Genomic DNA, 70,871 nt, shown 5'->3' on the forward strand with positions numbered 1-70,871 from the left:
TATTGTCTATTAAGAGTAACTAGGCCTGGGCATGTCTTGACAGAGCAAAAAACTTATTTGAAATTATTCTTAGATGGAAAACATCAGTCTACTAAAAAACAGGACTCCAAGAAACTATATTCTTCTAGATACCTCTACTCGCTTCCACTTGTGAAAGGGCAGGGGAGGATTGTAAAAGATGGCCTAATATCAATTTCTTTATAGCATAAGCCATTAAGTTTCACTCACTCCTTTGTGAACCAAAGGACTTGGGCAGAAATGCCAGGAAGTGCCATCCAATCTGGAGGTGAAGGCATTGAGAGGAGAAGATCCATCCCGTCCATTGCTTTGCTTGTGGTTGATCACCACCATTTATCACTTAGGAGGACAAGTCTTTTTTTTTTTTGTTCAAATTTATCTTGTTTAAACTCCAGCTATCCATGGCTCTCTTCAGACTGAAGTGAATTCCTATACTGGGTAAGTACTATATGATTCATGTCTACTTTTTTTTTTGTTCTTTTTGGTATTAAACAGCTAAAGACTTTTTAAGCATTCAAATTCTTCTATAATTCTTTGTGGCCTCTCCAGTTTTTGGTCTATTTAAAAAACATGACCCAGCAGATACAAACTCACCTTATTTCTACTACCTACTCCACTGTGAGCATCCCCAAACAGCACCAGCCCTTTTTGTCCCACATCTATATGAGGCTGTTTTTGAGGTGTCTTGTGACTGCATCTTTTAAACTTTTCTAAAGTTTCTGCTTTCCAGGATTCAAAAATATCCTCTAGGTACATGATTTGCATTTATTAATCCTGGACACTTAATTTTGCACTTGGACAGATTAAGACATAACTTATTTAAGTGGTTCAACTTACAAAGTAATCCAGTCTGTGTGATGTTTCTGCATTATTGTCTTTTCCTCATCATCTCTATGTACTTTTTCCAGCAACTTTGTCACAGTCACAAATAAAAATAGGAATGACTCTGTGATGGCTTCTAGACCACAATGGAAGTGTTGGGCCATACCTAAGGTTCCACCTCTTTGAACAATCCAATTGTTAGGTTATTTCTGCCATGTCATGTATTTCTTCAGAACTCTCAGTCCATCAGCTTTTAAGCCATGTAATGTATGATACTGAAAGTAAGGGAGGATTTAGGTGTGTGTAGTTTGAAGCACCTTACCCAAGTCTGCTCCATCTGCACAATTATATTGTGCTGAAGCTTCTCACCTACTCAAGTAATGAAGTTTGGTGTGTCTGCCAAGATCATTTTTCCCTAAGCCACAGTTACTGGCACTAGTTACATTTCTACCCTTTTATTCCTTATTAAAGAAATCCCATGTTTCTTTTCAATTATTTTAAAAGAACTGACTTGAACATGACAGCCAGCTTACTACTCAACTCAGACAAATGGGCACTGGCTGATATCACCCTTCCTTTTGAGATTTATTGATATAAATGAACCAGCTACCTCCTCTGCTGACAAAGGCAGACAGGAGTGCATTTCAAAGCACATAACTCCACATTTCCCTATACTTTTACTTCTCACTAGGCATTTCCTACTGATTAGTGACCAGAAACACTTTATGAAGTCTTACAGACTTTTAGACTGACAGCTTCTCCTTTGTTGCACTCAATTTTAAGTCTCCAGGATTATCTGGACCTGCAGATTAAACTATCAATAGAAAGACAGCTTATCCCTCATACTTCCTTCATTTTGGGACATACTTTTACAAGGATTCCTTTTCAATGTAACCGTCCTGAATACACTATGGTGAAAGTCAGCAGCTACTACAATCATCAAGCAGACCTTTATACCACTGCTGGGAGTAATCTTGTCAATCCTCTTTACTCCTTCCTTTTTAGTCCAATGACTGCAGGTAAATATTGGTGCACTTGCAATATTACTAACTATCAAAAGAGAATATTATGGAACATTAGATCCTTGGGTAAAATTGCAGTATTTCCTTTTTATAAACAAGTTTCAAATAGAAGGTAGAATACAGAAAAATTATTCCAGAATTTCCATGAGAATATATTAACACAGGACTATTCTGGGAGAAATTAGAACAATCCCCCTTCACTTTCTTTCCTACCCAACCTTCATCACTGTGGTTGCATAGGAAAAACATGAAAAGATAATTTCAGCAGGCTCATGTTTACTGTACAGTGACGTAGCCAGCTCACAATGAACCCTCATCACCAGCTGAGGGGTTTGTCAAGGTCAAAAAATGGTTACTGAAACATGATCAGGTAACTGGATGGTAAAATAACTCTCTTTTATCTATTTCATATGATGAAGAAACAAACACATGTATACTTAAAGACCTTCAAATCAGTCACCAGAAAGCTGACAAAACTCAAGTTACTCTCTTATAACCTGGAGCTTGGCAATAGAGGAGCTACAGCTTGAGAAATCTGTGAGTGTTATTCAGCACAACGGTGTTTGCTATGCATGTTGCCAGTACCTGGAAAAGGATCTAATTAACACACAAGATAAAAAGGAAGGAACTGTGACTGAAAATGGCTCATTATGAATTTTTATCATTTATTGACAAGAAAATTATCAGGAAGATGGATAAAAACATCAGTCATACTTTCTTGGAGCTTTCATGACTCAACAGACAAAGTAACTTCTTTTAAGATTACCAAGCTGGAACCTGATCACAACATTCTAATAGCCATTGTGATAAATAAATGTCCAAGTATGAAATTAGCAGCAGGCATCTCCAGATCTAACTCCATGACTGCTACATTCAAGTATGACTTTAAGAGGACACTGAGCAAAAGCCACTGACTTCATTTGCTTTTGTGAGGAAAAAGATATAGCACAGTACCTACTTCTGAGTGACACCAAAATAAACTCTAGGGAAAAATACAAAGGAACAGTAGATCACAAGTAAAATTAGAGTTGGACTGCAAGGGCTCTATTTACTGAGAAGTGAGAACAACTGAGCTATAAACTTTTATATACAAGCTGTATTCTCTCTCTGCTGTACCAAATCTGACACAATCTAACCACCAGTGAAGGTCAGAAATCTATTGCTTACAATGTAGTTTTACTCTTTGCCTACTGAATTCCAGACAGTGCAAGTTACAAAAACATTTCTGCAGGTAAGTTAACCTATGTTGTTCCAGAGTGGTGCCAGCACACCCATGGTACCTGCAGTTCCCAAGTGTGTTCTGCCCTTGGATACCTCTGCTGGCTGTGGGAGCAGAAAGGGCTGTGAATATCAGCTGCAAACACAGCTTCCTTCCTGGCAGCTGCACCCATGGGAGTTACCCTGTTTCTGATCACACCAGGGTGTCTGTGGCCTATTGGAAACCGGAGTGGTTGAGAAAACACTGAGGTAATGGCTCCATCAAGGCAAAAATTACACAAAACATTCAAAATATGCTGGTATCCTGCTCCTGAGTGGTGAAGAACAAGGGGGTAAATGTGAAACAGTTACATAGAGACAGGATGAATGGCCAGCCAGTCAAGAAGTTAGCAACTAAGTTTGCAAAGAAGACATCCAGCCATTTGCCTTTTAATGGCATTCTAGTTTTCTGAAGCTCTTCCCCTGCAATAACATGAAAACTGGCTATGCTGAATCTTTGAGTGCAACATGCCCTGCATTCTGGATTTCCATTGCCTAGGTGAACAAGAAATTGAATAAAACATCCTTGGAACCAAAGACCTTAGAGCATATTGTACTGTTCACTGGAATTGTCTATGCACTTTATGTTTGTTGGAAAACTGGCTTAGAAATAATAGAATTGTTCAAGTTAGAAGGTGTTTCTGCAGGGCCTGTAGGTGCCACCTACAGGAGGCTGCTTAAGGCTGTGTCCAGTTGGGTTTTGAGTATCTTCAAATCCAGAGGCTTCACTATCTCTATGGGAAACATGTTCCACTGATTCAAAGAAATTCACAGTCTTAAATTCAAACATAAGGACAAAGAAATAAATTTTCCAATTTTTTACTTATTTATACTAGAGTTACCTTACTATTGATTATGAACTAACCATCATCTTTCTCTGTTCTTTCCCTTAGCCTCTTCCATCCTGGCAAAAATATTTACTTAAGACTATTTTACATTAATATCACATGTATGGTCAAGCTCAGAAAACCTTGTGACGGTCAGTATTTTAGGATGCCTTCCTGAAACCCAGTTCTGGGCTGAGTCTACAAAAGTTTTACTATTACCTTAATAGAATTAAATAAAATAAATTTTTGAAGTATTACTGTTCTCCTTCTGTTCTCAGTATCATGGTGTGTTGGGTTTATCCAAGTAGGTCATGGTAGCAGGGGTGCTACACGACTGGCTTCTGTGAGAAGCTGCTGGAAGCTTCCTTCATGTCCAGCAGAGCCAATGCCAGCTCCAGGATGGACCCACAGCTGGCCAAGGCTGAGCCCATCAGGAATGGTGGGAACACCTCTGGGATAACTTATTTGAGAAGGCAAAAAAAACCCAAAAACCAACGGTTTTTGTGCAGGTGTAACTGCAGGCAGAGAAAAGCAGAGTGGGAACAACTCTGACAGCAAGGTCAGTGGAGAAGGGGCAGGAGGTGCTCCAGGCACCAAAGCCAAGGTTCCCCTGCAGCCCGTGGATGACTCAGAGGAGGCAGTGAGTCCATGGGAGGCCCGTGCAGGAACAGGCTCCTGGCAGGGACCTGCAGACCCATGGCATGAGGCTTCCTGGTGGGACTTGTGACCCTTTGGGGGACCCACACTGAAGCAGGCTGTGCCTGAAGGACTGCACCCCATCTCTGGTAAGGTACAAGGTAACCCACCTTGTAGCATGTTGTGCAGAACTGCTGCCTGTGGGATGAACTCATGCAGGAGGTGTTAATCGAGAACTGTCTCCTGCGGGAAGGACTCCTCATCCTGAGCAGAGGGAGGAAAAATCTGTGATTAATTGATCATAACCCCCATTCCCATCTCTCTTCCCTGCTGGGGGAAAAGGAGGTAGAGCTTCAGAAGAAGAAAGAGGTGGGGGGAATGTGGTTTTTAAGATTTATTTTAATTCTCATTATCCTGGCCCTGATTTTGTTGGTAATAAATTAATATCCCCAAATCGAGCCTGTTTGCCCTTAGGTATTTCTTGAGCGACCTCCCCCTGTCCTTATCTCAACTCATTAACTTTGTTACATTTTCTCTTCCCTGTCCAGCTGAGAAGGCGGATGACAGATCAGCTTTGGTGGGTGCCTGACATCCAGCCAGGGTCAGCCCACAACACACCGTTAAAGTTTGCAGGATGCATGTTTATCAAACGCTGTACTGAAATAAACTCCAAGGACCGCCCAATTTATATTTTATGCCTGTGTGTTAAGATAGAAAAGACTAGTGCATAAAATTAAAGTGGAGTAAAAGCTGAACCAGAGGCTAATTGGCAAAATAAACACAACACATTCGCTGTTCTCAGCCAGATAAGTCACATTTGCATCATTTGATAAGTGCAACAGCCAATTTCCTTCCAGTTTCCTTAAACGTTAAAAACGCCTCTTGAAGAAACCTCCTTGAGGCCTGGCCCCACAATTTTGCAACCGATTTGAAGGTAGCTCCTCATATCCATGAGGGTACCCACCTAACTTCTAATGCCTCAAAAACTTTAGGCTGCATCTTTCATTGATCAACAGCAACTCTTTCCTTAAAAAAAAAAAAAAATTCTTATTAACTTTTATGACAAGGATGAGAAAACAACTCTAGACAGGCCTTAGGTTTCAACGCCAAATTACGTCCAATTTTCCATAGTCCCCAAAATGCGAACCACCACCTCCACCGCCCCGATTCTGCTGTTACGTGAGTGCCAGTGGCCCCCGCGGAGCGCCGTCCGTGTTCTCCGTGGGGACCGGGGGTCCGGCACCGCACCCCGCTGCTTTCCGCGGTCCTTGTTGGTCCCGGCGATTCCCGCCGCCAGCGGCACCCCGCGCCGGGGTGACCCGAGGCCGCTCTACCCGCGGCCCTCGGCCCGCGTCCATCCCAGCGCGGAGTCCCCGCACCCTAAAATCTGCTCCCCGCCGTCCACACCCGAGTCCAAGCCCGCGGCGGGGCCGCGGAGCCTCCGGTCCGCGCTCCGGGGCCGGGCCGGGCCGCGGGCCTGGCGGCGCGCGGGGGGGCTCGCCCGGCATGGAGGGGTCGGGCGGGGAGGGGGTCCCGGGGCACCGCTGCGCTCCGCGGACGCACGCCGAGCCCCGGGCGGCGCAGCGCGGCCGAGCCGCGGCGGAGGCGGCGGCAGGAGGAGCCGCGGGACCGAGCGCCGCCGCGCCGCCCCCGCCCCGCCGCCCCGACCGCCGCCTCGCCCGCCCCGCACAGGCCCCTGGCCCGCTCGGCCGCACCGGCCCCCGCGGGCGGGCGGGCGGACGGCCCGAGGCGGCGGTGGCGGCGCGCTCCCTTCCGCCTGCTCCTGGGCTCTCTCGGGCAGTGACGTGACGTGCTGACGGCGGGCCCGGCCCGGGGAGCTTGGCCGCTTCCACTCAGCTCCGAGCTCGGCCCCTCCCTCCCCTCCCGCCCGCCCGCCCGCCCCGCCGCAGCCGCCGCCGCCGCCGCCGCGCTCGGCCCAGTCGCGCTGAGAGAGGCCGCGCCAAGCGAGCGCCGCCGCCCGCCACCCGCACGGTAAGAGCCGCGGGCCGGGCCCTGCCGGCCGCCCGGCCCGGGCCTCCCCCTGCCCGCACAGGCCGCGGCGCAGGCCGCGAGGAGGCCGCAGCTAGGCCGCGCCAGGGCTCCGCCACAGGAGCGGGCCGCGGGCTCTGCGCCGACGGGTCCCGCACGCCTAGCGCGGCCTGGGGCGGCGGGGGAGGTGGCGTGAGGAACGCGGAGTGGAGGTGGGTGGCTGCGGGCCCGGGGGGAGGCGAGTGGGGCCGGTGAGGGGCCGCGGGCCCGGCCGGGGGGGGCTCGGAGGTGTCTGGAGGAGGAGACAAAATGGCGGCGCGCGGGGGGGGGCGGAGGGTGCCGGCGCCATCTTGAATTAATCGCTCGCACAGCCGGGGCCCCGCGCGGGCCGGGCCGGGCTGGGCCGGGCGGGGCGGGGGAGCCTCGGGGCTCCGGCAGGGACCGCCCGCAGCCTCCACACCCTCCCCGCCTCCCGCTGCCACACTGCCAGGCGCAGCGGAGCGAGGCGCGTTCCGGCTCGCCGCGGCTCCCGGCGCGGCCGCGCCGGGGCTGCCGGCCGGGTCCTCTCCTGCCCCGCCATATCCTTCCTCTCCTCCTGCCGGGGATTCGGGCGGCGCGGGCTCGGCAGCGCCGGGAGCTCTCCCGTCAGCCGCCTTCGCCCACTCGCCCTGTAAGCAGCCCCCTAATCCCTTGGGGCCCCCTTGGTGCTGGTTCAAAGGTGCGCCTGGGATCGGTCATTTCCCTAATTTAGGTTTCGTTAAGAATTAGCTTATTTCCTTTGGAATTACTGTCGTCTGGCACACAACATTCCAGTGAAATCTGGAGAAAACCCTTTTTTTTAACCGGTTTGTGCAGATACCCTACCACTGATCTACAACAAAGAGGGGAATGACTTGAGGTGTTTCGTTTTTTTTACGGAACTGCAGTGAGAACATCAGCACTGATTCCCCTGCCAAAACTGAGGGAGATGCGTCAAGAAATTAGCAGCTGAATGATCACATTGTTACAACGTCGTTTTTACACGTCGTTTTTAGTCTTCTGTTTCTTCACTTAGCGATAACGGGGGTTATTTTCAAGGCAGGAATGAAGTTCTCTAGGGAGTGTAGGGGGTTTTTTTGCCATTCCTATGTGTGCGACTGAGGACAGCGTGTGTGTGTGTGCCCTGCGTTCGCCACAAGTGGGTCACGTCAGGCGAGTTGTGACACTGCAGCGGCGGCGGGGACTGAGCCCGGAGCCGCCTCAGGAGCTCGGCGGAGCCTCGCTGGCTCGGGGCTCTGACCCAAATGGGACATGCCAGGCGTGCCGCAGTTTCTAATGGGATGGAGCAAGGCACGACGGGAGCGTGGCTGTGGCTGTACACTCAGTCATCCCAGCGTGGGTAGGGGCCAGCACTCGCACGTGGGGAATTTTGCTGCTTTATGGCTTGATTTGTAAGAGTTTTGCTGCTTGGATATTTGGTGTATGGCCTTACTGAAAATTAGGAGTAGGCTATGTGTTTCTTTTTCACAAGGATGGCTTTTCTGAAGTTTCCCCTTTTTTCTCCTTTTCCCCCTTTTCCCCATTTTCCTTTTTTTTTTTTTTTTTTTTTGTGAGAGCAGAGAAATATTCTGCAGAATATTTGAACCTATTTTAAGGAGCTCTGTTTTTAAAGTTGCTCCTTCTTTAAAACATGACAGCTTGTCTATTTCATTTTATTTCATCTTGATTACCTTGGTAGGTCTATTGAGTCAAGGATCTCTAATGTAGCAGTGCACTGTCTGCATTGCTTTTCTTGACTGCTTGTTCTCACTATAATTTTTATTTTGGAAGATTATGGCGTATATAGTAATACCATTTCTTCTATTAATATGTAATTTTCCATCTGTCATTCCACTTGATAATGTTACCTTGACTTCCATAAAGCCAAAACCAGCCAAGTCTCTGAGTAAATAGGTAAAAATCCGTTTGTAAAAACTAACTGTATGGACAGAATTAAGTGTATTACAGAGTTGTATTAGTTCTTGATCCATGTGAAGCTGGCATGGACCCAAGCCTAGTAGATGTTTAGCTCTTTTCAGAGGTTATAAAACCTGATTTTGGATGCTTCTGATTTTTTTTTTGTTCCAGTGGTAGAAGAATGTTATGAGAATTTCTGAGATTTGAACAAAGAGACACACAGTTGAGAAGGACCAAGTGTAGGGACATGGCTGGGCACCAGCTTTTCTTTAAGAATTTGGGTTCCCAAGATGGAACTGAAAAATTGATTCTGTTGGCTTTGATGCCAGAACTGGGTCTTGAGGTAAATGTCATCTAGAATGTTTTGGAGGACTGAGAGGAGTTTCTGTCCTTCTTGAAATCTTGCAGAAAAGTGAACAGCTGGAATTGCTTCCTAGCCTTTATGGTACCACAGAGCTTGGGGTGCTTGCCAGGGCATTGAAGGTGTTCTCTGTGGTGCTTGCAAGAAGCAGCTCTGGTATTTCTGGTGTCACAGAGCTGCTGTTACAGGTACAGAGCCCTGTGGTGTTCCTTCCTTTGTGTGGCTGCATCTTGTGCTCACCCTCACTCTCTGCTCAGAAGAGCAAGCAGGAAGAAACTGTGTTTTCTCATCTCCTGGTTAGAATGCTCAAACCCTGAAGTGTTTTCAGGAATCTTTTTATATTTTTTTTGCCTCAGCCATAGACAAGTTACTTTATGCCTTTTTGGATTGCACATTCTGATTTGGACACTTATTATTTCAGATAGTTCAGTTAATTCCTGTTTTAAGTGCCTGCATCCTCTTTTGGTCATCTTGCAGCAAATTTATGTGGATGTGGGGTCTGTGCCCTTGTGGAGCACTTCCAAACTCTTTATGGTCCTGTACAGGGGTGAGAGTTGGCTGGGTCTGTATGCTAAAGTGCATTTTGAGAAACATTATTTAGTAAGAGGAAAAAAAACAGAAAGAGAAAAAAGGAGAAAGCATTGACATTTCTTTCTACTCTGGAACAAGCACCAAAGCAAATTTTGGTTGCCTTTTTAAGACTCAGACTTGAAAGCCATTTGCCAGGAAGTGTCTTTGGTTTGTTGGAGCCTGAGCCTTTGTTCTGAGCACATTTTGCCATTGTAGGTGAGACGACCTGACCGGTGCAGGAGAGGCTGGAATTATGTGGTGTGCTGGGCTATCACTGCTGTGAAACTGCAGCTCCTGAACACCACAGGGATATTTTGGGTTTAGAATCTGTTGCCCGGAATCCAGAAAACAAGAAAAACAGGGAAGAGATGGTGTCAGTGGGCACTTACAGGAAGCTGGGAAGTAGTGATGGAGACCTCTGCATCTCATGGGTGAAGAGGATAGACAGATGAACAGTGAAAGACTGTCTCACTTAGTGATGTGAGGAATTTAGGGAGCAGATAGGATAGAGAAAGTACAGGCATGAATCATAAGGAGTAGGAATTTGTGGTGCAGTGGTCAGGTAGGTGGTGAAAGCAGGAAGCAGAGGAAATGAATGCCAGTTCTTCAGGTGGTGAACTGACACTACAGGCTGCTCAGGTCGCAGCAGATGGCAGGCTGATGTGCATGATAATACAGCCCTCAAAAGCACAGGCACAAAGGGCATCTGAACTTTTCCCAGAGATGGGGACAGACAGCTCCATCTTCCTATGTGTCTGTAGTCTGAGGAGAGAGGCAGTTTTATTTCTGCCAACCCTTAGTACCCCTTTGCCTCCTACCAAAAAACCCCTCCTAATTGCTAATACAATCTTTGCTACAAATTGATGAGTAGCAGAGGTTTGTGTGAGTGTTGGGAGGGTACTGGAGTTAGAAGATGGAGGGATGAAATGATCAGCTGATGTAATGAACATGATATTGGTGCAGGCACACCAGAAGTTGGAAAAGAGGCAACAGAAGAGAAGAAACTAAACAGTGAAGGCAGCGCAGAAAACATGACAAGATGAATTGGAAGGACATTGGTAGTAGACTGGATGGGTGTATACCAAAGAGATGGGAGGAAAGCAGTTTGGGTATGAATAATTCTTGCTGGAATTACTGTATGGGATTTTGTTACTCTTCTTGTTTCTGTGGCATGGCAGAAGTTGATTGCCATCAGTCAAGCTATTTCTTGCATCTGAGGCTGAAACACTTTTCTTCTGCTCTTGGTTCTGAAAAAAAGCATTGGGTGAAGAGCTGTTCCTCTCCACGGTGGGCACTTCTGTTGGCAGTGCTTGACAGAATTACTGGAAGGCAATTTATGTCCAGTTGGATACCACAATAGCTTGTTAGCACAGCTGTCTTTTGAATACAGAGGCCTTCCAGCTGAGTATCACACAAATACAGAACACCTTGGAAAATTATTAGTGTTCCACTATTTTTCTTCCAGTTCAATGTCTGCCTATATTTCTCCCTCAGCTTCTGTAAAAGAGAAGGCCCAAGTGACTGCACTGGAGGCTGGACAATACCCCAAAAGAGAGTTCCAGAGGTGAAGAGTTGAGAAAATTTGAGCTAAAAAGTGGAGCAAGTTTAGAAAATACTTGTTCTAGATTATGGGTTTAGATTTGTGTTTTGGACTAGTTAATTTTTTCTTTTGTGTAGCAGTTTCCCTGATAAAGCCCTAATGAATGTAAATGTTAGTTGATGTAATTTGGAAAGGTTATGATTCTTACGGAAACCTTGGGTAGACTCTTGGTGTTTTGTCTGTCTTTTGTGAAAGTATCACAGAAATGGGGAGCTTTCTGCTTGTGACTGTGAGAAATGTTTGGAGGAAGAAAAAGAACATTTCCACTTCTACAGAAATACAAGCAGAAACATGAAGCAACATTCTGTTGCCTTTTGCTCGTTCTCCATGTAGGAAAGTAGTTGGATTTCAGTGCAAGGGAGTAGTACAAGTTTCTGTTAGACTGCATTTTACCTAACTAGGTTTGCCTGATCCTACCTGTAATGCACATATCTAAGCAGCAGAATTTAGATTGCAGTTTGACATTTTTGCAAGTATTTTAATTTTGTGGTCTTGTTTCATTCTTTCATTAAGAAGACTGAAATCCTGAGTCAATATGCATTGAAATGTTGACATGCTGTTCAAAAGTTTTGGTGTAGAACATGACATTTGGTAACTTTTGAGAACTAACTTGTGATACTTAGGGTACTTTGTCTTAGGGCAAGAGTTTTGAAAATATTTGCAGATCTAGGTTTTAAAACGTTTGATGTTATGCTCTGGAAGCAGTTTACAGTGATGATTTCAGTTCCTGAAGTGACATAAGAGTGAACTCTTCCTGACTGTCCAGGAATGAACATGAGGACATCAGAACTGGTGTGCATTTCAGATAATGAGCTCTCTGTGTTTAACTTATCATATTGAGCCTTAATGATTTTACAGTTCTATATTCCTCCTCATCCAATAGGGATTTGAGTTCCTTGAGTGGGAATATGTTGGATTAAGGTTCTCACAGGAATATCTCTAGGCTTTGTCTTAATTTTTTTTTTAAAGATGATAAGAAAATAATATTTTCACATTCCTTTATGAGCTGCTTCTGTGTTTGTGAAGCCATAGGGTTTTGAGAAAAATAGACCCAAAGTGTTGGACCTCACACTCTAGTTCAAACAGTGGGTGTTTGGTCATCCAGGGTATTATTGCTGGAATCCCACACTGAGGGACCCCGAGTAAAATCCAATTGATCTTAAAGTAATGAGGTGCTGTGTGTTAACTTCCATGCACCCAAAATGTCAACTTTTCCATGCACAGACAGAGGCAACCTTCTTCACCTAATACAGTGAAATAACCTTTCTTCTTTATCTTCTACAGACACTGTGACTGATGAGAGTTAAAGGCCATGGATGAAGATGGGCTTGAATTGCAGCCACATGAGCCAAATGCATTTTTTGATCCAACAGGTCTGTAAGGAGATAATACATAGATAAGAGTGTTCACATTCGATGCAATTGACTATTGTTTATTCTGCCTTTGCTTAGAAGTGCTGTGCTGCATCAATGCTTTTGTATAGAGATGTGGCTTTTGAGTTTGGGTTTTTTTATTACTCACAGCAATATGAATGAGCTACTGTTCTTTCAGTCAAGTAATAGTTGTTTGGGTGTTGGGGGAGAGTCTAAAAATTGCAAATCTTTTTCAGGAGAGAAAATCTTGTTCATCTTAATTATGTTAGCATCTACTGAGGACTTGCTTTTATCTATCTGTCTTAATAGTTCATATGCTGTTATGCTTGTTTTACTAAAGTGCAGCATAGAGTGAAAGTTGAAGGGAAACAGAAGTAATTTCAATTATTAGCTACCTATATGAGACAGTTTTACAATTTAAGTGCTATTTTAATTGTGTTTTTCAGGAGCTGATGCAGCACATATGGATGGAGATCAGATTGTTGTGGAAGTCCAGGAAACAGTGTTTGTTTCAGATGTGGTTGACTCAGATATAACTGTGCATAATTTTGTTCCTGATGACCCAGACTCTGTAGTGATCCAGGATGTCATTGAGGATGTTGTTATCGAGGATGTTCAGTGCCCAGATATCATGGACGAGCCAGATGTGTCTGAAACAGTCATTATTCCTGAGCAGGTGCTGGACACAGACGTGGCTGAAGAGGTTTCTTTGGCTCATTGCACTGTCCCGGATGATGTTTTAGCTTCTGACATAACAGCAGAGACAATGTCTATACCAGAGCATGTGCTGACAACTGAGTCAATGCATGTGCCTGAAGTGGGACACGTAGAACATGTAGTTCATGATAACGTTGAAGAAGCAGATATTGTCACTGATACTCTGGGGACAGATGTTGTTTCTGAGGAAGTCTTGGTGGCAGACTGTGCATCAGAGGCAGTGATTGATGCCAATGGAATCCCTGTGGAACATCAAGATGAGAAGGGCAACTGTGATGATTACCTTATGATTTCCTGTAAGTGTTTGGGTAAAGCCATCAAAGTTCTTATGGTATGGGCTTGAAATATCTGAGGGAGGGCTTAAGACAATGCAGAGTTTCAGTGTTTTTATTAAAATGTAGATCTCACAAGTGTACTCACACAGAGGGATTTTTAGGAGCGTGTACCAGCTAAAAGTTCTGGTGAAGCTAATGGAGAGAACTACTGACAAATGCATGTCTGATTATAAGTTATTTCTGTAGCAATTTATAGCATATGAACAAAAGAGAAAGACTTCTAGTAAACTAAATGCCATATACATAATAAGAACTGAAAGAAAATTAATGTGACCATGTTTAAAAATGCTTATATGTGCAGGTTACTATGATAACTATCAAGACATTAGGAAACAAAAATATTTCATGGAAAAGAAAGAGTAAAAAACCGTGGTTTCTGAAAATCCAATACTTGTCTTGTTTTTTTGCTAAGCCCTCACCTCTTGCACTCCATTTATTGTGGATACAGACAGCAATATGGTTTTCTTTGCTGTTAGGATGTGATTTCTTCTCTTGATTAAACAAAGGACAGAGGTATGCAGGTAACAAAAAAGAGTAGCTATTGCTGCTCATAGGGGAAGTGAATATCTTAATCTCTCTTAGGAGCAGTGGCACAATCCCTTTGAATTGTGTTTCAAAAGGCTTAAGTAGAGGGTGGAGAAAAATAGAGCATATCAGCAATCCTTTTTCTACTGAGGATATCCATTTGTGTGAACTAGAGTTTACTCTAAGTATGTTACTTATTATAGTGATTACTCAGTGCAGCACCTGGGAACATCACAGTGTCATACTGAACATTTATTTATTGTAGAAATAGAAAAGCCTTGTTAGGTTGGTTTGTTTAATTGGCCATTTCAGGCACTTCAGTTTTGTGTGGTGTTAAATGATTTCATTTATGAGGTGTACTTTGTGCTTTGCTTCAGTTACCTTTTTTCTTTTTTTTTTTTCCCTTTTTTCCCCCTTCTTTACTTTTGGACATATTTTTGAAATGTATAATAACTTGTTTTAATTTTATATTCTGTACTTACAAATTTTAATGTTGCTTCTCCTTACCTAGGATCACTGCATTTCTTAATTTATCATCTCTTGAGTTCCTTGAGTAACCTTGTTGCAGCCATGTTTTGAGTTTATATGAGGTACAGTTAATTCTCTATTATCTGGGAAAACAATGAAATGGGATAATGCAAAATATGGATCACACAAAATATTGTAAATTAAACTGCAGGATTGTACTGAGGTGAAATAGGTCAGGGGATCTATTCTGAAATTGTAAAATTGTATTGATCCAGACTGATAAATGCACTCTTGTCTGGTGTGGCACAGATAAAACTTTCTGATTCTGGACCCAAGTTAAATCTGATGAAAGCAGCTCAACTGCTTCTGAACCTGGTGCATAGTTAGACAACAGACTGGATAATCTGCCAATGGATAATTGAGACCTGATTCTGGTGGTGATCCTTCCCTCCTCCATGTCCTTGGCTGTAGCTCTTCAGGGGGTCTCTGCTCCCCCCTCCTGTGCAGGTTCTCCTCCTGCAGCAGAGCAGGGCCTCTGGGGCTGCTGCCGTGGGGCGCTTTGCAAGCCGTGCCTGTGCAGAGGCACAGAGAGGGGTGGGTGCATGTGTGTCCTGTTCATCGCTGGCAGTGGCTGAACAAGGACAGAATGTCTTGGTAGAGGCCACTTTGGATGATCCCTGCCTTGCTGGGAAGGCTTCTTAGATGTACCAGTTGTCAACAGGTGGTGACTGGCAGGAAGCACAGAAATTCAGTTGTTCACTTGTGCTGGGGTATTCTCCATCTTCAGTCACGTATTTCTGCAGTTTCATACTTTATTTATGATTAAATGTCTCTTGCAATTTACTTTGTTTAGATTCAGAACCTTAAATAAGCCAGCATTTAAAATAATCATTATGCTACAAAATATGCATTCTACTTGTGTTTAATGTTCTACAGTTCGTTTTAAAGGGAAGTCCCTACTACCACCTACTGTGTTTAAAGCCTGCTTAACAAGTTCTTCTGGTTGTGAAGGCAGAGTCTAGTGCTTTTCCATCAAGTAAAGGCTGTCTTAACAAACAGTCTCTTTGTTGAATGAAAAATATTATTTGAATTAATTTTTTATTAATTTTTTGTTTGCATCAGCAATGTATGTGTTCATTGATCTGATGCCTGTCTCAGTTCTTCAGTTAAACTTAGTTTCCAAAAAGTAGTAACATCAGCCAATCCAGTTTTGGGTTTTCCATTTTAACTTGTAAATTTGTGTTTGATTCTGGCAAAACTCCCTGAACTGCAGGGGCAGATGTTGGAATGTAATCTTGTCTGCCATTACAGTAGTTAAATGTTTCTGCTTCCCAGATCTGTGAGCTAGACTGTTCCTCAGAATGCCTTTCCCTGTCTTCTTTTAGATAGGCACTTGAAAAGCAGGCGATGACACTTCATGTTCTTCCTGTTGTAGGTTTCTCCATCTGTTTTCTTCAGTGGAAGCTATTGGCAAAATCTTTTTGCTTTTTCCTGTTTTGTGGCTCTCTCTAAGCATTTCCATTTTTGTTCCTAATGAGCTGAGTATACATAGATTAAGGTCATTTTCTTAGCTGTATCCTGAATACATGTGATTTGGAATGACTAATCTGTGTGTACGTTTTTTTTTTAATGTTGTGTTTATACCTTCTTTGTTCGTTTCAGACTGATTTGTCTTTTCAAAGAGTACAGTTCCTGTGGGTTTCATTCTGTGACTTTGCTTCAATAAGCTCAGTATTTTAATACTTCTTTTCCCAGTTAGATTTAATTTAGCTTTGGCATTAATATGCCTTTGCTATCTTCATTTTCCAGGCAATGCTTCTTGGCACAGCTTTACATCACCAGTTACTTTTTGATGTACTTATTTTTTTTCTTGGATACTTTGTCTTTGCCCTCAAGATTCATTTTTATTCCATGGTGGATTCGGGGCACTAAGAGCAGAGCAGAATCAGATATGCATTCAACTAAGAATGCAAACCTACCAGTTAGTGGCTTGAAAAAGATGAAAGGAGGTTTGATAATTTTTTTTTCTTTTGCATGTTCCATAACAAGCCAGTTCATGAGTTGGGTCAGGAAAGTATAAATTGTGCTGTGACTCACACTGGTACTAATTATTTGTTATCTTGGAAAACCATTTCTCCCTAAGTGAAGCAGTAGTGGTGAGATGAACTGGTGTTTGTCAAAACAAAACAATCATCCTACATTTACTAACCCAGAAAAGCAGTGCCCTGTGCCTGGCAATAGGATGGAAATGGAATTTTTTTTTTCTGTCTGATTTCATTCTGTTTGGCAATGGTAGACACATCCTCTGGCATTAACTGATTCTGTAAGATGAAAAATTGTATCCTGATATACTCTTACTGCAGTAAAAATAGTGAGGGACAAAAGTTAGACAAGAAGAGTCTGAAAAGAGTGAAGGGCAGCCTCACAAGGCTTAAACTGCAGCTTTAAGAATTGAAATATTTGCAAAAATGAGAGCTGTGTTCCATCCATCCATCCATCCATCCATCCATCCATCCATCCATCCATCCATCCATCCATCCATCCATCCCCTTGCTTTTCTCTGACTTAGACATGTCTCTTGTTTGTTTTGTCTGAATTAACACTTTCCATTACAGGAGTCTGAACCCAGGGTAACTCACTGAGAGAGAAAAGTTTCACCTAGGCCTCTGAAAATAAATCTTTTTTCATCCTTGTTGGATGTTTAGGTTGAAAGCAATGGATCTGTTGTACCAAACCAATGTACCAGGGTTCATGCTTTTCCTTAGGGCCATCCAGTAGACTTCGAGTCAAGAAAGCAAAAATGCTTTAAATTGCTTTTTTAGCATAAATATCTCCCTCTTTGTCCCTGGAGGTTGCTAAGGATGCAGGAAATCACATTTTTTTTTCAGAGATTGAACTTGCCATGCCTCTGTCTGACCACTGGAGTGGCATCAGCATCTGTTGCAGCTCAGGCTGCTGAGGAGGTTGCCCTGAGAGGTGATGGAAATAAGAATTACCTTGGGCTGAGGGATGTCTCAGACCTCAGTCTGGTTTGTGTGCTAGGGGCAGAGCACAAGGAGGACAAGTGTTAGATCCCAGCTGGGAGCTCAGGAATTACACCTCTGCTGGATTACTACCCTGGAGGGACCTTTAGATGCATAGGATGTCCTCACGTGTAAAAGCAATGAATTAAAATGAAAATAGAGCCGATTTCTCTTTTCTCAAAGGTTAGGAAACCTGCTTTGCCATTCAAGAAGTAAGTGTATGGTAAAAATAGCTTCTTCAGGACTAGAGTTTGTCTGCTGTTGAGTGAAGTAGATGTTGCTGCCACAAACAGCTGAACAAAGTCAGGGGAAAACAATGCTTTTAATCTGCTTTAGAGAAAACGGCTTTTTTCATTAAGAATGCTTAAATAGGGTTGTTTATTTTATAAGCAGACAAGTGTCCCATGATACACATTTTTTTAGCAGCTTAGAGAGCCATTTGGGAACATAAAGTCTGACAAAATAGATGATTTTTGTTTAATTGCTCCATTGACACATTTTTAAGACCTGCATAAGTGGTGTAGGTAGACTTTTCCTTAGGTTGTTTGTTTTGGTGTGCTTTTTAGCCATAAACAGTGGGTACTGGAAAATGGTGGAAGGTGTCTGTGCTGTGAATTTTATTTTTTTACAATCCTTTTTATTTTCCTCATTAATCCCACATAGAGGAGAAATGGTAGGAAAGAAAAAGTTTAGAAAGTTATGGAATCTATTAAAAATAAATGCAGTTATATTTGCATTTCTTAATTAGAAATAAACCACAATAAGGGTACAAAGTCTTTATCTGCATATCCCTTAAATATGAGCAACATCTAGGGGAAAGTGTATGTATCATGGTTAAAGAAAAGGTGTTCTATTGAAGCAAATCAGGATCTTGGCCTGACAATTTATACTTCTGTGTGGGGAAACTGGCCTCAACAGGGCTTTAAGTATGGAGTTTATTATCAATGCCTAGGAGCTTGTTTTGTTCCCAAAAATGCCATTGAATGTGTTTTAATAGAGGGATAGAAATACTGTTTGGATTTTTTTAAACTCTTGAGATTTAGTCTGTATGCACTTGTTTACTGAATGAAAGCTACCAGCTAGTATAGGGAGGAAAAAAATCAGACATTTAACGTTTTTAGTGTCCAGTTCATATCTCATAAAAGGGAGGCATGAGGTATGAGAGCACTGGAGTAGTGCTAGCCTGAACTTTTTTCTAGCATGTGACTTGTGATTAGTTTAGTAATGCTCAGTGGCTCTACTTAAAAGGAAGTGGTCTCCTAGAAGTTTAACTAATTCTTTTAAGTACTTTCTTTTGTTTGGTTGGGTTTTTTGGGGGGCTTTGTTGCTGTTATTGGGTTTTTACAGGGTTTTTGTTTGTTTGGTTGGTTTTGGTTTTTTGTTAATGTCCAAGAGGAGCAATATGAAAGAAGATCAGCCATGGATGGTAATTTGTGGGACCCCTTGATGGGCTATGAATTCAAATGAATAATTAATATCATCAGAGTTCCAATTTGAAACATTGATCAGTCAAGTATTTCTGAATATAATTTTCTCATATTGTGAGACTGAGATACACGGAGAATGCAGAAGCTTTGGACAAGTGTTAAATAGAAGGCAAATTTCATAAAACACTGCCAGTGAATCAGTATAAATAAATGTTTGTGTAGCCATAGGATAAAATACCTTGGAAATAGTACTTTCTGTAATAATAACCCATTCTCTTTCACCTTGTTTGTCGCTTCCTTTGATTTTTACCTTTTTTTTTCCACACTATTTTTCATCCTGTTACCTGTTACTATACTGCAAATATTACTGCTTTTCAAGCCCATCAGGACTTCAGGTTTTAAAGTATTACCACCTGTCAAGAGTGAATTTTTTTTCCTTTTGGATGAGAAAAGTTGGCCTCATACCTCCTACACATCAATTTCCTTACAGTTTAATATCTCTTGTTAAAAAATATTTAAAACAGTTGTTACATTTTTAAAACAATGCTGAATATAAAGGGAATTCAGGGATAAACAAACTCTAAATTGTATAACAATTTTTTCAAATTACGTTGCATAAAATAATACTTAGAATCTTGGAGAACTTATTTCAAAGCATGAATAGAGCATGTTTTTAAGACCTAGAATTCTTCTGTTGTGTGAAAGTTATTAATGGATACTTCCATGTATAAACAGAGGTGAAAAACTCTGGATTGGTTAAAAGAAATGGGCCTGTTCCACATCATGCACATAGGTTTGTTTTCTCTCTGATTGACTCAGCCATGGTTTTCCTTCCTCATGGGTATGTTCCAGCATCAGTTGATCTTGGTGGCAGACTTCCCTTTTGGCTTCAGAGGTGTAATGTCAGTCTACACTGATTGAAAGCCTTCCAAGTAAATGTGCCTGACACTGGAAACAGCCAAGTTAAGGGAGAACAGCTGCATAAATGCAGTGTAGGAACAAAAGCAAGTTCTCTTTTTTGTCAGAGTTTCAGTGACATTTGGTATATCACAGATATGACAAAGAAGTCATGGAAGTCTGTTAGTAACTGAATATACACACTGTGGAGCTACATTGTTAATGTGATTCAAAAGAACATCTTAAGGGTTTTACTTTTAAATCCTTTGGGGTTCAGCTACAAGATGTTATGTTGTCCTGTGACACAAAGTAATTTTTTAAACATTCTACTGCTTGAAACAGTCTGTACCATGGCCACCGATCATGATCTTGGCATTTGAGTATTGAGTTTTTTCTGCTGTTCTTTTGGTAAGGAGAGAGACAGACTAATTTATATTAGTGCTTTATAATTTAATGTTATTCATATTTTTTTGTGAGTAATGATGCCTGATTGAGAAATTGCACTTAAATACACTTATGTTTGATACGTGAGACAGAACATGTGATAGTTTATCTAATTCAAAGACTAATTTATTGGCTTCATGGCAGGAAAATAATAGTAATAACATTTTGAGCTTTTTTTAAAGTACATATTAAAATAAATTTAAGAATGCAGTTACTGAGTAGTAAAGCTATGATTTATTTATGAGGGTAGTTCAATGAGTGCTAGTAAAGTAAGCATACTTTGTGAAGTATTTGGTATGTCCTAGGCATGGTAGTTAAAAATTATTCACCATTTATAGGATAGTTCTTAGACTTCTATTAGTATAAATTCCATGTCTTTCTGTCATGCACTGAAGTCATATGTAACTCTGAGGGAGTGACAGTAAAGTCACAAATTATAAAAGTATTTTGTCACGTTAAGAATTCTTAAATAATTTCAGTACTGAAGAAAAATCTGGGGCTTGTGAAAATTGGAGGATTCTTTAAAGGTCTTGAGAGCTGGATTTGATTTTTGTGAATGCATACTTACTATTTTTTTATTGAAAACCTGTTCTTGGTAAAGTAAGATGGGGGAGGTGCTCATGTACAGTATACCTCAAAATCCAAGTGTGTTCTTGTAAAGCTGGCTGTCAGCCATGGATAATGTGGGATTCTGGGCAAGTTTCAGCAGCTCAGGCTGGAGTGCGGAGTGGGTACCCTTCTGGAGGCGGGAGAGCCAAGTTTGGGAGTGCACAGGGCTGCAGCAGCAGTGCAGGGTCCTGCAGGAAGGGCACCAGTGCACAGGGCTGCAGCAGGAATGGGAATGCAGGGTCCTGCAGGAAAGGCATCAATGCACAGGGCTGCAGCAGGAATGGGAATGCAGGGTCCTGCAGGAAGGGCATCAGTGCACAGGGCTGCAGCAGGAATGCAGGGCAGGGTCCTGCAGGAAAGGCACCAGTGCACAGGGCTGCAGCAGGAATGGGAATGCAGGCTCCTGCAGGAAAGGCACCAGTGCACAGGGCTGCAGCAGGAATGCAGGGCAGGGTCCTGCAGGAAGGAGTCCTGCAGTGGGAGGGCAGTGCTCGACTCCTTCCCCAGCTGTGGAGGGCATGAGGAAAGGGGAGGAGTTTCTTCCTGGAGTTCAGGTTTCCTCTCCTGGCAGCTGGAAAAGCATCAGTACCAGTGCTTTGCAGGGAACTAGGTCTGACAGCCAGCAGTAGTACCACTTGCCTCAGAGACAGGGTTGAGCAACAGATAATGCTTTTGAAAAGAACAATTAATAGCTTATTAGTGAAATTATGCCACAGAGTGAAGTATTTATGTGTACTTTCTTCCTACCATCATCTTGATGCAGATCACAGTTTCCTTATTAGCATTGCCTGGTGCGGTGTTCGTGCCTCTAGTTCTGTCATTGCAGCATTCTTGCACTTCCACCTTAACTACAAGATAACAGCTTGAATTTATTTTTGTGTTTATTGTCACTATTTTCAAGGATATGAAAAAAAATATTAATGGGTAGGTTCTTTATCACAACTTTTAAATTTTAAACTGTTTCCAAATTTGAGTCATAAATTAATAAATATGTCTTTCATATATGTCTGTCTGCATATGACTGGGTAATTGTAATAACTTGTTTTTGTAGTGGATGATGCTGGTAAGATAGAACACGAAGGTTCTGCTGAAATTACCATGGAAGCAGAGTCAGAAAGTGGCTCTTGTAAAGTGGATGGCATTTGTCCAGAAGTCATCAAGGTCTATATATTCAAAGCAGATCCTGGAGAAGACGATTTAGGTAAAATACACATGTTTGAGAATACTCCAACCTGACACTTGAAATTTTGCATGAGACTGTGGTTTCTCTCAAGTGGTATGTAAAAACCTGTGAGTCTGATACTGAAGAGTTGACAAACTTTAAATTTTTTGTGGTTTAGCATAGATTTTGGTGAAGTGTATTTAAAATATTTTGCTCTGGTCTTCCTAATTAGGGGGCACAGTAGACATTGTGGAGAGCGAGCCAGAGAATGACCACGCAGTCGGATTGCTCGATCAGAACAGCAGTATTCGTATTCCAAGGGAGAAAATGGTTTACATGACTGTAAATGATTCTCAGCATGAAGACGAAGACTTAAGTAAGTAGGTGGCTTTCCTTTGGGAGCAGGGATTTTCACTTTCAGCAGTGCAGCATTCCTAGTTTTTTTTAAACTTCTTTTTATCTTAGATGTTGCAGAAATAGCTGATGAGGTTTATATGGAAGTGATTGTAGGAGAGGAGGATGCGGCAGCCGCTCATGAACAGCAAATCGATGACTCCGAGATTAAAACTTTCATGCCCATAGCTTGGGCAGCAGCTTATGGTAAGTAATACTTGAAAGAATTCTCCTTGAGTGACACTGCAGCAAAGTACCAGGGATTGGTTTTTGGAGGGTAGTCTAGAGTACTTGTGCTTTTGTGTTTGTTTCTAGAGTTTTAGTTTAAGAATGGTTTCTTAGCATAATGAGCCTTTAAAAGAAAGGAAGAGGGAAGTTGTAAGGTGGGCTTCTTCTTGCTCCTATTTAACAGACATTCTCCTTCATATTTTCATGATGTCAAAGGGGAAATACATGAGCTTCCAGCTAAAAAATTGAATCTCAAGTATCTCTGTTCCTCAGAATTTTGGGAGACAGTGAGAGCTGGCTTGGGACTAGAACTGAATATTTTGTGGGGGGGGTTGGCAAAAAAAAGAAAGCAAGTGGTAATATGTAAGATTATGCGTAGCAGTGACAAGCAGCACTGAGGTCTAGCTTGATTTAAGTGCTTTCTAGAAAGATCATATAAACACATGACTTCACTAATGGCAATAACTAATTGATTAATAAAAAGAAATTGGACGGAGATATTAAAATTGTAGCAGAACCTTGAGAGTATTTCCAGCATGCAGAACCATTTTTCTTGATTGTTGATATGTGAACACCAATTGGTGCACAGACTGGTTTCCCAAACTTTTGTAAGCTTAAGACCAGAATTTCATCTGAAAAAATGTTTCTGTGTTGCTCTTTTCTCCTTCTAAACAAAACAGAAGAAATAGTGGAGTAGAGGACAAAACCTACATGTCTGCATGATGTGGATTGTGGTGATGGTGTCAGCAGACAGTTGTGCTGGGAATACAATGGGGGCTGGAATCTTGGACATAAGTCAGGAAGGGCAAGATTACAGGGAGCAGTGTGTGTTCAAAAGTTACTTAGGGGATGGATGGTAGTGCACCTAAATCTTTCTCTTAGGCCATATACTGGTGAGCCCAGCTTGAGTGAAAAGGAAATGACATAAGCCACTCTGAGTGGGCATTAAAAATGAAATCGAGTGAACTTAAAACAAGTTGGATACTAAACATTCAGTGGTTTTGGAGGAGGGGGAGAAAATTGAGCAGAATGTGTTAAAAGCAGTGAGATGGAATTGAAAGGAGAATTTAAGAATGTGGGAAACAGTGGAGTGGTTGCCTTGTCAGCAGTAAGCTGCCTAGCATACAGGGTGAGAGATGGTGGGGGCAGGGAGAAGTTAAGCATGAAGGCCTGAAAACGGCAGAGGAACACTGGAGCTAGCATACAGGTGAGAATCTTCAGGCTCTGCACATGTGCCTGCCTCTGAGTCTCCTTACATTAATCATGAATATTAATGCTCAGCACCCTACAAAAGGAACAGCTGTTGAGCATATTGCACTTTCTTGAATCTTCCTGTCTTACTTGTGTTCTTGGCTTTCACTAGGAAATGTTGGCTTTTATTGATTCAAGTAAATACTTCACCACATTTATTATTGGAAGTTCACTTATTCTCTTAAATCACCAATGTTAAACTGATTGCCAATAAATACCTTCTTGAATGTATTTGTAATTTTCATGTTTGTTTTACATACAGTGATACCATTTGTGTATTAAACGCAAAGCTCTGTGAGGCAGAGACTCTTTACTTCTTTCTGTTACACAATACTGAGTATGCTCTTTGTTCCCAATAGAAAGAATTTGTAAGTGCTAAAGCATCAGGTGTTTAAGTAGTAAGTAGTGTACTTTGTTTGCCACTTTATAGGCTGTTCAGAAAGATTCTTTGATCACAGCTCCTGTTCAGAAACTTCGTGTGTGACAAACTCTAGTCAGGTGAATTCAGACAGACAGAAGTGAATGAGAGCTCACACACAAATGTATTTCAGGACTGAGAAGAAAATTGGGCAGTGGATACTGTGACATGCTATTATTTACTACTGTTAAACATTTTGGGCATAATTAGCTACCAAAGAGATTCAAAAAATGCTGCATTTGAAGGAGAATTCTCTGTGTAATGAAAAGCCATTAATTCCTCTACATTATGTACTCCTGTAAAATTAGGTTAACAAAGCTAATACTGATGATACCAAACATAATTCCTAAGTTAAATGGTGAGACGTTTTGCAGCTTATGGTGTACATGATTACAGTTTGATTAAATGTCTAGATAATAGCTTATCATTTCTGTTACTGCCATTGTAGAATTTGTACTTGGATCTCCTGCAGTGTTGGTAGGTAACTTTTGAACTTACCTTGGTAGGCAATAATAACGATGGCATCGAAAGTCGGAATGGCACTGCAAGTGCTCTTTTGCACATAGATGAGTCATCTGGACTTGGGAGGCTGGCCAAGCAAAAACCAAAGAAGAAGAGGAGACCTGAGTCCAGACAGTATCAGACAGGTGAGTATGTGGTGCCTGGCTCTTGATCATCCAGGCATTTGCCCATAAACAGATCCATGTGGAGTGTCTTGTAAAAAGAGGGATTTGGGGAATTACTTGGTTGACAACACATCTGCTTTATAAACAAGTACATATTTTATTTTACAAATTTTAAATACATGGGTGATTTGGATTGTGGCAGGTGTTTTAAAGGAAGCCATCTGACACAGCAAAAAGTATTATAGCAAAAGGTTAAAAAGCTATATATTTAACTTGCCACACCCATTTTAATGTTTAATGTAACTTTAAAAGGCGATGTTAGATAAATGGTATTCTGTAATCATGCCTTCTAAAACCCCCTTTTTTTTTGTCTTTATTGGAAATATGTAGAACAATGCATTTCATTATATCAGCTCAGTAGGTAACTGCAAAGTCTGAACATTGTATATTAATTTTCAGTAGCGTAACTTCTATACCCTTTCCTGTTTTAATGGTGAAATAAAATTGCCTTGACATTTGTGCCTATCTTTTTCCTGTCATCTGTGCGACCAGAAGTGTTCTATGGCATAATTTGTTTTCTGCTGTTATTGTGTTACGGTCAGAATATTTATTTGGTTTGATAAAGTTGAACAAACACAACTTTCGTTTCAGTAGCCTTGCCTTAAATAATACTAAAACTTTCTTTTCAAATTGTGACTTAATTGTAGGAGTTCTGTTTTGTTTAGCTTGATTTAGTAAACTGTGCAAATTAAAGTTGGCCTTTTCTATTTCCAGCTAGTCAGTTCTCCTTATAAAACATTTTTGGACAAGACAGCTTTTTTAACTTGCCTAGGCAAATTCAGGGTAAAGAAATCAGGGTGATAGATGAGTGCAAATAATTTCCAAAGCTTTGAGCTTTCTGTATGTGAAACATGTTCTTACTGATTCTTGCTTGGTACCTCTTCAGATTGTAGCTGTGACAGATGGCGTAAGAAGGAAGTGTTAGTTTCAGGGCATCTGAATTGTAGTCAGTGGTAGGTGATTAAACTGCAAGATTAAACTTTTTCTACGGATTTGTGGGGAGTCAAGAGAAGATCGTGTACTTTGCTTACTAGATGATACTCAGTTTAACAAGTTGGCTGCTGTTCTTTGCACCAGCCATTGGTTTCTGCATGTTTTTAATATGTGAATTCAGTCAGAATTCTTCAAAATAGAATTATTTGAGGTGAAGAACATCTGTATAGTAAAACATATGTATCCCATCTTTCTCCACAATTCATCTTATTGTTAACATCTGACATTTACTGAAATGTAGTATCGTTGTATAATATTGATAAAGGGTTTTTTTGTTGTTTTTCAGCAATAATCATTGGCCCCGATGGTCATCCATTGACAGTCTATCCCTGCATGATTTGTGGAAAGAAATTTAAATCCAGAGGTTTCTTGAAAAGGCACATGAAAAACCACCCGGAGCACCTTCTTACTAAGAAGAAATACAGATGCACAGACTGTGATTACACTACGAATAAAAAAATAAGTTTACATAACCACTTGGAGAGTCATAAGCTGACCAACAAAACAGAGAAGCTCATTGAATGCGATGAGTGTGGGAAAACCTTCTCTCACGCAGGAACTCTATTCACTCACAAGATGGTGCACAGGGACAAAGGAGTTAATAAAATGCACAAGTGCAAATTCTGCGATTATGAGACAGCAGAACAAGGGTTACTGAGTCACCACCTTTTGGCTGTCCACAGCAAGAACTTTCCTCACATTTGCGTGGAGTGTGGCAAAGGGTTCCGCCACCCGTCGGAGCTGAAGAAGCACATGCGGATCCACACTGGCGAGAAGCCCTACCAGTGCCAATACTGCGAGTACCGATCTGCCGACTCTTCCAACTTGAAAACCCACGTAAAGACTAAACACAGTAAGGAAACGCCGCTCAAGTGCGACATTTGTTTCCAGACTTTTTCAGATACCAAAGAGCTGCAGCAGCATACGCTTATGCATCAAGAAAGTAAAACGCATCAGTGTTTGCATTGTGACCATAAGAGCTCAAACTCGAGTGATCTGAAACGACACATTATTTCAGTCCACACAAAAGACTATCCTCATAAGTGTGATATGTGTGATAAAGGCTTTCACAGGCCTTCAGAACTGAAAAAACATGTGGCGGCTCACAAAGGTAAAAAGTTGCACCAATGCAGACATTGTGACTTTAAAATTGCAGATCCATTCATTTTGAGTCGCCACATACTCTCAGTTCACACAAAGGATCTTCCATTCAGGTGCAAGAGATGTAGAAAGGGCTTTAGGCAACAAAACGAGCTGAAAAAACACATGAAAACACACAGTGGCAGGAAAGTTTATCAGTGTGAGTACTGTGAGTATAGCACTACAGACGCCTCAGGCTTCAAACGGCACGTGATTTCCATTCACACAAAAGACTACCCTCACCGGTGTGAGTATTGCAAGAAAGGTTTCCGAAGGCCTTCAGAGAAGAACCAGCACATTATGCGACATCATAAAGATGTTGGGCTGCCTTAAAGTCTCTTTCACAGACTTATGGCTGGAATTATAAAGGAAATTTGCCTTTCAGGCAGTTAGCTTATTTTAAAGCCAATCACCTGCGATCACACACACACACACAAAAAAACCACAAAAAAAACAAAAACAAAAACAAAAAAAATACTGTGCATTTGATTTGTTGCTGTATAAAAATAGGATTATTGCTTGTAGTTGACTTTTATACCTTTTGTTCAATAGCGTGTTCTGAATTCTATTCAGTTTGTTTAATAAATGAAGAAAAGATGGCAACAATAAAGTTGCATTTAATAAAGTAAACCCTGTCTCTTACTGAATTTTTCAACCATAATAGTTTATTTAAGTATATTTATCTTACTGATCTCATTGATACTCACAGTGTCCATGTTAATGCAGTTTTGTCGTGAATTTTAAAAATACGAAATTTCTCTTGATAAAATTGTCAGAGGTGTGTATAAAATGGGGAATTGTCATGTTGACAGTAAAGTCACTAGGGCCCACCTGATTGTCCTGTTTTAACTATACAGACTTCGTGGCAGGTTAACTATTTTCCGGTTGAGGAGTTACAAGTCTCACTTTGTGTTTTCATTCTGGTTTCAGAGGAAAAAATACTTTAAAAATGGTTTGGGGCGGTTTTTATCTTTCCTGGGCAAATTCAAAATATGCACAAATATTACATTTATTGTTCTGTGCTTCTTTGTCTTTGAAAGATTTTGTGTGTTACAAGAGTTGGGTTTTTTTCCACTTTATTCCTGTCTTAAATGTTGGAAACGTAAAATACTCTTGTTCCATTTGCAGAGTTAACAATAGATCACAACTGTCTGTATGTGCCGGTAAACATACCTCAAACTTTATGCTTTTATGTATGTTGGTATTTCTTTGAAAGAGCAGTTTGTGGTTCAAGTGACATTTTTATTGTTAGTTGTTTTAGAATAGAATTTAAGACCAAGAGGTGCCTCAATTTTGGAAACCAGATATTTACAATGAGAGGTTAAGAAGGGAATGGAGTGGAGCAGATGAGTTCATAAGGAGTAGAGATGTTGTAACGTAGATATCCTTAATAAGAAAAGTAACTTATGATAGATGCAGTTCTGTTACTAAATTAAATGTTTTTCCTGAGCCATTAGTAGCTGTGTTCAGTGGCTGTTTAATAATTAGTACTGTATCCAGAATTAACCCAGTTCTTTCCATCTGTTTATAAACAGCTGGGAGAATATTACAATTATTAGATGCAATTTTGCCACCTGAAGACTATTATAAAGTAGCTCCATATCATTTGCTAATTGCAGTGTAAACGTACCAAGCACAAAGTCATGTACTTTAACAACAACCTTGGAGCAAAAACCCCAAACCATTTTAATTACAGGCCAGATTTTAGGACATGGCTCTGCTCCCCTTGCTCAGATTCTCATCCCAGCCACTGATGATGGATTGCAGTATTCAGTCCCAGCTGCCTGCCAGATTAGGTTAGATTTGTAACCAGCAATTCCCTAATGGAAAGGCTTCAGAGGCTGGGCCAGTGTTAATTCCTCTTTCTAGGCAGGTGAACTTCCAATTGAACTCAAACAGGAATTTTAGTGATAGTTTCAAGTCTGGGGTGTTAGAGGGACAAAGGTTTCCTTTCTGGATGTGCATCTTCTAGGCCTTTTGTAATTTGTCTTGTTACCAAGCCCTGCCCCTACTGCTCATCCCTCCTGTCTCACTGTAAGCTGAAATTCTTGTCCGTAGTGTGCAGTTCAGGAGAGTCCAATGCCATGTCACTGCCTGTGTTGTAGGATGGTTTTTTCTTTCTTTGCCTGCTTGCAGTGCCCCCAGAGTTGCTGGGTGCTCTTGTGTAATATTGCTACTCCATGACTCTGTAGTGTGTAATTCCTGGCTGTGCTGCATTGTGCCTTCCCTGAAATCCCCGCTGAAGCCAGTGGATTTCCTCATGGCCGTAGTGTCCGTTGCCTGCTGATGCCAAACCAGATGCAGTAAAACCCAGCAGAGATTCCCACTCGCTTCTTGCAAAATACTTGCCTGTGACTACTTTTTTTTTCCTCTTTTATGTTCAAGCATTTTCTAACTGGAAACCTGGAAAGTGTACAAAATCTGCAGAAAATCCCATAGTAGTGCTGAGGATTTTAGCCATTTTGAACTTTATTTTTTTAAATAAGCTGAAAGACAAAGAACACAATTTTACGCATTTTCTTTCTTTTACGTAGCCTGGAATCATACCCACTTTTTTTTTTTTTAAAGCACAATGTTGAAACTTTTTTTTTAATAATTAAGGGTTTGGTCAAGTGGATTTTGTAAAATGTATTTGTCTGTATAAAGAGAAAATGAAGTTATAGTTATTGTTAATGTACTGACATTAGTTACAGGTTAGTTTTAATTCTTAAATAATTTGCTTAGCAAATGCTATAAAATGGATGTTTCAGTTTAATGTTTAAAAAAGGTACAGATTTTTACAAGGACATAATATAAATTATTGTTCTGTAGAAAATACCCTGTTAAATATTGTATATGTCCTTCCCTCTGTACACTTTGTAAAAAAGACAAAAGAAAAAAACAAAATACATAGAACCATATAGGGATGTGTGACATTATTGTAATTGTGTACTTGATAATAACGTGAAAAAATAAAATTCAAAATATTTTCCTTTTAATGAACGTTTAGTCTATTTGATGCAGTTCTGAGGGACATGGTCACCTGCAGCTCTCCTGCACTTTACCTTCCCTTCTGCTCCCTATCCTCGGCTCCTTTTGTGCAGTACTGGGGCAGGAGCCATTCAGTCCCTGCTGTGGCTGAAACGTTCCTTTACCTGGAAGTCTGCAGAAGTGAAAGGGATGGCAGGTCTTCGAAATCCATTTTAACGCCTGGTTTTATATTAAAGAATTCATATCTGATCAACTTCTGATGATGCCTTTGTGTTTTTCAGCAAGGTGGTTACCTGCTAAGTGCTACTACACTGTCCCAAAATGCCCCACCAGACCTTGAAACAAATGAGGGGCGCTGCTGTCGTTGGGGCTGAATAAATGTTTCCTGGTGCCTCTTTAGCCGTGTGAGCCTCGGCAGGAGCCCAGCTGCCCCTTCCCGCTGGGATGGGTGAGCGGGATGAGCTCTGCGGGATGCCTGAGCTCGCTGCCTGTCCTCGCTGCCCTGCCCAGCTTCTGCAGCCGCTGCTCGCTGTGCGGGGCTGGCAGTGGCCGGCTGGGGGTGCAGGGGGCTTGTGGCTCTTTTCCCCACTGCTCTCGGAATGCTTCAGCCCAGTTAAATCCAGCTGGGCAGCGGGAGCTCCCCTGGCAATGGTGAGGCACAGGCCGCCCTGCATTGACAGCACGTCACCCAGTGCCAGCCCGCTGGTGCCACAACTGGCAGAGGTGCTGCTGGAGGTCACTGCCCTCTATCTGCACCTGCTTTCCCAGGGAGGAGGCCCAGGTACCTTCAGGACATTTATACCTCTTAGTTCACTCTCACTGGTGCCTTTAGGAAATGCTGACTCGCTCCTCATCGCAGTGATTCAGCCCCACTGAACTGGGGCATTGGGCAACTCTTCACAGCAATAGTCTGCCACACTGCAGAGCCAGCAATCTCCCTTTGATTTGGTTTGGTTTTCTGTTTTCTCCATCTACCTGATGTTCCTCAACCACTCATCAGGAAATTGTACACTGAGTACCAGAGACATTCAGGGCCCTGGAGAAGAAATGCCCCCAACTCTGGCTGCATCATTCATCTGTGAGGAAGGGCCAGGAGCAGTTACCAGCTCTAGGCTCCTGCACAGTAGCAAGTCCCCCCCTCCTCTAGGATCTCCCCTTCTCCCTCTTGGATTTCTGTAGCTGTGGGAGCCTCACTGCTCTGCTGAGGGATCCTCCACTTGCCCAGGTGCCTGCAGCCCATGAGGGTGATTTCCCCCACACTGGGACACAGCAGCCAAGGCACCCAGAGCCTGGATGCCAACCTGAAAGTTCTTTGACTGCCTTATTTGCAAGCCAAAGGCTTTGTCACTAGTCAGGAAAATAAGCAGCTGGATAGCTTCTCACTGCTGTTCCCTGGCTTGTTAAAGTAGTAATTAAAATTAAATAATATATATGTCGCAGACATCTTTCATGAAAAATCCTTTCTTAGGATTTTTCCTTGTGACAAGCTGCAGTTCTGTAACCAAAGTAAACAATGGTTATCTGCTGCTGTGGAATGCAACAGGTAGAGCCGTGATTAGTCTCCTGTGAGTGTTTGGATTTCTTGACCACTCATGGCAGAGCTGGCTCTTGCTCTCTGTCTGAAACACAGATCCTTGTTATTCATTCTTGTCTATTCTTAGCTTAGCTAGCTGCTGAAGAAACCTTTTCCTTTCTATTTCTTTTTAGTATAGTCTTAATGTAACCTATATCATAAAATAATAAATCAAGCCTTCTGATCATGGAGTCAACATTCTCGTCTCTTCTTCATCCTGAAAACCCTTGTGACCACAGTCACATATATAGTTAATAGAAAATACAATGAATACATTAACAATTAGGTAGAAAACTGACCAAGGAGTGAACCAGTAAGGGAGTAGAGAGGCCAGGGGAAAAGAAGTGGTTGTTGATACACACAAACAAAAACCTTTAATTGTTTTTTGTGACGTTTGAAGAGGGAATGAGTTGATTTGGTTTCCTGTAAGTGCTGATGCAGAAAAGGCAAGTGTTTTGATAGTTTATTATTTTATAAAAGTAACATAAGTATCAAATAAGGCTGGGGATGGTTTTTTCCAGACCTGTGACAATCAATGCTATAGGCCAAGAGCATTTAAATACTACAAGCACAGGTGGTTCAGAGGCCATGTACCACACAGACTTTTGTAATATTTACTGGAAATCTGCAAATCTGGAAAAAAAAGTTACTGTTCCATTGAAGATAAAAATTTGAGAATCATCTCAGCACAAGCCCAGGCAAAATCAGGATAAAGAATTACAGCTGCTGGCACCAAGTAAAGAAGGAAACATAGAAAGATTTAAACACAACACACACATCCTATATTATAGTTAGAACATGTATGCCCTAGCTTTGAACAGACTCCTCCAGTGCTGTGGTGGTGCAGGGTCATGTGCTGGGCTGTCCCTGGTGTGACAGCACAACTCTGCAGAGCCAAGCCCCACCTACCAACCACCACTGCTCAGCCCTGCTCTGCCTCTCACCTGATTTTCTGCTGTGGTTTAACCAGTGCTGGAGGTTCCCTGTAACCAGCTCCAGTGGAGCCAAGGGTGGGGTGTCAGCAGCTTCAGACAGGTGACTCCCCTTGTGGTGGTGCTTGTTCTCCTGGGGGATGTCTGTCAGAGACAGACAGCAAATGCTCCTGTGCTGGTCAGGGGCTGAGGAGTCTGAGTCGGTCTCTTTTGAGGAGCCAAGTGCTTGAAATCAAGTTTTTGATGGAAAAACTTGTGCTCTGTAATCAAAGCCCAACACAAAGCACCAGCCTTGACTACAGAGGTGTTCCTGCCTTAGGAAGCAGAAAGCCACATTTTGAGATTTTTAAACTAAAGACTAGGAAGTTGGCTAGAAGCTCAAAGAACAACATAGAGGTACAGTGTCAGACAGGGTCTGAAAGTCCTGCCTTGTCCTATTTAGATTTCTTGATCTCAGTTGTTGCTCCCATCCAGGCACAAAAACCACCTGTGATTGTTTGTCTTGGGACTCCCAGGTACTACACAGGTCCTGAGGGGAATCTACACATGATGGTGTGCCCAGAAACAAGTACAGGTGAAAGGACACTTCATGACAGACAAAAGGATGTAACACAGACTTGATTTTTCTCTTGCACTGGCATGAGAAAATTTTTTTGTTAATCTGATACTGTAAAGTTAGCTCTAAGAAAACTAGGACATATTTTGTTTGACACAGCCCAGAAAAACAAAGAATGCCAGGATTGTATCCATTTGAAAGCATGAATCATAATTAACAAGCACTCACAGGTACAGAAACTGGGATGTTACAACCAGTCAAATGACTTGCAGAGGCAGAGAATGCTAAGAATAAAGAAGTGCTTGAAACCAGGAGAATTAATATATACTTTATATATTTACTCTATTTTTAAATGTCATTATGGTATCATTAATACCATTTTGCCTATTTATCATGGCCTTACTAAGAGAGCACTTCTGTTTCCTTACTACTTAGGCTTTTAATGCAGCAGTTATGCTGAAAAGTTTCTGGCATGGAGCAATGTGAATTCTCTGTGGGTAGTCAGAGCAATGCCAGCACTTGTCCAGACTCACTGAGCTCCTTTGCAACAGTACCCAAAGCTGTCACCACACTGGACAGTTGACCAGTATCACAATAAACCTAACATGGATGCAGGAGAAAACACCCCACAGCCCCATATTCCCATGGAAAAGATCTTCTGTAATACAACAAACACTTTGCAAAAAGACCCCAGCAAGCCAGGACAGTGATACCATCTCATGGTCACTGCAGAGCAACAGGAGCCTGACCCTCCTCTTGTTAGAGCAGCTTGGGGCTCTGGGCTCTCACCACAAACTCAGATACTTCACATGTGCAGGCACACAGCCTGGGAAAGATCAGAAGAAGCTGACTGCTGCAGAAAGACAAACAGCCTGTGCTGCAAGTGTCCTGTGCCAGGATTTCTGTGTGAGCCTGAAGAGAATCCCAGCAGGAGTGCAGGATTGGCTCCTGTGTGAGGCTGGGGATGATGGATCCCTGCCACTGAGGCCAGGTAGCTTTACCTGCAAGTGCAGACCAAAACCTTCCCCACAACTTGGATATCAAGTGCCTGCTCTGGCAAGGCTGGCAGGCAGGATCCTGGTTTGGACACTTTCCCAGGAGTCCCAACATGTGCCAGGTCAAGGGGGCCTCCTGACAATTGCACACAGAAATGGAACCAGCCCCCTCTCCTCCCCTGGCTCTGGCTGGAAAGGGGAATGGCTGCTGGGCTGCCAAGAGTGGCTGAGCAGCAACTCCTTTTCTGACTAGATATTCCTTTTCTTCATTGAGAGCTTTTGAAATGAGCTGAAGACAATGAATGAAAGCTAAGCACCAGCCTGGCCACTTGCAGGAGGTCAGTTACAGAAAGGACTGGATAAAAAGAGATTTCCCTCTTGCATCAAGGGAGACAAAGAGGCTGGGAAGGGTGCACCAGCAGCTAAGCACCAGCTGCCTTGCATTTCCTGATGTGGAAGACTATTAAAGCAAAGAGAAAGCCCTGTACATGCAGGACCATCCCTGGCTCCTCAGGGAGGGGAAGGACTTGAATTACCATCTGTGTTCAAATAAGTGATGTCCCCCAGAATACACATCCATCTGTGAAATACACCTGTGCTTGAAAGACAAAAACATTTGGCAAGTGATGTCTCTTCAGTATGACACAGCTCTTACATAAAAGAAAACAAAAATTAATGTGTTCTTGACTTGAAAGTGATTCCAGATTACAGAGAAGCCTCTTAGAATTGAGCTCTAAGTGTCTAAAAATAACATTTGTTCCCCTTCTTATTTATTTATTTATAATTTTTGCAAGAGCATACAATGAGATGTAATGCAAATGGCAGGTAACTATGCTGACAGCTCTGCCTGTAGTAATCAGGAGGCTGGACACCAGAAGAGCACCTCTAAAGGAGAGAATCAATGCTGAGGGCACCATATCTATCCTTTAGTTGCCCTGGTGGCTTCTGCATGTTTGGATGCCCAGGGTCCTCCTGTGGTGCAAGATCACCCCAGCAGTGCTGGGGATGCCATCTCAAACACTGAGCCCTGTGCCAGCACATCCTACTGCTTCCTTGCACAAGGGCTTTTCTTCCCCATTGCACGAGGGAGTAAATTCTTGTGCCCAAAGCCTTATCAGACCTGCCACTGCTTAGCTTATTAGTACTAAGAGGCTTGTGAGTCTTAAATCACTGATCCTATTAGTGGGATCAATATTAGGAACCAATATTAGGAGTCCTGTTGCTTCTTGGGGCTGCCAAGTTCAAGGGGCAGAAATCACAGCGTTTCCGTTTGGTTTTTGGTTGGTGTAGCCAAGATCAAGTTAAGTTCTGATGACTGACCAAATGATGGCTGGTTCAGGAGTGCACAGCTGTTCCCCCTCTGTCACCATGGAGGAGGCTCCATGAACGTGTGATGCTGCAGAGAGCGGCTTTGAGCACCAAAGCGACACCTGGAGAGCTTTGGGGAGAGGTGGTGAGGGATGTCTCCAAATGAGAGGAATGCTGGGCAGCTTTCCCAGCTGGTGTCTGCTTAGAAAGCTTGTGGTGCTCCTGACCTGTGGTGTTCCTGACCTGTGGTGGCCAGCTTCAGGAGGTTTGTGGAAAGATGGTAATTCAAGATAGAGTAAAGGGAGTTATAGGCTTACGCTGAAAATCCAAAATTTAAGTTAGTGGATGTTACTTTTGCTTCTTTTCCTTGAATTCTCTTAAAGAGAGGTTGGTAGTACTGAGAAATGTGTCTTGTACCATTTCCTTTTGCAGGGCACCGGCAGTCCCATAACTAGGGGGATTTGATGTACCTAAGGGAGAAGTGTTGCCTTTGCATAGGGGTTGAATTAGTAGCTGAAGTCCACACTTTGAGCAACTAGGTTGGTTGCCCATTATGATAGCAGCAACCAGTTGTAAAGTTAAGTGGATGCTACTTGGTTCTAAGTGGTGACTAAGCAGATGACTTGGTCTCTGAGTCTTTGTGGGAGAAAGTTTTTTGATCAGAGGCGAAGGCGTCATTTTGAGGCCAGCAAGAGGCAGGAGGGGCGGCAGGAGGGGCGGCAGGAGGGCAGGGATCCGGCGGAGCAGAAAAGCCGGGCTGCTGCAGCTCCCCCAGAGTCACCGTCCCGGCCCTTCTGCGGCAGCCCCGAGCTGCTCCACGGCAGAACCCTCCAGTCCCCGGCACCTCCCTCGCCCCCGGCGCGGCCGCCCCGGCGGGCCCGGGCCCGGTCGGCAGGTGGCGGTGCCGGATAAGGCCGGGCCCGGGGGCGAGGGCAGGGAGGGCCAGGCCCGGGGGCGGAGAGCGGCCGGGGGGCCCGGGGCCAGAGAGCGGCCGGGGGCGGTGAGGGCCGGGGCGGGCCCGGGGGCGGGGAGGGCCGGAGGGGCCTCGGGCAGAGAAGGCCGGGCCCCCTCAGCCCCGGAGCGGCCGGACCCTGCCAGAAGCCGCTGCCCAGGGCTGCCGGAGCCGCGGGCAGATGGGAGGGCCCCAGAGGGAGCCCCGCGGGCAGTGGCCCCTCCCGGCATCAGCTGCCCTAAGCAGGGAGTTAAAGGCGAGGATCTGCCCTGGCAGCCGGGGCACCGGGACCTGCCCCGAACCCAGTGCTCAGACTCAGCGTGACCGGTGTCCCGGGCTAAACCCCGGAATGCCCACCCTGGCAGTGGGCGAGGAGAGCAGGACAGCATCCCATGGGACCGCCAGCCCACACCCGAATTCTTCCCCGAGGGATGCTGCTTAAGGCAAAGCGGGGACGGGATTATCCATTGTCTCCCTCACCTTGCAAATTCGTTCACCACAGCTGCTGTTGTTACAGCGAATACCAAAGGAATTAATGATTCGTCACTTAATTTCCTCTTCCCCTCCTCCCTGCACCTTGATTTTGCTTTAATAAACTGGTCTGGAGCCAACTGCAGCATCAGGTTGATAATGACTTTAAGCACCATTTATGCTGCTATCGTGGCAATTTAAATTGTCACTTTCTATTAAAAGGTCTAACTCCAAATGGGTTTAGCTGAAAGCATTGGCACTGACAGTGCAATTAAATAACAAAACTCTTTTCTTGGGATGTCAGTGCAAACACATTTTAAATAGGGGGTCAGAAGCACCTAGCTAATTTAAACTACAGTATAGCTTTCTTGTGAAGAATAATACCTGATGCAGGGAGTTTTTTCTATGCTGTGTGACAGTTTTTATTGTGAGTGTAAGAGACTTAAAGGAGTGATGTGCCAAAGGAGTTCAGCAGCCTTTGAAAACTCTTGTCTTCATGATAAACTTGGGCAGTGCTGCATAAGCAAAAGCCATCATTTCTCAGCAGATACACATGAAAAGATATTGATCCTAAAGGACTCTGATTTACAATCTTGATTTCCTCCAGACAGTTTGTATGAACAAATCACTTTACTGGGCATCCATCTGATCCTTTGTCTCCAGATTTACTGCTTATCTTTCAGAAACATACTGTGTATGGTGCACCTTGCATGTCTCACATTCTTTTTACCTGTGGCTCTGGAGTCATTTATGAACCATATTGTTCTGTGGGAAAATACACTCCTGTGTATAGGATTTTTAAAGCTCATCTGTAAAAATCACATCCAGTTCCTCAACTGGCTGCAAAACAAAAGCTCTTTATTTGCAAGCTCTGTGTAGCAGCTGCAGTGCCAGTGCCAGGCTGTCCAGCCAGCTCCTCCTTCGCTCCTGCTCTGCCTCAGCTCTGCCTCCTCTCTGGGCCTGGCTCTTTCCTCCTGCACAGGGCACAGGCTGATCCTCCTTTACCAAACACCTCCTGATCTTCAACTCTACTCCACATGTTAAGCTTGTCTTTTTTTGGTATTGATGGCTCAGGTTTTGGCTCTTATATTTTTCAGATTCTGCACTGCTTTGGTGTGTACTTCTGAGCTTTATATTAGGGGATGGTAAGCTCTCTTCACAGAGCAGGCAGACAAAACTATTCCTTCTCTAGCTGGGGACCAAGAACAACAGACCCAAATCTCAGACCCAAGAGCATAAACAACAGTGGAATGAAGAGAGGAAAACAAGGAGGATGGGACTTCATGGGCTGAAGCTATAACTGGACAATTAACTCCAATATGCCAATGGACCAGAACTTATAAAAGTGAGAGACCTTGTGACCAGTCGTGCATTTTGTGACCATTTTGGGTTTATCTTGGGTGTAGCCCTGGCTGGGCTCTTGTGCTGCCCAAGGTAAATCTGTTGAGACCTCCTAATAAATACCTGCTTTATTCTTTAGCTCCAGCTAGTCTCTGTTCTAGGTCAGCCTACACAAGGCATCAGTATCAAACAAAAATCCTTTTGCTGCAAAAGGGAGACTATTTCATGTGTAGCAGGTGTTTAACATCCTGATCAAATTACCTAGCATGAATATTATAAGTCACAGCATCACAGAAAGATGCCTGCTCAGCTTCTGTTGATTTTCTTAAAATCAGCTTGTGTTTCCTTATCCCTAGGAGGAGGCAGCCTGAAAGCACAGCCCTTTGCTAGACATCAGACAGAAAAACACAACTGCCATCCTCAATGTCTGTGCCTCAAACAGGAAGTTAAAATGTACCTGAACAGCTTTAATGGTTTGTATTTTCATTTTAATGCCTTTAAAGGTTCTCCAGTACATGACACTGTCCCCTGTGTTATGACCCTTGTGGTTTTTCTGAGGTGCATTGCATGTGCTGGGAATAAATGAATGATTGCTCATCACGTTTAAGCTCCCCTATCCCATTCTCAGTTGCTACAGCTATTGCTCTGGAGGACACAGAGACACATCTTGAGGTGAGTATTCCTAGGATGGCTAAGGATTATTTTTACAAATAAAAATTATTTATGTCTACACAATTACATTTCTAGCTGCAGAAATTCCACTTTTTACCACTTCACTGAAAAGAAAAAATGAAGTGGCAGGTTGATTTATGGCTGGCCCTTACAAAAATAATATGCAAGAGAAAGTAAATTTCTTTATGAAATTATCAATGTTATTCTGTTGTTTTGTTTGGTTCTTTGTTTTAAAGAAAAGGAGAACAAGAAGAAAAATATATTGGTATTCTGAGGAATGAAAGGAATGAAGAATTCTAGAAGTGAATCGAGAGTACATGCTGTTAGAACTTTTTACTTAATAATTTCGTCATCATAAATGCCACATATTTGTTTAAATGAAAACTTTTCGTGAGAACAGCCCCATCTTCCAGTTTCAGAGGAGCTCACACTTTGTGCAATGCCTGAACCCTGCCCTTCTCTAACATTTATCTTCTGCTTTTTCTGTCTTCAACCTTGCTGGACACACCTGGAGCAGCCTGCTCTCAGTGCCCCTGCCCGGAGCAGGGGAGCAGAGCAGATTCTCTCTGAGGGTGCTGTCTGTGCTCAAAAGTCCTCAGCCAGTCTGTAATTCAGTGAAATGCAGCATGACAAGGAGGTGTGATGGGGTGATACGGACTGGGTACAGAACGGGCAGGAGCACATGAGAGCAGTGAGTTTCCTGGGCACAGGCTTGGTCCCGACCTCCTGAAGTGGCTGCTGATTCTGTTTTCTCAGGGGACACTCAGCTCCTCATAGTTTTATACAGGGCAATAGACTTCCACTGGGATAGAAACAGCTTCCACAAAGGCCACCATGGCAGTGGAACTGCAGGAAAAGGTGAGTGAAGGCAGGGGAGACCCCCCCCTTCTGCCAGAACTGCAGGGGCCAGGAGTACATGTGTGCATTTGGGAGCCGTGCTGGGTATGGCACCATGCTGTGCTCTATGTCTGTTTTTAAACATGAGGCATTACACCTGACTTTTTAAAAGGAAACAGGTTTGTCAAGTGTTGCAAAAATAGCCAAGAATTATTTTAAATATGCTTTCGGTTTGAATACATTTTCTACACTATTCTAATTTATTGGACTAAGCTGATAAAAGCCTACTTCAGACAACTGTGAAATTTAAATACATACACATATACATGCATGTATATGTATATATACTCCTTTTACAATATGCTGTTAATTTTTCTGGTTGTGCATGTTTGTTTTTTCTTTAGGCTATAGATCACATTTTCAATATTTTTTGGACAAAAACATCTTTTAAAATTGGACTTTTGAGTAAAATCTGAGATTTTTGCAGAAAATAAGACTTGAAGAAAAATTTGAATGATTAAAATAATTTAATACTTAAATACCAAGTATTTTGAGGCTTCTGTTTTTTTCTACAGAGATAATGGTGTAGTTTTTGCAAGCATTTCACTGAATTAGCTGTTTTTCTCTGAATTTACTCTTGTAAATAAATGTTTTCAGTCATAGTAAACTCCAAGCAATTGTTGACAAATGTTTATACAAATTACTTTCTGGACATGCATATGTTTGCACTGCAGAAATTGGCCCCTAAGTATTACCTGTCAGTCAAGCAAGGTAATAATTTTCTGTCGTGAGACTTGAACACCTCCCCCTTACCCCCAAATACACAGCTCAGCATTTGGGTGGAACTTGTCCAAATTCTTGCTTCCACTTACAAAGTCAGAATGAATTGGTGGGGAGTAAATATCAGAGTAACTGTAAACTGACTAGGTAGAATTGAGAGAGAGAGAGGGAAAAGAAACAAAGGGCATCAGAGAAATTTTTCTCTGAAAATTATTATGCAGGAATGACAGTTCTGAACCAGGACAGGTACCACATTATTCAGCTGTCAGCAAGGGCTGAAGGATGCTGGGGGAGCTGTGCTAGTTCCTATATGAAGGTGCTAGTCAAATTGTCAGATGCTAGAAAAGAGGAAATTGGTGGCAAGAGGAGATAATAGAAGAGGCAAGTAGAGATAAATCAGAGGGATGTTAGACTAAGGGAGAGATAACAGATGCTGCCATGGGAACTGCCAAGCAAGAGCAGAAACGCTGGCTTGGGTCTCAGACAGACCACACACCCTGCAACTTACACATTAACATGAACAATGTATCCTGTGAAACAAAAATATATTCTGAGAAAATAACAAAATGATGAGGGGAGGAGAGAAACAGGCTATCAGGAATGCAAGAATTATCTGGGAATATTTAATGAATTTGTCAAGACAAGAGAAAGATGTGTTGAAAAAGTCTATAGTCTAGCTCATAGTACATTAGAATTGCTTCTGCCTTTTGAGTTTAATTGCTGCCTAAGGTTACAGTGTGAGCCATGTCACTGACACACCACTGCCTCTGATGGTTCTTACATCTGAAAGCTTTCCTGGTTTTTCCCAGTTTTCTCAAGTCAGGCTAATAAAATTATCACTTCCTACTTTGCCTCACTAGCATGCAAAACATCTCTTTCTCTTTCTCTTTCTCTTTCTCTTTCTCTTTCTCTTTCTCTTTCTCTTTCTCTTTCTCTTTCTCTTTCTCTTTCTCTTTCTCTTTCTCTTTCTCTTTCTCTTTCTCTTTTAACAATCTCTGTATAATGATTTTTGTCCCCTCAGGAACTCTGGAATATATCTATTCCATGTCCTGAGATGATGAAATGTAAGAGGAATAAGTAACAGCTGTTTTGAAAATGGTTCAAGAAATAAGAAGAAAGTGCCCAGCAATGCAGTTCCTGGTGGCTCTGAATCAGCTCCTTCCTTCCTGAAACAAATGCTGATGGAATTCATCTTGATCCAGTACATGCCTTTGCATTGGGAGAGCAGTGTCCTGAGGCAGGGGTGAAAAGAGGCTTTGCTGGTACTCAGACAGGGTGGGATCTGTGATCTGCTGCTGCATCTGTCCTCATTCCAGCAGAAATGCCACAGAAATCAGTTTGCTGCCTTCAGAGCAGCCCACAGAGATGGGGCTGGTCTCCTACTAAATGTCAGCTGCTGGCTGTGGGTGAGAGCCCAAAGCAAGCCCTGCATGCTCAAGGTCCCAGTCCTCACTAGGAGCATCCCACAGAGCTCTCCTTCTTCAGCCCCAGCCTTCCCTACAGAGGGAGCAGGAGTGGGATGTGCAAGGTGTGCCCAAGCCAAAGGTGAGTCACCTCGATGGATCTTTGTTTCCCCAGTCTTCCACCAGGTCGGTGTGGACCTTCTGGAAATGCAGGAGTGCCAAAAATCTGACATCTGGAGCTGGAATTTCTATTTCAGCTTGACAGACACAGTTAGGACTTTCCGAGCTGTTTACTGAAAGAGACTGCTTGTGCTCCCTTATGGGAAGACAGGCTCTGAGTTTCACCTAATGAAATGGGCACTGAGCCTTTGCCAAAGAAACCCCTCCTGAGCTATGCCAGGTGGGATGTCCTGAAAGTCCTGCTCTGCAGACTCCTGCAAACTGGAGCCCAAATCCCCAGCCACCCAGGAGCCTGTGCCTCACTCAGAATGGCTGTGGTGTGTCCCTACCTGTTTGCTCAAGATGGAAGAGGATGACAAATTAACACTTTGAAGTACTCAGGATGAATGTGTGCCAGGAGTAGAAGAAAACTGCACTCAGATAAAATCAAGATATGTACATAGTAGATGACAATACTCATTAGAACCCTATTCCACTTCAAATTGCTTTTTATCTCTGGCAGGTCTTTGCAAATTTGCTTAATTTGTAATCTTCCATATCAATGGATCATGAGAATTATTGCTGTCAGGAGTATGTCAGGGCTGCTTAGGCAGAGCTGCATTAGGAGAAGGTGGCATTTTTTCAGCATAATTGCTTGAAGTATAAGAAATGAAGAATGGCTATCAGATTCCATTCAAAGGTTTGAGGGGGCAGAAGTGCAGAGAAAATGAAACTTCTAAGTATAAATATATGTTCACTGTATAATGCCCTTTGTTTATTTTTTAAGGCTGATGTGTACTTATTCTTACAATTATTTGGTGGTGACTTTTTGTGTTACTCCAGACTCCATTTTTGCTCTTTGGACAGTCAAATTTCTAGCTGTACCCCCTGACAGCTGCTAAGATGATGTGACAGATGCTGATAGGATGTGATTATTTTTAGTAATTTATGGCTCATAGTGCTCAAGGAATGAGCTGGTCTGCACCAGTCTTTTGGCTAACACAAATGCCAGATAATAGAACTCTCCAGACTCCCTCTGCACATGAAGCCTTTAACCTTATACTTTGCAATAAATCACAACAGTCTGCCCAGCAAAGACAAACATTTGAATTTGGTTGCCACTTTTTAAAGTGTTATTGAAAAATTATACAATTCCAAATAGGACAAGCACTAGAAGAATTTTTTTTGTCTATTTGTGTGATGATCAAGAAACCTTAATGTTTCTTGTCCTCCTGCATCCATCTCTGGAGGGACCCTTTCCTCCACACAGGTGCACTTCTGCTGTTGCACAGATGAAAAAGCTCAGACTCAGGCTGCTTGACTTCCAAAACAGTTCTTGCCACAACTAAAGAGATGCCACAACTAAAGAGATACCACAGCTATTGTCAATCTCCTTCACGGTATTCACAAGACCCCTGTTGCTGTCCAAATGAAGATGCAATGGAAACAAAACATTTTAAGAGAACAGTATCATAAAACCCCAGAATGGAGCAGGTTATTCATTATCAAGGCAATATCAGCACAATGTGAGTATTTTGCTGTTTTATCCTGGAGATCACAAAAAATGGCCATTCCCTTTGGAAGGACCCAATTGCTCTCTTCAATGCCTTGTTTGCCTCTGGCAGCCTGAGCTGCCCCTGCCTGTCTCTGTGAGCTGGGGCAGAGTCACTGGAAACCCTGGGGTGACAGTGCAAGTACCCCAGACACACCAATTCCAAAGGGAAAACCCCTCATGGGTCACCACATATTGTCAGAGGTTGCAAAAACCTCCAGGGGTGTGCAGAAGAAGGCTACAGGGTCTTTTTCAAGTTATTGTTTCGGGGTGTTTTTTTCCTTTTCTGCAGAACCACAAACAATTTAGCAAGGTTTGTGAATCCTTGAGGAGGGGCACCCCTAGCCTCATGACAAGAGCTGCCCCTGGATTTGCAGCTTTGTGTCTGGGGCACGTTTCCTCAGCACATGGATCAGAGGCACAGACACCACTTGCCCAAAGACAGGGAGATGCACTAGAGAGGCCATGCAGCCTTGCTCTTGCTAACAAGTTTCAGAATTTTCTGGTGTACTGTGACCTGTGTATTGTTTCATAACATCCCAGACCATGCAGCTATCCCTGCACACTTCAGGTGTTTGGCTGAAGCCCAGCTTCCAGTTTTCATCTGCAGTCTGCAGTGCATCTTTGAGATATTACAAATGTGTACCTAATGTTTATTTGAAGCATAATTTTGTGTTTTCTTTCCAGCCAAACTCTGCTCCAGATGCTCTTGCTTCTCTACCAAACCTATTCATCTCTCCATTTGGCTCTGTTTGTGCATAGACTACAGGACAAAAATTCAAAATTGAATGTGGATGTTTGTGCTCTTCTTTCACCTTCACAGTTCACTACCAACTCAGACAGTGCCTGTGGCTTTTCAGTGTTTTCTAAACCACTAATTTCCCATGCATGTAGCAAGAGCTATAGCACTGAGGTAGCTTTCAAACAGCAAGAAACTAAAAACATCTTTTTCCTGACTGTAACTTTCAAAATAAAATTTCTATTAATTATTTAGAAGGAAAAAAACCCCTAAAAACAAGTAGGAGCTTCAGCTTTTTCACAGGCTGTCTTTATATAAAGGTAAAAAGTAGAATTTCAGGCTGTGGCCCTGATTTTGTAGGTAGGCAGTGCAGGATTTCACCCGTGCTCAGGCTGCTGGCACAGGCAGTCTCACTGCCATGGTGACTAAAGCCCATGCTGACAACATTTTGCATTCATACATGTGTGCTCTTTTCTACTCACTCCACAAAACAGTACATCCCTAGTTTTGGAGCATGTTGTGTTTTGGGTTTTAAATGATATTACAATATTTTAATTATAATATTATATTTTATTATAGTTTTGAAGTTTTGTGTGCATGCTCTGGTTTTGAGTTTGGTTTTTTTTTTCCTTCCTAGTAATAGCAGCACAGAGAGAGCAGAAAACATTTCTGTCGTGTTGTGACCTGTTGAAGAAATGCATGATGTGTCCTGCCCAGCAGTGACTGTTGTGAAAGGAGCAGTCTGAGTCATGGGGGGCAGAGTGCCTGAGATGCCCCAGGCAGATTAACAGCAGAACTTCTGAGGAGATCCCTGCTCTCCCCTTAGAAAACTGCTGTAAACCATAATCCCCAGCATGGTTTTGGCTCTGGAAAAAAAAACCTGTTCCATAAGGAATTCTCAGGTTTTCCTGGTGTCCTGAATCTAGCTGAAAAGCAGAAACTTCCATAAAAAACCAAACCAAAACAAAACAACAACAACAACAACAAAAAAAAACCAAAACAAAACCCAAACCAAACCAAAACAAAACCCAATGGATTTGTGTGTAATTTCCTCACTTTGAAGCATTATGTTTTTATTTACATTACTTTTTTATTTTAATGATTTTCAATATGTTTCATATTTCAAAATTTGCTTTGAGCAGCAGATGCAAAATAATTCCTGTAGGAAATGTCAAGCTGAAATGTTTTTACATAAACCAAAATTACAAAATAGCTTCCTGACAATAAATCTTTTAAAAATCACCCCTCTTATCAGAAGCCTCCCTTCAGATGAACTGGCATTTTTGACACAAAACGTCAAAATTCTTGACAGCCCTGCTTTAGAAGTTGGGGGTTATAAATCAGGACTGGAAAGGAAAAATGCACAGAAATTCACCCTAGAGACAGAACTCCTTAATCCTTATCTATTCCTTTTGATGCTCAAGATCTGTGAGGTTTGTCTTTGCCCATCAGTGCCCTTGGATACCTGTGAGATGCTCTCAGAGTGGCGTTTACCTGGTCCTTAAGGCATATTTGTCTTACTGCTCATCAACACTCCTTTGGGCAAAAACTTCTCCCAGTGCTGAAAAGCTCTGCAATCAAATATGTGTCCTTTATCAGAGCAGGGAAAATGCACTCCCTGCCTCCACTCTCCCTCAGGTTGCTGATTGTTGGCTACCCCCCTTACCACCAGTTTGGGGTCCTAATTTTATAAGGTTCTTTCAGCTCTTTGTTCTACTATGAAGTACTGTGAATTTCCTTTCTGTTATTCTACTGACACAGGCAATTGCTCCTAAGTTACTTTCAAAGGGTAAGACAGGGTAAATGATTACTTGTAACTGGAGGAAAGTGTAACAATACATTAAAAAATTAATAGTTTGATTCTGTCTCTGTATTTCTGCCCTTTATTGGCTGCCAGAAACTGATCTGCTGCTTTGGAAGTCAGATAAAATCACATTTGTTAGCTTCAGATTTAATGAAAGCCTCTCTCTTTTCTCTTTTCTTGCTTCTGTACTGATAAGAGTCTTTGTCTAAGCTTTCCTCTTAAGAGCATGAAAGCTCCTGGCACACCTGATATTCTTTTTAACATAGAAATTTGTCCACCTGAATAAGCACTAAAATTACAATTCAGTTTTGTTATCTTTATTTCATTGTCGTGACTGTATTTATTTCTTTTTATAGTTGCTGTCATAATCCAGAGAACAAACAAATCCCCTTATGAATTTCTTTTACAGTGATATAGATGTTCCTTTTCTTACATTAATGACCCACCTTTCCTGAAATGGGAAATAGTTTATTACCGGTGGTTGGTGAAAAATCCACAGATTTATAGTGGAAAAGGCAGACTTGCATGTACATCCAGCTGTATATTATGCTATAGCTGAAAAACAGGATTTGATTTAATTTAATTATTAAACATGCACATTTCTTTGAAATCTGAACAATTTTAGCTGACTCTCCTGGTTCCTATCTGGGTATCCAAACTTGTGAGAAATGCAATGTACAGTCCCCTAAGCACTGAAAATTGAAGATTTATTTTTCTAACACAAATTTTTCCTGTTAGCTTGAACTCTGCTGAACAGTTCAAAAACTGAAAAAGTTGGTTTTCCTTCCCTGTGATTTCACCCAGTTCCTCTGAATTTTCATCTAGTCCTTCATGTTTGAGTAAAGCATAGCTTTGTTTAGGCAGAGAGCACAGAGGAAATCTAAATTTCTTCTAAAGGGAATTGGAGATACCTCTCTTCCTGAGAGTGAATGAATTAAGTCTAGGTTTAGGCATTATTTAAAATCGTCAGTCAGTATTATTGTTCCTCTCATATTTAATTTTTTCTTTCCTTTCTGTGAATGTTTCTTTTCTTTATATTTATTTCTTTTTGCTTTCTGTCCATCACAGGGAAAAATGAATGAAGAACCAGTTGCTTTCATTGTATTGAAATATTAACCCAAGTTTAAAGATTCCTTTACACAAGTTTTTACTGACATTGTGAGTTTCTTGCATCAGTATAGATCACATCCTTTCATATAAGATAGTTGCAAGTACTTCTATAGTGCTCTCTGGGTCCACACTCTAGCAGAGGGACTGTTGAAGCTCTACCTCCTTTTCCATGAAATTAGAGTACAAAAAAATGCAGCATTTCAACTCCAGCAACAGCACTTAAAAGGATAATTATGTCTCCCATTGAGGAGTGTTAGGCTCTTTCTGGGATGATTCAGTTTACCACCCTGCATCAGTTAGCCTCCAAATTGTCTTAAGCAAATGCAGTGGGAGGGGGTTAAACAGCTTAAATAATTTGTCTCTGTCAAACTGACTGATTTATCTATGTGATTGGAGGTCCATGACTGTCACCCTGTTTTTTTAAGTTTTTCTAAGCCTTCTGATGTTTACATTCTTGTAACAAACTTTCTCACACACTTTATGTAAATAACTTATTGTTTGCATTCTTTTATAGAAGAAGAGAAATTTGATAAACTGTTGGTTTATCCAGTGTCATTGGAGAAGTGGGACTGTCATCCTCCAATCCACTGTCACTTTTAGAAGTCTATAAATGTTAGAATCAAAAATTAAAAGTACTCTTGAAAGAACTGTGTCCATGTCATGTTGTTTTGTGTCCTATAGTGACACATGACCAGAGCTCTCAGCAGAGGAGAATCAGGTAGGCATAGTAATCTTTCCTTCTGGCACCTCTGGAGTTTGTTCATCTACAACTCAAATCCTTTACTTTGTACTACTGAACCTGAAATGTCTGCCTTGTTTTTTAACCTTACTTAGCAAAGGTAGCTGTTCCACATATTGGTATCTGTCCCTGGAGTTCACAGTTGTTGAGACCCTTTCAGAATCAGCTGAACCTTCTCCAGGTGATGTACATTTTCACTGACTAAAGGAATCTAAGGGTTTTGAAGTGTTTGTACCCCTCCAGGAGGTGAGTTAACCGTGCCTCAGAACTGCAGTTAGGTTTGTGGCTGGACTCAGTAATCTTAAAGGTTTTTCTCAGACTGAAGGATTCTGTGAAAGGGGCTGCATTTCCCATCTTTCCCATCTTTCCCATCTGCACTGATGTTGCTGATGTCTGCTGCCCTTCCTAAACCAAAAGGCAATAGCCTATCCTATGTGTCCTGTGCAATGGAGCTTTGAGTTTGTCCTGTGAAATAACCTGCAGGATGTTCTGCTGTTCAGTTTCTGAGCCAGGGCTGACATCAGGATTTTATCTGTAAGCTTGGCCCCCCCAACATGGGGTAGAGGGGCTGTGTCACCTTCTGAAGGCCAATATTGCTCCTCCAGGGAGATGCCACCAATGGCATCAGCTCCTCTGGACCACACACCATGGGACAATGACTATAACAGGCATCCTGTTCCTGTTCCACAGAGCTGAGAGGACCCAGTAATCCCTGCAGTGAGGTGGGTGAAAATTAAAACCATCACAAAAATGGAAGAAAGATAAGCACCTGCAGTGCTCTTTAAAAGATGAACACAAGTAGAAGCAAAGGGGCAAAGTAGAAGCAAAGGGGCAAAGTAGAAGCAAAGGTTTCTTGAGAAGAAACAAGTCTGAGCTGGCAGTGTCTGGAGGAGGGCTGAACCATAGAGCACTCGACAGCCCCTGGTCAACAGAGGAAGGGAACTGTGTTCAGAGGTGGTTTTTATTCTGAGGACCTGTGACAATCCCTTGATGCATCTAAATGGATAGGTGATCCATTTATAAATACTCATCCAGTGCAGAAGGTGGCTTTGGGGTTTGGTTGGTTGGTTGATTTTTCATGGAAAATACAATATATTGAACTAAAAGGTTAAACCAAAAACTGAATAGTGAAGCTGGGAGGAAAACATACTCAGGCTTATGGGAATTTAAAGGATTCATTGTTAATGCTTAGAGGGCAGAGCAGAGAGGGCACTGCTGAAAAGCCTGGTCTAAGAAAGTGAGCACAGAGCAGCAGACCTCTGGTGTGGTAACTGAGGAATCATGGCACATTCTTCAGTTTGCTTTACTACATTTAAACACTGTCAGGCAAATATTGTTGCCAAGACACAGTCCAGAATGTGAGGAAGAGGTGATTCACGCTCCCTCCAGGACATACAGCAGCTTTTAAGGAAGTGGGTCCAATGTTTGACCCAAAAATGGCAAATGGTGTATCTACACAAAAAGGAATCACAATAGGTCTCTTTTTAGACTCTATTTTGCATGAGATGCTCCAATAGAAGAAGAGAGTTGGAGAGTTGAACCCCTACAGCACCGGGTGGGAATTAATCCTTAACCTCTAAACTTCAACCTGGTAATTTTCAATAGGTTTGAGACAGGAAACTCTTTAATGCCATGTTTAGTGTCTGCTGCAGTGTTTGTTCCAAACTGGTAGTTCTGAATGTCTTAAATACGATTATCAAATCAAAACTGTTATTGAGTTCAGGGAATGTTTGAGTCTTTTACACTTAGTCTATGAATGTCTTCAACACAAGCATTGCCAAACCTGCCTCATTCAGAAAAAGGAATTCACAGGTAAGGGGGTTCTATTTTTAGCTTTTGGGGAATACAAGGAGCAGGCAACTAAAAGAGCAACAGATGGGAATCCTGTTGTGTCTGCTCAGGAAGAACATTCAAAGGCCTTGGGCCGTCTTTAAACCTCAGGAGTCCTAATGAGTTTTTGGTTACACTTTGGAACATGTGACCACCTGAAAATAGTTGGTAAAAAAAAATCAAGGAAACTGTGTAGAAAATGAATGGCCTTTTGAGGTCATTTTCCTCTCTACAAGCAACTGTTTTTTCAGGATGAGAAAACAGACTTTCAAATAGAAAATAAGCTGAAACAGTGTTTCATGGATTTTGCCTGTATGTTTCTGCAGCTGGGCAGCAGCAGATGTGCTGGGTGGAGAATGCTCATGGCAGACTGTGAGAATTGGGCAGATACCACATTCCAACAGCCACTTACTGTCACATCCCTTCTGGTGAAAGGCTTTCATCCTCACCTCTCAATGCAGTGAAATCAATGCCAGCAATGCCAAGGAATACTCAAAGTAAATTACTTTGATCTGTAACCAAGCTCTCCTGACAGCAACAGACCAGGCTGTCAGTAGCCTCATCTGTCTTGCTCCCAAATCCTGCCACTCTGGAAGGAGCCTGCCTTCCCTCAGTTGGGTACCTGCTGTGTTAGATAGTAAGCAGTCCCTGTGTTCCTGCTGGCAGTGTTTCAGTGTCCAGCCTGTCCTTCCTGTAAAACCTTTGGAAACCCTGTGAAAACTGCAAGATGACAGCCCTTAGCACAAGGGCCCTTCGTGCTTAAAAATGTCCCTAAATTCCTCACCTCCCCACTTCAATTTGTTAAATTTTCTAGAACATCACCGTGGTGCAGGGAGGCCTCCATATGTATTTTAGCTGTTTTGTGTCTTCATTTTTTTTGTCCACAAATTTCTCACAGTGCTTTGCATTTTGTCCCATGCTGATTCTTGCTGTCATTTTTGAAGACTGTCCACTGTGCCCCCAGGATCTTTTTCGTGAGTGGCAATCGTTTATCACTGCATAGGTGATGAGGACTGTCCTCCTTCCCCCGGACGCCCTCTGTGCTCATTGCTACAGCGTGTCCCTGTCGTTTTGTCACCCAGCGCAGTAACCATCAGGGTTGGCCAGCTTTCAGCCTGAGTATCCTGATCAACGTGGTGGGTCACCAAATCCCATCATGTCAGTACTCATTCCCTTTCCCTGGAAACAGCCTGAAAGCGCTCAGGCTGCAGAAAGAATCCTTCCAGCAGGGGGAAAGCGGAGAATCTCTCGGTACATTCCTGCCCTCCCTGCGCTCCCCATCAGCGTCTCACCTCGTTGCAGCCAAGTGGATCGGGGAGCCTTTGGTGAAGGGTCCCATGAAGAGTCCTTCAAACACCTGCCCTACTGACAGAGCAGCTTCTGCCCGTGCCCTGGGGCTGGAGCGAAGGCGGACACGGCCCTGGGCATCCCTGCCGTCCCCCGGCCTGCTCCAGCGCCCCTGGGCTGCCGAGACCCGGCTCGGGGCTGTGAATGTGGGCCCGGGCAGGGCCGGCTGGGTGCCGCAAGCAGCTCCTCCGAAGCCGGGCAGAGACACGGGGACCACCGGGAACAGCGGCGGCCCGTGGCAGGCGGGGCGGCCTCGGGGTGGCCGCGCTGCCCCGGGCTCGGCGCTGCCCCGGGCTATGGCACTGTCCGGGCTATGGCACTGTCCCAGGTTATGGCACTGTCCCTGGTTATGGCACTGTCCGGGCTATGCACTGTCCCGGGCTATGCACTGTTCCGGCTATGCACTGTCCCGGGTTATGGCACTGCCCGGGCTATGCACTGTCCCGGGCTATGCACTGTCCCGGGTTATGGCACTGTCCGGGCTATGCACTGTCCCGGGTTATGGCACTGCCCGGGCTATGCACTGTCCGGGCTCGGCACTGTCCCGGGCTATGCACTGTCCGGGCTATGCACTGTCCCGGGCTATGCACTGTCCCGGGCTATGCACTGTCCCGGGTTATGGCACTGTCCGGGCTATGCACTGTCCGGGCTATGCACTGTCCCGGGCTATGCACTGTCCCGGGTTATGGCACTGCCCGGGCTATGCACTGTCCGGGCTCGGCACTGTCCCGGGCTATGCACTGTCCGGGCTATGCACTGTCCCGGGCTATGCACTGTCCCGGGCTATGCACTGTCCGGGCTATGCACTGTCCGGGCTATGCACTGTCCCGGGCTATGCACTGTCCGGGCTCGGCGCTGTCCCGGGCTATGTACCGTCCCGGGCTATGCACTGTCCCGGGCTATGCACTGTCCGGGCTCGGCACCGTCCCGGGCTATGCACTGCCCGGGCTCGGCGCTGCCCGTGCCGCCGTGCCGGGCGCCAGGAGGCAGCGCGGGCTCGGTGCCTGCCCGCCCCGGCTCGGGGTAATCATTAACCGGGCCCGGCCGCCGGCACCGCGCCGCGCATCGCCGCCCGCACTCGGCAGGGACCGGCGGCCGGGCACGCACCGACCCCGGCCCCGGCACCGCCGGGGCTCCGCGCAACCATGGAGGGCGAGGCGAACGGGACCCTGCACCCGTCCTGCGGCTCCAGCGAGCCGCCCTACTCGGAGGAGCTTCTCCGGAGTAAGTGCGGGCCGGGAGGAGAGGGGGCTGCCCGCCGGAGACCCGGGGCGGCCCCTGCCCGGCAGCGCCCTCGGCACCTACGCGCGGCGGGATGGCGGGGGCTGCCCCTGCCCCGGCCCCTGCCCATCCCCTGTCCCTGTTCCTGCCCCTGTCCCTGTGCTTGCTGCTGCCTCTGCCTGTGCCTCTGTCCCTGTCGGTCCCTATTCCCCGTCCCTGTCCGTCCCCCTGTCCCTGTCCGTGCCTCTGTCCCTGTCCCTGCCCATCCCCTGTCCCTGTCCCTGTCCCTGCGTGCCCCTTCGCCGTTCTTCCCCGGCGAGGAAATCCCCGTTCGGAGGCCGGCACCCGCCTGTCCCGGCCGATCCTCCGCCTGTCTGGGGGCCGAGCGGGCTCCGGGGCAGGGCGGGAGCCCAGCACGGCCCAGCCCGGGCTCGGCTGGGGTGGCTCAGAAGAACGGGGCGGTGCGGCGGGAGCCAAGCGCTGAACCGGCCCCTGGAGCCGCGCCGGGTGTCGGGCTCCCTCCGGCGAGATTTAAGGAGTGGAGGTGTCACTGAGACGTGCACTGCCCCGCCTGCAGCCAAGTCTGGAAGTGCCGGGTTTTTTTGAAGCAGGTTGGATTAAAGAGGCTGGGGCAGGGGCTCTGCTTTGCCTTCCGATAGGCGGCGGGTCCGGCAGGAGTTAGTACTGATGATGAGCACGAACTTCTCCTGAATTGAGCATGACTCCACTTTTTTTTGTCTCTGGAAACACATCCCTTGGGAGAAAATACACTTCAACCGTCAGTTGTGGGTCAAAGTTCATACCCATACCCAGTGTCAATGATAAAACCTATAATCTATGAGTAAATGTTGAAATGTTTAAGGGAGAAGCAAAAAAGATTTTGGTGAAGACACCAAGTTTTATCTCGGGCTTGGGATATCAGGGACTTTCCCTTACATTGCTCGTGTGCCCTACAAAATTCCACTGAGCTCCTAGTAAGCTTGCCTGCCTAAGGAAGTGACATGTATCATGCCTATGAGCATATGCTGGAAGCAGAGAACTAATACTGAGTGAATATATGTTTGCTTGTAGCCTGCCTGGAAAAGTTCCCAGATTATGTATTTATTTCTGCTACATATTTACATTCATCTAAGCATATTTGTCCTGGAACTCCCCCTTTCTGAAAGGGACTATTGCATAATGCTTTCAGAAGGTGAAGGCGTATTCTTCCTGCCTGCTGTCTGTGGATCCTGGAAAGATTTAGTCATGAACTTCAGTATTTGAATGGTTCTGTGGAGTCAGTGTCTGCCTGTGTAACTAGGGATGAGTGCAAGTATGTGCAGGAATAAGGCAAAGAAGCCCCTCAGAGATGGTGTTGTTACATTAATGTTTGAGAAGTTCATGAAATAAATCAGAACTGTCAGTTTGCTTTTCTCTCTCTGCAGGCCTTGACCTTCCAGGGAGATTTCTCTTTGCAATCTTGACTCTGATGACGCTCATTGCCATTCTGGTGTTTATAGAGGAAGCAGTCTACATCTACAGGAAAATTCCCTCCTCCAAGAGATCAATCATAATTTGGATTAATGCTGCAGCTCCAGTAAGTTAACATGGAAACGAGATAAAGTTCAATGCTGAAAATAAGGCTTCCCTGAAAATCCACAGGAACCACATGAGCTCTCTGCACTTCATACAACCTTCTTCCCTTTTCTTTGTAGGTGATCTCCACTACTTCATGCATTGGCATGTGGGTTCCTCGCTCAACAATGTTTACAGATTTCACAGCAGGAGTGTGAGTATTCTGCTTGTGTCTAGGTGTTGCTCCAAACCCTGAATTTCTTCCCTTTAAACATCTGCTGCTCTTGGTAACACAGTCATTCTGTAAATTTAACAATTCAGTAATTTCTTTGTTTGAGTTGAAATCTCTTGGCAGCTCTTTCCTGGGAGGTGGAAAATGCTGAAACAGTTCCCAGTGCTCCAGTCCCCTAGTGTGGGAACGTCAGTGTGAAGGATCTGTGACTCACATGTAATTGATTCCCTGGACTGACAGCCTCTTTGGAGCAGCAGTCTGTCTTTCCTCTCTCTGCATGCCATGTGGGATGAGAGTCTGGCCTGTGACTTCTTCCCTGCACTTTTACTAATGATGAGCCATGGAGGTCTATTATTAATGGTGCCAAGTGAGCCCCCAGTGAGCACATCAGTGCAAAAACGTTCCACAGTTGTCCTGATGAAAGCACTTTTTGTGCGAGCATGACAGCTCTGGCATGCGCAGAGAAGAAGGGAGAAATGTGCTCCCTGCTTTCTGGAGGTGATGGCACAGCCCTGGTGGGCAGGGCTGAGTGGGGCTGAGCCATGGCCCTGAGCACTCCACATCTGGAGATGAGTAGAAGAGGAGGGACAACACTGGAGTAGGGAATACTGTTGGCATGTGGCAGTGTGTGCAGGTAGTGCAGATTGCCAGAAACTTCCAACAATCCAGTCCTATGGAACTTCAAGCAGGTTTAAATTCCCTCTTCTGCCTTGCCCAAGCTGCAGGCAGTGCAGCAGAGGACCTCTTTTATTGATTGGGTTTCCATGTTTGGTGGCATAATCTGCAGTTCCTGGGTAGGGTTGGGAATGTGCAGCTGGGGCAGGAGGGAGAGGTGGAGCTGCAGCAGTAGGTGCTTTGTCTGCAGAGGAACCCCACCCTGCCTGGGCCAGCACATTCAATGATAGCTAATAATATAATAATAGCTAATTCAATATGTGAACTTAGCCATGTTTGTTGGTTGAAAGCCACGTTTGAGGAGCAAGAGGACTTGTTCTAAAAGGTTCAGACTAGTGAGAACTAGATAACTTATGGACAAACACAGCCAGAATGAAGGGGCCAGAAAAGCCTGTGCATAAACAGCAACTCTGCCACCAGCCCGCAGAGCAGCTTTGGGAAATTCCACACCTGCTCTGTGCCTCAGTTCATTCCTCTTTCAGTGAGGGTAGGGCAGTTCTGCTCCTCAAAGTGATGGAAAGCAGAAGGTGTCTCAAAGACACAGCCAGAACTTTTGTTGATTGGGAAGCACAAGCTGTAAAAACCCTGTACGGGAGGTGGCCCTGCTCTGCGCAGGCATACGAGACACACAGGCAAGTTTGAGCTGGAATTCTCTCCCTCTCCTAGATTTTTTGCCATAGTTATCCACAAGTTCCTGATGATGATGATTAAAGAGTGTGGGGGGCAGAAGGTGCTCCTCAGACGGTTTGAAAATGGTCACTTCACCATCACCACCGGCCCCTGTTGCTGCTGCTGCCTCTGCCTCCCTCGTGTGCCCATCACCAGGTGAGTCACCCCTTTAGGATTCCCCTTTAAGGAGCTTGAAAACGGCTGCTGGAATTCAGCCAGCTTGGCAGGGCCAGGCTCACAGCAAAGCATCCCAAAAGTCAGTCTCAAGACATCTCAAACTGTTTCTTTTAAACAGCATCCTCACTCTGGGGCTGTACACCACCACTAATTTATTTCGTTTCTATAATGCAGAGGTGTGTGGGAGGAGAAATTTCTACCCTAGAAAACCTAATAATTGACATTTCAGTTTCCTTTCATTCCAGAAAGGAACAAATATCTTGAGATTGGGTATTTTTCACAAGCAGAATTGTCAAATGGAGGCTCTCTTGATAGAAAATTTCTCTCACTTTGATAAAATGGAAATGTTTCCTTCTGATTTTGACTTTAAAACTACTTGAGGTTAAAATAATTTTTAGAACAAAAAGTAGATATAATTCTTGTAAAGCTTTGTTCTCAATGAAATGACATTGTCTGGTGAGGCAAAAGCAGATGTTTTCTTCTTCTAAACTTATTATTAAAGCATCTTTGAGAAGGGGGGTAAGGATGGAGAGCTCCAGGAGCCAATATACTGTAACATAAACCTGCCCCCCTTTGAGCACTGCCTGGTGGAGCTCCTCCTCTGGTTAGTGCCACCCCCTCACTCACACACCTCTCCACAGCCTGGAAGCCTCCTGTATTTCCCTCAGCTTTCCTACTGGCATAGAGCATGAGACTGTTTCTCTCATTGTAAGCAAAACCTGAGGGACTGAAATGAGACTTTTTTGTGAGGGTGTGGACTTGAGTGTCAGAGGGTCCTAGGGGATTGTACAATCTGTTTAAAGAAAAGCAGCAAACAGAACACAGCATAGCGGTTTCTGATGCATTTTCAAAAATTCTAATCTTTTATTACAATAATTTTTCTTTAAACTGCCTCATTTGATATTAGATTTTAAACTTTAGTTTCCATAATTTTATTTTAATAGAGTATAGGTTGTAGCAGCTGGGAGCTTGGGAGAGGATCCCCTCCTCTGCCTTGCTGTTGTTCAGCCCAGTGGCAGCTGATGCAGGATGATGTCAGCTAATATGGCCTCATCTCAGGAGCTACACAGGGCCTGCTACTGCTGGCAGGAAGGACAGCTCTCTGTTGGGAAAAAAACCCCAGGCTTTCTGCTCTGCAGAGGGCTTAGGCCTCCTTCTCCAGTGTCTGTACCACTGGGAAACCCATCTGCTCTCTGCTTCTAACCTCCAGCCTTTCCCCATTGCAGGGTACCTTTAAAAAAAAATATTGGCAAGCTATATGAGAGAAAAGTCAGTCTCACATTCCTTCTATAGGTATCTTATGGGGAAACAGGGAGCTACCTCAAGGGAGGGATTCATTCTTTAAAAAAACCAAACATATATATCTGCAGTCCTGGGGAAAACAACAAGGTACAGATGAGGCAATGTAACAATCCATGCACAGGGAGAGATGTGGCAGAAGAGGTCTGGTGATCAGTAAAGGTGGGCCTGTGTTAACAAGGGAAACAGCTCATGGCCTTGCAGGGACTGCCCTCTTTGTCATATGCATTATTCTTTAAAGCTCTCTGGGAATTATAAATCTTTGAGAAGGTACACACTGGAACATTGCAGGTCTTTCCACATGGGTTTGTGCTGTTGATAATCCTGTGGTTACCAGCTATAGTCATTGAGCAATTCCTGTAATTCCTGGTTCCTGTATCTTTTAGCACACTAAATGGCAGCCTCCTGTCTGTGAGACATCTCTGATGGCAGGGTCCAAGGAACTCCAGTGAAAACAACACTGAAAATATGAGAAATAATGCACAGTAACAGACCAAAACATGAGGCAGCTGTAGCAGCTGCAGCCTCACCTGTGAAAGCAGAAGGAGAGCTCAGGTCAGCCAGCTTCCATGCCCTCTGTTAGAAAGTTCATCTGCCCCTCTCCTGGTGGGCTGCAGAGCTGGCTGGCCAGGTTACAGGTGTGCTCTGGACCCACTTACAGTGACAGAAGTGAAGGAATCCTGAGCTCTCCTGCCAGCCTTGTGCAATTTGCCAAGTGAGAGGCTGCTCCTTTCTTCTGTTAGACCACAGAGGGGCAAGCCCAGATCTGACATGGTACTCTTCAAAATGCACTGAAAAACCACCAGTCCTTTCACCTAGGGCTGTGTGATCCCCTTTCTTGATCTACCACAGGACTAGGAAGTGGCTGAACAGGCTGATTTGTCCAATGTCATGGGAGGACTGCAATAATAAGGCAACAAGGCAAGAGCAAACAGCATCATTGCTCAGGAACTGGTTATGCAGCTCCTGTCTCCCTGGTTGGCTTCAGGGCAGAGAAAGACATCATGTTTTGCCCAGCCTTGGTTAGTATGTACTTTCTGCAGAGCAGGAAAAGTACTAAAGTGCCTCTATTTTTGTAGAGACTTTATTAAATAAACACTGGGAAATTCTTGGAAATATTTTCTAATCTTGAAGCTGTTCCTCCCCGGATTTTAGCCACATGCTACAAGAGGAGTGGAAAAGTTTTGCAGTTGACAGTATCCAGAAAATGTTATTAAGGTTGCTAATACATCTTGGCCTATCTAATTTTTTGTTGCCTTTTTTTTTTTTTTTCATCCAGGCAAACCCTGTTTTGGCTGAAGCTGGGCACCTTTCAGTTTGCTGTCTTTCGGCCTGTGCTCGTATTTTTATCAATAGTGCTTTGGACTAATGGCAATTATGTTCTTTACAATGTAAGTAACTATTTTAATCAAAGAAGGTCCTCAAAATCCATAGGTTTCAGGGCTGATGTAACTATCTTAACCTACAACTTAACTGTGAAATCTGGGACCATTTCCAAGTGAGTCCTTACTGTATTCTTTTGATACCTGAAGCATATAATTTCTTGACATCCTTGATTTCTGCCTTCCTCAGCTCTCTTGGAAAGAAATTGGGCATCAGAGGGGGTTGGGCATCAGATTATACATTTCCCAGCTGGTATGGTTAGAATGCAGGACTGCAAGTTGCCCTGTGGGATGTATCTGCCCTGTGTTTTGTAAGGTACAGCCTTAAGAAATAAGTGTATGTACTGGCATGCTAACAGGAAGCCTAATTCTGTGTTTTTCAGCAAGACATGGTGATTTTTATATCTGTGCAAAATGAAAAGATAGTACTGTACTTCTGCTTTGTACCATGTAACCTGCAAGATGATGGAGAAATCTGTATCTGATAATAATTTGGCACCTCTTGAATAACTCAGACTAGAAGTAATATTTTTGTTGTCATTTCACGGTATAAAATGAATGACCCACCTGAGATGTCAGGCTGAACCTGCTCTCATGAGCTGTTGAGGATTGCCACGTGCTGCTGGGGTCTCTGAAAAGGCAAACACTCCATGGCTGGCAATTGCAACATTGCGGGGTTGTGTCACTGGCACCTCCCCAGGCTGGACACGTCTCTGTGTTGGTGCCTGCAGGAGAGAGCCTGTGCCAATGCTCCAGTTGGTACTGGGCACCTTCCCCTTGCAAAACCCAGCAGCTGCTGCTGCCACCAGCTTTCATGCAGATAGAAAAAAGCATTTTAACATCATCCAGTTCACAACTTCTTCCTGGAAACACTGAAGTAAGGTTGTATAAGGTTGTGTGATTTGCTTCTCAGGTGTCCCCCAAAGGACCTGCACTGTGGATCAGCTGCTTCATTGGTGCCCTCACCCTTTGTGCTCTGTGGGCAGTAGGAATCATGTTTCGAAAAGTTAGGATTCTCCTTAAGTGTAAGAACATTATCCCAAAGTTTGCTCTTTATCAGGTGAGAACTTTAATATTTCTGATAAGTATTTCTCTTAACTGCTGATACTACTCTGCCTTTCTTGTTCTTGCTCCTTTGCTGAAAATTTATGGTATTTTTTCCCATTAAATACACTGTGCAAAGCCATATTTTTACCTGATTAAAGCTGAATCCCTTTCAAGCACTCTCCTTGGCTGCTGTTCAGTTTTACTTTGAGCCAATTTACCTCTAGTCTCAGGAGTGCTGGAGATGTGAAAGCCATGTAAAATCTGTCTATCTTTAGACCACTGAAATCACAACAGCACTTTCTGTGGGGCTTGAAGGAAGCTTTGTAGCTGTGGTATCCTGAAATGCAATGTTAAAATGCTGGTGTGTACCTCAGAGAGGAGATGTTGCATTGTGCAGGCAGCTGTTGTTTGAACTGTTCCAGCATTCCACAATATGCTGTTTTAATAGTATTTTTCTTGGCCATTCTGCACTTCAGAATTAGATAATAGTGAAAATACTGGCTGCAAATCATTAAACAGTAAGGAACAGAACCACATAGGTTAGATTGAAAAAGCACAGGGACAAGGCCACCCTCTTCCACATCACTCTGAATAGAGCCCAGCAGAATCCTTGGAAATGTCTCCTCCTTGCACAGCACGTGCATCAAGGCTGGTGCACTGAGTTAGGTAAATTATTAAGCACTAATAAAGGCAGAAAACAGGATGGTCCCACCTGCAAAGCTGTGTTAGTGTGAATTCAGGTTTGGGATGGCAAACTCTGTTGATGTGAGGGAGCCACAGAGGCACTTGGATAACTCCATGGCAGCAAAGGTCTGGCTCAATGGAATGGGATGAGCAAGTGGTGGCTGCTGAACTCAAGCTGTGAAGAGTCCCTCATACCTTCTGGCAAAGCCAGTCTCATAATTTGGGGACCACAATATCTCTGCTTTGGCAAACAGAGGAGACAACAAGGAAAAGTTGTCTTTTTTCCATTAAGAAGAACATAAGCTCATAGGTCAAATTAACTGTCATTTTTTAAACATTGTTACCTATTATTCAGAACTCAGTATTATTTGAAATCCCTGCTGTGAGGTCTGTGTATAATGTACCTCCCAAATGAAGGCCTGAGAAGAAATGCTTTTCAAGTCCTGGATTAATTTAATACTCCTATTCAGAGCAGTATCATCCTGACCTCAAGATGAATTCTGCAGAATGGCAGGCATACTGCTGGTAGGTGACGGGAAAGAGAGGGCAAGCAAGGAGGAATGAGGCAAAGGAGGTTTAGTTATCAAAGCAGAATTGTTGTGTGAACTATAAACCCCTTTCTGGTAGCTAAGGCATTTGTTTTCTGTTTCTGGTGCAGTTTATTGTCATTCTGAACCACCTGCAGACCACTATTATCAACATATTTGCTACACAAAAAATCATTCCCTGTGCTCCACCACTCTCCTCTACAGCAAGAGGATCATGTAAGTTTTCTGGGGGAAGAATGTTCTTCATTGACTTATAAAAGTACCAGTTCAGTGTTGCTGATGGCAATCTGTGGTGTTTTCCCAAAACACAAATTTCATGGTATCACTAGCATTTGGAGAATCTCATTTTTTAGTTTAAAAACAATAACAAAAGTTTCATAGCTGTCGTGGTTGTAGAGAATAACTTGATAATGAGAAGAGCTGGAATCAGAAATGAGAGGAAAAGAAATCAACATGCATAATTACTGTTAAATCTCTTGTGTTTTGGATGCATAATTTATTGCATTCTTATTGATGGGCAGTACTGGTATTCTGTAACAGATGTCATTGCTGAGTCTGAGAAACACAGGGACAGGATGAGAGAGTTTGTTCCTTTTGCACAGGTGAAAATTAATAAGCCAATTATTCATTTTTTGTTTGATAGTAATTTCCCCTTTTGGGGGGCTTTTCTTTATCTCCCTTTTTTTTTTTTTTTTTTTTTTTTTTTTGGCAGACATTGCCCAGCAGCTGCTCATCATGGAAATGTTTCTGATAACTGTGATCTCCAGAGTGGTCTATCGGAGGAAATACCATGACCTGGAGCCTCCAGAGTGCATGGCTGAAGAACCTGGGGACAAGAAGCAGACTCCTGAGGTTATCCTGAATGGTGCAGCTGTGGAGGATGCATTGCCAAAGGTTTAGAAGTGCTCCTGTTATGCAGGAGCTGTAAGATCAGCTTCAGGAACTTCTCGCACCAAAAATAGCCACTGTCCATGTCAGAACATGGCATGAGTGCCTGTGAGCTGCAGTACTGAAAGACCAGTAAAGATAATCCTGTTGATTCTCCAGCCATGTGTGCATGGTGTGAGGGTTTTCACACCATGTAATTTACTAAGATTTTATACCATTTTATACTGTTACTGAGCACTTGATGGTGCCAAACTGTCTTACAATATGATTTTATTTCATATTTTAGCTGTTAGAATGGCTATGATTTAGAGTTAATTCAGAGTAATTATTTTTCATCTTTTTTGACTTTTAAAAAATCTTAAGATTTTTTAAGATAAGACCCTGGATTGCTGTCATATGTCCAACACAGCATTTTTCCATGCTTCATCCATCACAATAGATCATCTCTCACTCTACACCACAAGCTCACCATAGCTAATTCTGATCAGTAAATACAGTCTCATGTTTGTTCTGAAATCCCCAAACCCATATGGGCTCTTCACCTACAGAAACAATGATCTCTCTAGGGCAAGACTTTTTACATTCCTAGTCAATTCACCTCCTAAATTGGTAAATACACAGTTACTGTTTGTAAATATGTCAGGTGTTCTTCCTGCAGACAGCAGGGGTTCTCTGTCAATGGCCTGGAAAAGGAAGGTAGGAGTTAGAGTCTGGGATATCTTCTGGTCTGTGGTGTTACATGGTGCTTTGGTTCTCTGCTTGGTAAATGGGGATAATGACACTCAGGATCCCTGCACTAACAGTGAGGGTGGGAGTCATTGAAAGGACTGTTGGGGTGCTGGTCCCCAGCCAGCTGAGCAGGAGCCAGCGTGTGCCCAGGCAGCCAGGAAGGACCTGGCACCTGGCCTGGGTCAGCGAGAGTGTGGCCAGCAGGCCCAGGGCGGGGCTGTCCCACTGGTGAGGCCACACCTCAAATCTTTTGTTCAGGTTTGGGCCCCTCATGACAAAGAGGACATTGAGGTGCTGGAGTGTGTCCAGGGAAGGGCAAGAGAACAAAGCTAGGCAGATGGAGTCACAGGACACTTTGGGTTGGAAGAGACCTTTAAAGGACATCTCGTCCAAGCCCCTGCAGTGAGCAGGACATTTTCACCTAGATCAGGTTGCTCAGAGCCCCATCCAACCTGACCTTGAATGTTTCCAGGGACAGAGCACCTGCCACATCTCTGGGCCACCCATTCCATTATTTGACACCTCTCTCTGTAAAAAAGTCTTCTTTATATCTGGTCTAAATCTATGCTCTTGTAGTTTTTTAACCTTTATCCCTTGTGCTATTGCAACAGGCTCTGCTAAAAAGGGTGTCCCCATGTTTCTTGTAGTCCCCTTTAGGTACTGGAAGGCCACAATAAAGTGGCCTCTTCCCAGAGCCCTCTGTTCTCTAGGCTGAGCAGTCCCATCTCCCTCAGCCTGTCTTCATAGGCTGAAGTGCTCCAGCCCTCTCATCATTTCTGTGGCCCTTCTCTGGACACACTCCAACACACAGCAGGGCTTTATTTATGGCTCACACTGAATTAAAACATTGCATTCTGTTTGGGAATTGGTGGGAAATGAAACATACTAAAAACAACTAGTGAACCACCTGAAGTAGAAATTGGGGCTGACTCAAAATGGTTTTTTCTTTTCAATTGAGGTCAGAAAAAATATTTTCTTTAACAACTGAAGGATTCCATTATAGTAGAAAACTTGAATTGTTTTTGTTTTGAAGTGGTTGATGCAATTTTTATATTTAATTTTTTTTTCTAAGTAGGCAGTCTGGGAAATTAATATAGACTCTTGGACTGCATTAATTTGAGAGAATCTGCACTTTTCCCTTGAAAAATAATTCATGTGAAAATTTTTACTCTGCATTAGAATGAGTTAGCTGGGATCAGCTAACTTATTCTTAACATGACAAATCTACTTAATGTATTTTAACATTATGACTATTAGCATATTCCCAATGTTGCTTTATATCAGTGCAATCTAGGCCGTGGGTCCATACACAGGCTTGAAGAGCAATACTGAATTTCATAACAGCATTGGGGATGGTTGGCTGCAAGTACAATCAGCTTCAAAATTGGAAAATAAAATATTTTGAGTTGGTAAAGCATCTTTGTGTTTTCTGACGTGGTTCAAGGGAATGCTTTGATGGGTGGGATCTGTGGCATGGAAAAGCAGACCCATGTGCTGTAGCTGGAGAGTGCCTTTGAAAGCAGATGGAGTGTGTAAGAAGTGTGTCTGTAGGTCCAGAGGAGGCTGCTGGGGCGCTGCAAAAGTCTTCACTCATTGCTGTTGGGCTGGTGTCTGTCATGTCTGTTAAATGTATCTTGTAAAGATCAGTGTGGGCCTGATTTAGCCACAGGTGTCACTGGCTATTCTGCTTTTGGATAGGTATTTAACACTTGTTGTGACCTTCATCTGACATATTTCAGCAATAAGATGTACTGTGGTGGTTGTCAAGCAGACTTTGGATTTGGCAGCAAATCTGTTTACTGTGTACAGTCATGGAGATCTCATTCCAGACATCACTTACTTACACAGAAGCCTTTTCAGAGCAAAATTAGACATATATTCTATATAAATATATATTCTCTATAAAATTAGATATATATTTCTACATATAGATATAGAAATATATTAGGCATATATTTTCTTTAACACATGCCCAAGAGCTTTCCTGAGTTACAGTTTATGTGACTGTAGCAGAATATATGGGCCTTATTGTTACAAATTTTGTTTCCCTTTTTTTTTTTTAACTAAGACTCTCTTGCCCTCCTCTGGCTCAGACCAATAGCTGTGTCCTGCCTAATGGAGGAGCCTGGAAACAACTGGACTCCATTGCAGGCCTGCATTCAGGCACTCCTGAAATGAAAACATTGCAAGTCACCACCTCCAAGCTGGACCTTAATCAGTCTGGGGATGGAAAAACAAAACAGAGAGCCAGAAATTTGTTCAGTCTCAGTTCTGATAACCATCCCTTTCAGATCACTTTCAACTACATGTTTATGATTGAAGTATTTGAAAACAGTTGACAAGAGCTAGAAGATAAATTTCACAACTGGTTTTATACAGCTGTAGTAAAGTAATGATTGTTAGGGTGAGTGCACAACCTTTATGCTGTGTTTGCCTGGGATTATTGTGTGAGGAAGGGTAAAGGTAATATTATCAGTGTTTTCTGTGATTAACAGCATTAAACAGAGATAAGCATACACAGAGGTGTGTGATTGAGGCTTAAGAGGCTTCAGACACGTGGAAGGAATTCATTAGAACATGGGAGAAAATGAGTCATATGCTTTGGGTGTCCATGTGCTAAAGATGCAGGCAGGAGGGTGAGCACTGGCCATGAAATCTCCTGGAGGGCCATGCAGGGGAATGCAGCCCACACGAGGGGGGAATCTCTCAACACCTTGTAGTGCTGCAGGAGTGGGGTGGTAAACAGGAGCTGCTCCATGCTCTTCTTTTCCACCTGTCCCTCAAGCTATTAACTTTAAAGCCACACTAGCTGAATCCCTCCTGTTTCAGAACACTGTGGTGTGGGCTCCTGTTGGCTGCAGAGTGGCCAGTGCTGTAATCTTGAAAAGGTTCCCTCAGCAGACCTCCTTGAAAGGCAAGTTCTGCCATGCCTTCGTGTTTCTCATGTCTCAGGCCTCTCACCAGTGGCCTCATGACTTAATACCCAAAGGATGTGTTTCAGGAGTTGAGGGTGCTCTGCTGGCTATAGATCCTCTTATCCCTACATCCCACCCTCCAATTGTCCTGTCTGCTCCTTCACCCTCACCCTCACCCTGGCCTCTGCCTTGCTTTGGAAAAAATCACGTGGGCACCCATCAGGGAGGATGTGCAAGGGTGTAGGCTCATGCCTGCACATCCAGGACAACTAGAACCTACTCTCTATGCAATGTTTGCTTCCAAAGAAAAGCCAAGAAAAAATACCCACAGCAATCATTGTGATCCCATGGTTCCCAGAACTGGAGCAGGGGAAGGATTTGGGTAACATTGTGAAGCTCTTAGAGAGTGTTCAAAGAAGGGTAATGGGGATGGTGAAGGGCCCTGAGGAGAAGCCATGTGAGGAGCAGCTGAGGGCACTTGGTCTGTTCAGCCTGGAGGAGACTGAGGGGAGACCTCACTGCAGTCACAGCTTCCTCCTGAGGGGAACAGGAGGGGCAGGCACTGATCTCTGCTCTGTGTGACAGTGACAGGACCCGAGGGAATGGCCTGAAGCTGAGTCAGGGGAGGTTTAGGTTGGATATCAGGAAAAAGTTCCTCAACCAGAAGGTGGTTGGGCACTGGAACAGGCTCCCCAGGGAAGTGCTTACACCACCAAGCCTGACAGAGTTGAAGAAGTCTGGACATTGGGCAATGCTCTCATGCACAGGGTGTGATTCTTGGGGATGTCCTGTCCAGGGCCAGGAGCTGGACCCTGATGATCCTGATGGGTCCCTCCAGCTCAGCACATTCTGTGATTCTGTTGGAATACAATCAGTGGTAAATTGGACAAGTTAGGGCATAGGTGGATTTAGTGCAAGCAGTAAAGAAGCCCTGAAGACTCATGGATAACAGAGAACACAGCAGTCATTTGCTACACACCTAATGCAAATGCTAGAATGGGTCTGTTGCAACAACTCCACCTATTCAAGCATTTGAATAATTTGAGGCATTTGGCTTCCTTACCCTTTCAGAAACAGTCTGAGTGCTGCTTTTGCTGACAGCCATTCACATGTCTCTTCAGGACAGCTCATGAATCTACTTGCACCTTCTTAGCTCCCAGGTAAAATGGATGACTATTTTTAAGACAGTTTTTACGGGAAGAGGGTGAGATAACACACTGATCTCTTAACTGCTTTAGATGCCTTACAAAATGTTAGCTAGGTGATTCTAGCAGTTGTCTGAATCAGCATGAGCATCTTTGTTTCAGCAAAAGCAGGGAAATCTAGAGGTCTGTCCCACATTGTACTGGTTGACAATAGGAGGATAATCACAACAGTAGATTGAAAGAGCTCAAAACCTATTTTTGCAGAACATCTTTTTCTTTCTTTCCCTCCCATTTCTCTATTTGTTGCCATTTCTTTGCATGCAAAAAAGCTTGTTACACCTGTACTGATGCCTCTTCCTGAGAAATAATTGAGCAGTTGGTGTTCTGCTTAAGTCTCAGAATAGTCTTTATTGTTCTTCAAACAAGGAAAAGAAATCCCTGCTGTGGAAAGTGCATTGAAAAACAGGAAAATTTTCCTCAACAGCCTTTACATTTTGTGGGAGAAATCAGACAAATTTTGACAATATTTTGGACAGTTTTGGTCAGTTCTAAGGAGAGAGAATTGTCCTAAGGCAATTTCCATTTGCAGGTGTCTTTTCCCTTCACAACCACACCTAGGCCCCTTCTCTAACACCTACCTGCCCGACATCCCTGATGCAGGCAGGATCACAGCATATGTAGAGAACTAGCTGTAGGATAAAATTACTTTTGTTTCCTTTAATGCAATTTAGCAGCTGAAAAGTGTCAGTCTCCCCTCTAGAGATTCAGGCATCAGATCACAGATGTCTTCTGGAAACTAAGGAACAGTTTCCACACAAGCTGAAATGGTGCAGACATTTTGGAGAACTGCTAAGCTCTGAGAAAGTGCTGCCAGACATTCTGCAGAGCAGAGCTGCAGGGAGAAAGGGAAGGTTGCTGCCAAGGGACAGAGTATTGACACAGAGACAATTAGCAGCTCAAGGGTTCCCAATGAGGAAAAAAACAACACAAAAAAAGCATTCAAAACTCTGTAGAAGCAACACCAAGTAGCCCAATAATAGCAGCTGAGCAATGTCAAGGCTCAGCCCTCTTCAAGCAGGCACAGAAGCCAAGGCTCAGCCCTCTCCAAGCAGGCACAGAAGCCAAGCCTCCCCCTCTTGGCTGCTCCGGTGCTTATCAAGGGCGGCGAGCACCTTCGCTTGTCAGCTCTGCCCACGGCTTGTGCATATTGACCAATAAATCAGGAGTTTAACTCTTTTAAGCTGTGAAATCCATTTTGCTGAGGCTTGGTACCTAACAAAAGGGAGAGCTGTTCAGTATAGGCAGCACATCCTCATCTATCACTCCTGACAAATCCCTAGCTTAAGAGCCAAAGCAGGAACTAGAAGCAGCATGGCAACAATTTTAAAATTTGTATTAATCCTTTATTGCCAGTTGCTGAAAAAGGTGAGTTTTGAGTTTCACTGTCTCCCTGTAGCCTCTCATACCCAGCCAGCAAAGGGTGTGAGCTAATTGTTAAATTCAGTTCAACAAGTTCCTCATTAGGGTGAAATTACCTGAGTTTGAAATCTGCTAATTTTGCAATCAGGGTGAGTGTTTGCACTTGTGATTTGGAAATAATTAACACATGGTATAACATCAAAACCTATGTAAAGGCTAATGGTAGAAGGACTAATTTCCTTGGCATGAAAGTGTTGTGCCTGGTTTCCCCAGAATTCTATTGCTCTTCTTTCAGTTTTGGTAGCTGCTCTGTAAGGTGTTCTTGCATTTATTTAGACTGTTTCTCCACAGAGTTATACTTTTTAATGATAATTTTGTAAAATTAAGCTATTATCTTCCAGGATTGTGAGTATTTTTTTTTTAATTTGAAAAGTGCTGTCTTTCTTTCTTCTTCCTCCTGTTAATGCAGACTTTCCTAGAATTACTCATTTCTATTTTCCCTAAAGGGAGACAATAAACTCACTAGGGCTTTAGCCTGAGTTCTGCAAACTTTCAAATGCACCTTCTCCAGACAGCCATGTTCTGATCCTTCAGACCATTCCTAGAAACGTGAATTCCCTGTAGTACTTGGAAAGAAAGGATGTCCAGGCAGGACAATTAATTAGGAAAGCTGATGTGTACATGAGTGAAACAAATGTAATTGGAAAACTCAAACAAACATTCTACCTTAGTTTCAGCAACCCTGAATTCCAACATCCTGACATGGCTCAGCTGGTCAGAGCATGGTGCTAATAATGCCAAGGTTGTGGCTTTGATCCCTGTATGGGCCATCCATGTGAGAGTTGGACTTGATCTTTGTGGGTCCCTTTCAACTCAATATATTCTGTGATTCTGTGTTATTGGATAACAGTAGCTGGTAAAGCAGCTACTAAACCAGGTAGTTCTTCTGGTAATCAGTGCTACCCTCGTAGCTTAGAGCATGGCACTAGGACAACTCAGTGCATCGGTGACCTGTCACCACAGGGCTCAAAAGGAGAGACTTTAATCTCTGGTAGCCAACTCCACCCAAGAGTTAGTCCTGGTGTGAGTGTGCTGTGGCTTTTGACAAGCAGGGTGTGACTTGACAGGTCCAGACAAGGAGAAGAGCCCTCTCCATGTGAGCAGGCAGCCTAGCAGTGGTCCAGTTCCAGCCAGGGGAGCAGTGGCACAGAGTGTGGTGCTTAAGCTCTGCTTGTCTATGACTGGCACGTGGGGCCTTGCTTTTTGTCACAGCATTGCCTTTAAACTCCTAAGCCCCCCAAGCAGAGCCTCCCACAAAAAAGAAAGCCATCAAAGGCAGGGAAGATTTAAAAGACATCTGATCTTCCAAAGCTTTGTCAAGCAGCATTCTTTAGCCAGAAAGGCTGCCTCAAGAAGCCCTGGGACAGAAATGTGGCTCTTTCTGGGCAGCTCTGTCCTCTTGCTGGTCCATAGATATCTATGGCAACTGTTTGCACCGAGATAGGAATTGTGTTCCAGGTAGTTGTGAGTCAGCTCTCAGGAATTCCCTAACTGGACCAGTATCTCTGGCATTTAGGTAACGTATTTTGAACATTTCCAGTACCATAATGGTTTGGTGATTTCCCTTCTCGATGCATTTTTTTGATGAATGTAAATAGGGTTTGCTTTTCTTCTTTCACAGAGGAAGCATTTGTGATGTGTGTCCATGCCCATTCACACTGCCAGAACTGCTACACAGAGGTGGTAGGGATTTGCATTTTCATGCAAACAGATTACTCCCTTTCTTGGTCAGTTTTGCTTTTTAAAGCTCATTGCTTATGAACTACTATTGCTTGTGAAATTCTGGACTGCAATTCTCATCCCTTTCTCTATTGCTCTCTTTCTGTTCACTGCCTACTTTTGTTCATTACATCAGCTGCTGTGGCTTCTGTGCTTCAAAAGAAATTGTTCACCTGTGATGTGGTTGCTTTGGTTATGGGCAATATCTCCTAAGTCAAGCACCCAGAGCTGTGAGACCACCTTCTTTTCCCCTCTTGTCTCAAGCATCCCCCACACTGCTTGTATTTAATGTGGTAAAGAGAGCATGGTCAAGTGAGTGAGAGGGGCTAATACATTATCACTCATGATTTAGATTGGAGATGATTGCTTCTTTTCCTGAAACTATTTGTTTGCCCTATGTACCTTAGCTTCTAGTTTTAAAAAAGATTGAATTTCAAGTTCTGGTGAAGTAATGCTGCCCATTTCACTCTGATTCTTACTGAGCAGCTATTGTGTTACAAAAGACTCACCTGGCAACTTGGGTGCTGGCTTTTGGCTTCCTTTCTGCCTCTGTCAAGGCTGGGATTGAAGCACTGGAGATGGTATTTCATGTTTGGGCTCAAATGTTTGTTATTTCCTGTCTATATTACAGTCTTACAAGTGGTGAGTTCTACAGCATTCTACTGACAAGCCACAAAATGGCTTGCTATCCTTCTCTACAAAGTCTTTTATGGCTAAACTATCCAATTAAGAAATGACACCTAAATTATTTTCACTTTTAACCCAACTCGCATCCTGCAATGTGGACTTTCCTGTCCAATTACAGAATACCACCCAAACCCATGAAGAAGAAGGTGAAGAAAAACAAGCAGCCACCATCCTAAAACCTCCATGCTTTATATACATTGCTATATTCTAAAACCTTAAATTCTAAGTTTTCCACCCTGTGATATTACACACTCCTATTCAAACTACACACCCATAATCCCAGTGCCATCAATCAATTTTGGAAGCCTTCTCCACGGCCCCAGGTCAAATGCAGTGTTGTCTTGTGGGTCTGTGCCTTTCAGCACAGAAAGTTTAAAATTCTCAGCATCCAGGGTTCCAACACTTGGGGATAGTTTTCCCTGCAGTGCCAGCTGCCTTGGGAGTTGCTGAAGAACCCACACTGAATAAGCAAAGGAGGATCAAAGTCTTTAGGTCATCTGGCAGATGAAGCCAGGGAAATGATGTTAAGGAGACGAAGCTTAACCAATAGTTTTCTTTGTCTCTTATCCTTTGGGTTACATGCTGCTTTCTACCAGGCCACCTCTTCTCTCATGCTCCTTCCTCC

The 70,871-nt window shown here is 43.5% G+C and overlaps 2 protein-coding genes and 1 long non-coding RNA gene across 4 annotated transcripts; 2 read left to right on the plus strand and 1 right to left on the minus strand.

Moving 5' to 3' along the window:
• Positions 1-2,507: 2,507 nt before the first annotated feature.
• On the minus strand, positions 2,508-6,001 carry LOC136571298 (uncharacterized). Its single transcript, XR_010785696.1, has 2 exons — positions 4,753-6,001; positions 2,508-3,294 (listed from the first exon to the last, which is right to left on the minus strand). It is a non-coding gene; the product is annotated as an uncharacterized lncRNA (long non-coding RNA).
• A 481-nt stretch (positions 6,002-6,482) lies between these two features.
• On the plus strand, positions 6,483-30,104 carry ZFX (zinc finger protein X-linked). 2 transcript variants are annotated; one of them, XM_066545442.1, is made up of 8 exons: positions 6,483-6,574; positions 12,322-12,410; positions 12,857-13,423; positions 21,907-22,056; positions 22,250-22,393; positions 22,483-22,617; positions 24,814-24,954; positions 26,273-30,104. In XM_066545442.1, exons 2-8 carry the CDS (start codon positions 12,350-12,352, stop codon positions 27,457-27,459), a joined length of 2,385 nt encoding a protein of 794 aa, XP_066401539.1. In that variant the 5' UTR covers positions 6,483-6,574; positions 12,322-12,349; the 3' UTR covers positions 27,460-30,104. The 2 variants fall into 2 exon arrangements, with proteins under 2 accessions (XP_066401539.1, XP_066401540.1); XM_066545443.1 differs by lacking the exon at positions 6,483-6,574 and adding an exon at positions 7,202-7,241.
• Positions 30,105-52,341: 22,237 nt separating this feature from the next.
• Positions 52,342-61,584, plus strand: LOC136571299 (organic solute transporter subunit alpha-like). The gene is made up of 8 exons (XM_066571655.1): positions 52,342-52,420; positions 53,842-53,993; positions 54,112-54,185; positions 55,545-55,703; positions 58,303-58,414; positions 59,319-59,465; positions 60,795-60,900; positions 61,397-61,584. The coding sequence occupies exons 1-8, from the start codon at positions 52,342-52,344 to the stop codon at positions 61,582-61,584; spliced, it is 1,017 nt and encodes a 338-aa protein (XP_066427752.1).
• The last annotated feature ends 9,287 nt before the right edge of the window (positions 61,585-70,871 follow it).

The sequence above is a fragment of the Molothrus aeneus genome, chromosome 2 (assembly GCF_037042795.1).
Source record: "Molothrus aeneus isolate 106 chromosome 2, BPBGC_Maene_1.0, whole genome shotgun sequence".
In the NCBI taxonomy this organism is placed as follows: Eukaryota; Metazoa; Chordata; class Aves; order Passeriformes; family Icteridae; genus Molothrus; species Molothrus aeneus.

Coding starts and splice junctions, on each gene's coding strand:
- ZFX (XM_066545442.1), top strand. CDS start 12,350: ATGGATGAAGATGGGCTTGAATTGCAGCCACATGAGCCAAATGCATTT. Junction 22,394..22,482: donor GCATGAAGACGAAGACTTAA/GTAAGTAGGTGG, acceptor TTTTTATCTTAG/ATGTTGCAGAAATAGCTGAT. Junction 22,618..24,813: donor AGCTTGGGCAGCAGCTTATG/GTAAGTAATACT, acceptor TTACCTTGGTAG/GCAATAATAACGATGGCATC.
- LOC136571299 (XM_066571655.1), top strand. CDS start 52,342: ATGGAGGGCGAGGCGAACGGGACCCTGCACCCGTCCTGCGGCTCCAGC. Junction 52,421..53,841: donor CTCGGAGGAGCTTCTCCGGA/GTAAGTGCGGGC, acceptor CTCTCTCTGCAG/GCCTTGACCTTCCAGGGAGA. Junction 59,466..60,794: donor CAAAGTTTGCTCTTTATCAG/GTGAGAACTTTA, acceptor TTTCTGGTGCAG/TTTATTGTCATTCTGAACCA.